At 37.9% G+C, this 72,089-nt stretch overlaps 2 protein-coding genes across 3 annotated transcripts; one reads left to right on the forward strand and one right to left on the reverse strand.

Moving 5' to 3' along the window:
• Positions 1–700: 700 nt before the first annotated feature.
• LOC131972988 (myoD family inhibitor domain-containing protein-like) lies at positions 701–5,068 on the forward strand. The gene is made up of 3 exons (XM_059334824.1): positions 701–761; positions 1,958–2,118; positions 4,604–5,068. The coding sequence occupies exons 1-3, from the start codon at positions 701–703 to the stop codon at positions 4,901–4,903; spliced, it is 522 nt and encodes a 173-aa protein (XP_059190807.1). The 3' UTR covers positions 4,904–5,068.
• Positions 5,069–11,522: 6,454 nt separating this feature from the next.
• Positions 11,523–47,049, reverse strand: si:ch211-272n13.3 (ankyrin repeat domain-containing protein 26). Of its 2 annotated transcripts, XM_059334758.1 has the most exons (45): positions 46,400–47,049; positions 45,798–46,086; positions 44,744–44,858; positions 44,457–44,630; positions 44,092–44,198; positions 43,845–43,982; positions 43,499–43,659; positions 43,352–43,378; positions 43,024–43,060; positions 42,866–42,935; positions 42,734–42,785; positions 42,452–42,639; positions 39,868–40,063; positions 39,246–39,307; positions 39,066–39,165; positions 37,980–38,084; positions 37,442–37,509; positions 37,288–37,357; positions 37,152–37,196; positions 35,833–36,099; positions 34,923–35,018; positions 34,766–34,836; positions 33,248–34,144; positions 31,307–31,482; positions 30,842–31,057; positions 29,877–29,907; positions 29,625–29,766; positions 28,985–29,198; positions 28,103–28,286; positions 27,455–27,601; positions 26,349–26,811; positions 25,005–25,510; positions 24,716–24,868; positions 23,758–23,933; positions 22,947–23,040; positions 22,733–22,759; positions 22,231–22,308; positions 21,143–21,277; positions 20,916–21,028; positions 20,327–20,474; positions 18,708–18,998; positions 17,931–18,166; positions 16,313–16,556; positions 13,596–13,641; positions 11,527–12,677 (listed from the first exon to the last, which is right to left on the reverse strand). In XM_059334758.1, exons 2-45 carry the CDS (start codon positions 45,995–45,997, stop codon positions 12,547–12,549), a joined length of 7,197 nt encoding a protein of 2,398 aa, XP_059190741.1. In that variant the 5' UTR covers positions 45,998–46,086; positions 46,400–47,049; the 3' UTR covers positions 11,527–12,546. The 2 variants fall into 2 exon arrangements, with proteins under 2 accessions (XP_059190740.1, XP_059190741.1); XM_059334757.1 differs by lacking the exons at positions 22,733–22,759; positions 42,452–42,639; positions 42,734–42,785; ... (8 more) ...; positions 45,798–46,086; positions 46,400–47,049 and adding an exon at positions 40,223–41,815 and having other exon boundaries at positions 11,523–12,677.
• Positions 47,050–72,089: the final 25,040 nt, after the last annotated feature.

Here is a 72,089-nt window from a genome sequence, read left to right on the forward strand (position 1 = left end):
AGACAGAAAAATAAAAACAATATAAAACAGCAAAATAAAATATCATAACTGATGTATTTTTTAATGTTGTTGATTTGTATAGCACATGATTTACCTGAAAAAGTTTGATATGAAGCTGTGTCTTCTTATCCCATGTGGGATGGGTTATATTTGGCGTGATACAGAAATAAAAACTGACTAAAATCTGAAAGAAAACCTGACTCATGAGCCGTGAATTTAAAAGCATGAATTACATGATTACTTAGCAAATTAGTGATAGCATTTTTTTGCAATGCAAGATTGACAGATTTGTATGAGTGTGTGTGAGTGTGCATTAGTGCAAGGGAGCTTGCATACATATCAGCTAACACACTTGTGGGGCATGTGTCTCTGCTGTGTTAGGTGACTAAAAGCAGAACAGAGAAGGCAACCCTAAAGTCACACAGCCAGGCCTCGGACGTCTCAGCTGTTCTGCGATCAGCATGATTCGAGCGGCTGCTCCAGGATCTGCAGGGAAGGGGAGTGTTATTAAGTCACTGAACAACAACAAAACACACACTCACAGTCCAGCTCACAGTCTCCTGCGCGGTGACTCAGGCCGGCATGTTGGGTGTTGTTGGAGGTTTCCTGACCTCTGGGTGCTGACAGAAGTAGGAGGATGGACAAGCAGACCGGTTGAACAAAGTGTGACAGAGATACCGATCAGTCATGAGGATCAGACATGTTACCAGGAGATCATTTACCTGTGGACGGGACAGAGGAAGAGAGCAGCCCGACTGAAGGCAAGTACTCATGATAGATAGATAGATAGATGGATGGATAGATGGATAGATGGATAGATGGATAGATAGATAATTCGGTAAAAAATAGGCTAAATAAATTTGGTTGTCACAGCAGTCTGGTATTCAAGTACAATAAAATACAATAGAATAAAAATACTGAGGTAGCATAAATAAAAACAACAATAGAAAAAAACACAGAATAGAACAAGGACACTTAGAAGTAAAAAAAAAAGAAAAAAGAACATCAGTTGGTAGGATGGTTGGCAAGATGATGGTAATAATTAAACTGGTGATATGATGGCAACAATGCTATAGTGACTAGACGGTATATAATAATAATAGTACAGTATATAATATAATATATATAATATGTAATAATAGATAATAAACAATATAAAAATAAAATGAAAAATATAAATAAAGTAATTTTAAGTAAAATAATGATATAATCTGACCTGAAATAAGATGAAAGTGTCTTATTTTCATAAACACACACACCGCTGTTCTGACCACTTGTTTCTGAGCTTCAGCTTTAAGTGTTTCCAGTAGGAACTTTGAACTTGAAAGTGTGTAAAAATCACAATGAAAGCATCATAAATAATTATGTGAGGCTGAGAAGCTTTAAGTCAGTAACGCAGTGCACATATTCAGTGATTATATACCACTGTCCTTTAGTGAAAAAAAAAATAATTTGAACAATCAAACAAAAAAAATGTGATCAAATTGCTTTAAAAAATTCCTGGATTTTTATGTCAGCACGGTAAATAAAGAATATTTCACACCCTTTATATAGCATTTCAGCTAACTTTCTTTTGATGTGTCTCAAGGCAGTGCACCTTTAAAATCAGCACCGGAAATCCTTCCAGCATGTGATCCTGTTAGCAGAGGAAATACCATCCCCGCTGACCTCATCAGCAGTAAGTGGAAAGCGTGGGACCTGTACAGAAAACAATACAGTGACCACAATGAAACAGGTTGATGACGGATTTATCCACCGTGAAAAACATCTGGAGAAAGTGATTTATTTCTGTCAGCAAAACATGGATTTTGTTATCCAAAACTGTTTTACACTTACCAATTTAAAGTCCAAATTGATTACAGATTGAATTTGCTTTGTGCTCAGTCGGAGATTTTATCATTAAGGAATTCTATTCTTTTCTTTTCTTCTTTGATCATCAAATGTTTTTGCTGCACAGCCCAGCCTCTGCCTGTTGCGGCCCCGCCAGCAGGAGCCTCACAGAAGACTCAGTGTGGCCTCCAGAAGCCCACCTGCCCACGATGTGGCCTCACAGTTTTGGACCAGAGGGTCCCCCCTCTCTCCCCGGGGCTGAGCCGGCTGCAGAACTCCAGCCTGTCGGTGCACAGCAGCAGCAGCAGGAGCAGCAGGAGCAGCAGGAGGAGCAGGAGGAGCAGGGACAGTGCAGCTGGCTCGCACCAACCTACTGCTACACCTGCTGGTAGGCACAATAACGCAGAGCCGGCCCAAGGCATAAGCGAACTAAGCGACTGCTTATGGCACCATGGCCACTAGGGGGCCCCCAAGAGCAATTAACAAAAATATGTATATATTTTGTTTAATAATTTGCATGTATGAGTGATGATTTTTATATGATCAAAGATATAATATATATTATTGTACAAAAACAGTTTTATGTCAGAGTGCTGCTGCTGATGTAGGCCTAGTGATTCGGTAACGTTCTGCTCATCCAAAGCGCAGTTGGTTGGAGGCAAAACAATGTCACAAAAAAAGACATATTGTTTAGTAGCAGAGAAAAGAAAGAGGACGAGGAGAAAAAACAGCAAGATAGCTATGTTTGCATGTCTTGGTAATCGAATATTTATCAAAGAGATTTGGGTAGCTGTTAATAGCAAATTAGCTAGCTAGTTAAAAACGAGAGAAATGCATCTTTTAACTGGCCGGTTAAATAGCTTCATATTTTATGCTAACGTGTTTGTATTTGAGTAATACTGAGCTTAACTTTGCGTTGATTCTGGGAGTTGGCCCTATATATTTCTGCTTTTTCTTTGGGCTTCAAAATAAAGTTTTTGCTAACGTTTGATAGCAAACATTAATTAAAATGTCACCTTGTTTGCTAGTACGCGCAGTGCTAGCAATATGTTTTTGCATCCGGCTACTAGTTATAGTTTGAGATTTGTTGTTTGCACAAATTGTTTGCTGCAGAGCATGGTAATTTATTCTGAATAAAATAAAGGGCCCCAAAATTGAATTTTGCTTAGGGCCCCATGGAGGCTTGGGCTGGCTCTGCAATAACGGCTCCTAAATAGAACTTAACAATATGGATAATGATATTGATAGTAAATAAATATTTTTTGACACATCAGTGCATGCCATTTATGTGGTTAAACTTATCTTTTTATGTAATTTTATTATGGATTGTACATCCCTTAAAAAATGCCTTTTTTATCTAAAAGGACAAAAATGTTTGCATCAAAAACATAAAATTATATATTACATAAACATTATTATAGGTTATTCATGGAAAAATTTTAGTTAAGGACCTAGTAACTGTAGAATGTGGGCAGGGCGAATAAAGCATTAATAAGTGCTTTATAATGACTAATAAGGAGTTAAAATATTACTAATATAAATACTAATAAGCAACTAGTTAATGGTGAATATGTATTTAATTTGGTTCAATCTTTTAAACAACTTAAACCTGATCAAAACAACACAATCAAATGATTTTCTGTAAACTAAATGTTAGGGAGTTTTTTGTTATAATATTTTAGCACAGTCAGGGATACATTAACATTAGTTAGGATTCATATTTTTTTTAATGCATTTTATATTTTGTGCAGTGTCAGATTTAAAGAAAAAGACTCCCAACTTTAGAACAAAAAAAGTCACCTTCCTAAACTTGTATAAAAATACTAAGAATTCATTTTATTTTCCACTGTTACTGAGTCAATTTTCTCCAACATAAACCCTGACCATAACTACATTTTCTGAATTTTAAGCCTTTAAATGCCAGTTTGTTTACATAAATACCACTGGGAAATTTCGGTACAATAAAAGAGAATAACAACTGTATGAAACATTTAAATAATTTGTCTTCTTACACAAATGGAGCTCTAAAAAGTTTCCCTTGAAGACTTTCAAACTGCACTTTCTTCCAGTTTTATCAAAGCATGCTGTGGGCCACTCCTTGTTTATCCTTGTGTTCATGTTGTTATCTCTATGAAGTTATGCATTAAATCAATACAGTAGCCACACATAATGCTCCTTTTTCATCTACACACATATAGATATTAGCATAAGTTATGTGCGGGGGTGTATAATTTGAGCGGCTAAGCAGGAAAACGCTGAACCCCACTCCCCAGGGAATTCTGCCATCTGCTTTTCATTTACTTCCTTGAGTAAACAGGATAAAACAGCTCGATTTGCATGAGCTCACTCACTATCTGGTCCTTGTGAGGATGAAAACGGTAGCTGAGTAACAATACAGCGGCTAGGATCGCCAGAGATGCACTGTAACACACCGGCGGGGTTAATGTATGCAATATCATCTGCACCTAATTTGGGTTGGAGAGCAATTATGTTGTGACAGCTTCTTCCTAGTTGTTGTTCATCACTTGCAGCCTCGGTGGCCTTTTTATTTTCCCCCGAGGACTGAACGAAGCTCTGTGATTAAGTAAACACAATCACACTTGATCACTGCGGCAGAGTTGTTTCTCTTTTAAGTCCTAGTTGGCACGACAAATAAACACGCGAGAGATTAATTTAGGGTTAATAGAATTGTTAATCCTTGTTTGTGATGGTGTCTGACAGGCTTTTAGAACACACAGCAGCTTTTCTGTGACCTCAGATGGGATATTTGTAGCTAAATCTGTCTAATTCCTCACCGACAGACTCCAGTTTACACCTGCTGCTGGCGTGTTTGGACTGTGAGGTCTCTGTGCTGCTCCTGGGTCTGTTGGAGGCCTGCTCCTCCTGCCTCCACACCCTCTGCTCCTCCTGCTGCCACGCCTGCGCCCGCTGCTGCTCGGCCATCCAGGAGGCGCCGCTGGAGGAGCTCAACTGCCACGCTCACTGCCACTCGGTGCTGTTTGAGTCTTGCTGCGAGCCGACCGAGTGTCTAGAGTTTTGTCTGGAGTGTTGCGAGATCTGCCATCGTAGCTGAGGACTAAAATACAAGACGTGACGAGACTGAAACAACAGACATTAAAGTCGTGGCGGGATTCATTAGTGACATTTCTTGCAACTGAACATCATCTTATTGACCTTGTTGTGACATTCCAACATCTGCCAAACTCAGCAATTCTTTGTGATCATCAATTTATCTTCTTACACCACATCCCGTCAAAAGTTAAGCTTAAGATAAACCCTGGAATTAGCGGTGTCCGCTCATTAAAAATTTAAAATAAATAAAGCCTGGTAGATGGGGGTGGAAAGGTAGCCTGGCTCAATCCAAAGTAACATTAAATTAGATTAAAATCAAACTCCCAGCATGTCCTAAACATACATATTAAAGAGGACAAACACTCACTGACCACTATATTAGGTACACCAGTTCAACTGCTCATTACCACATATCAACAGAAACTCAAATAACCACTGGTTACAACCAAGGTATGCAGAAGAGCATCTCTGAAACACGTCCAACGTGACGAGACTGAAACAACAGACATTAAAGTCGTGGCGGGATTCATTAGTGACATTTCTTGCGACTGAACATCATCTTATTGACCTTGTTGTGACATTCCAACATCTGCCAAACTCAGCAATTCTTTGTGATCATCAATTTATGTTCTTACACCCAGTGGTGGAAAGTAACTAAGTACATTTACTCAGGTACTGTACTTAAGTACAATTTTGAAGTACTTGTACTTTACTTGAGTGTTTCTATTTTCTGTAAATGTATACTTCTACTCCACTACATTTTGAGGCAAATATTGTACTTTTTACTCCACTACATTTAGCTGACAGCTTTAGTTACTTTTCAGGTCAAGATTCAACATAAAACATATGATCAATTTAAGGTGATTAGACTTTTTTTATTTTATTAAATCTTATAACAGTATATTAAGTACTTAAATGAGCCATATCGTTACAAAATTAAAACCCTGCTTACATAAAATCATCAATACAAATAATGTAATAAGATATTTAGAATATATAAAACAATCTGAGTGGGTCCATTCGGCACAACAAGTACTTTTACTTTTGGTACTTAAAGTACATTTTGATGCTGATACTTTTGTACTTTTACTCAAGTAAGTTTTGAATGCAGGACTTTTACTTGTAGTGGAGTAATTTCATAGTGTTGTATTAGTACTTTTACTTAAGTACGGGATCTGAATACTTCTTCCACCACTGCTTGCACCACATCCCGTCAAAAGTTAAGCTTAAAATAAAGCCTGGAATTAGCGGTGTCCCAGTTGCTCATTACACCTTATCACAGCGACCCGGGATTGAGTCGGGCCCTGCGGTCCTTTGCTGCATGTCTTCCGCCCTCTCTCCCCTTTCCACTCTGTCTCTTATGGCCATCAGAATAAAGCATGAAAAATGCAAAAAATAAATCTTAACCCATAAGAACCCACGGTGACACCTGTGTAACAAACACTTTAAATCTTCGAGAATCTCCCATATTCAGCTTTATGCTTCACCTTAACTCATTAAATCCCTAAGCAACACATACTCAACACCCTGGTGTGGTGGTCATGTGACTTTGACAAGAAGTGACCAAAATGTGTGTGTGACTGGAAACAGAAATGTGAAAAAGTAGCTAATTTTAAAAAGCTTATATTTGTTACTAGGCTAAGTTTAAACCAATTTAACAATTCGAATACGTTAATAGGGTGTCCTGTATTGCATTTAACTTGTTCTGACCATATTTCTTGAACAAATTAAAGTCACACATTTGATAGGCCTATATGTTTTGGAGATGCAAAAGAAAAAGGCAAATTTGTGTCTCTGTCAGCAGAAAATGTGTCTATTTTTTTGCTATTTTAAAAAAAGAAATATCATAAACATAAATACCATAAACTCTCAATGTAACATATATGTGACATCACAGATCTTTAGGGGTAGTATTTTTTTCAAAAAAGCATCAGTTCATGTGGTCCACTTATAGAACACATCCTTTAAGGATAACTGGGTCTGGGTTCTTATGGGTTAATTATAAATAAATAAAGCCTGGTAGATGGGAGTGGACAGGTAGCTTGGCTCAATCCAAAGTAACATTAAATTAGATTAAAATTAAATTCCCAGCATGTCCTAAACATACATATTAAAGGGGACAAACACTCACTGACCACTATATTAGGTACACCAGTTCAACTGCTCATTACCACATATCTGATCAACAGAAACTCAAATAACCACTGGTTACAACCAAGATATGCAGAAGAGCATCTCTGAAACACGTCCAACCTTGAAGCAGATGGGCTACAGCATTCCTTTAACATCTCATTGTAACTAGGCTGACAAGAGGAAACAATAGATGCATTATTTATCTCTTGGTTGATTTTGTGAAAAACAGATTCAGTGACCTTTTGAAATATTAAATTTGTCAAGGTAATTTGCTGTTGTTGCTTGTTAAATTTCTTTGGACAGCCACGGTCAATAAAACTGAATTCCGAGTGGCACTCATCGATACTCCACTGTTCTTGATCACATTGCTGCACAACTATATGGTTTCTCTCCTTTTTTCTTTCTTTTATATACAGATTGTTAAAGCTACAGTGCATTCAGGATTCAGGCTTTACTCTACAGAAATAAAGCCTTTTATTTGTACATCAAGTTGCATTTAATGACTTTGACCCAGCTAGACCCCGACCGAGAGGGGTCTACCTCTTTGCTCAGTTTTGTACAGGTTCTCATGTTGTGAGATTGCAGGTTTGACTTCTTCCCGTGCAGCTCTTTGCAGCTGAGGAACAAGGCGACAAAAAACTTGTCAGCTCTCTCTTGAATCCCTTTTCATATTTGTCATATGAAGCACTTAGAACATAAAAGGATGCTTATTCTCTCCAGATCCTGGAAGATCGAAGCGGGCTCCTTTAAAGGCGCTGTGCGAGATGACAGCAGAGAGGCAGAGTAAACAGCCAAAAATAAAACAAAGAGGCGATAAAGACAACGCTGTCAATCTGTCCGCGTGAGCCAAGAGGCTCATTTAAATCATGTTAGAGCGAGTAAATCGAATTTAAGTATCTCTTTTGCCCACAACACATTTGGATTCTGCTGGTGACAAGAAACAGCGGTGACGTCCAATTTAGAGCATGGCGAGCATACACCAACAAATAAACACTCAGGTTTGTTCCACTTGTCCCCCTCAATTTGTTATACCCTTAACCCACAGCTGACGTCTACCTCCACAAATCACAAACAGCTGATAGTGTCACAGTGATTCAAACCCTACATATGTCGCAGCCATATATGGATTCTAGGTTGATGTATATATTTGCTTTTGAGTTATGATTTGAAATCACAACAAAAATAAAACATTTTTGATAAAAAAAATGCCACTTATGTGACAGTGACACTTTTATTATAAGGTGGCAAAAACAAAATCAAAATCCAGAAAGTGTAACTATTCTATTTAGCAACTTTCTTGTTAACAGATTATACATTTAACTAAATTTTCAAGCAAAATTGTCAAAAACCTCTTCGTTGCAGCTTCTCAAATTTTAAGGATATTCTTTTTTTCCCTGTATTTTCTGTGTTGAATTGAATATCTTTAATCTTTTAAAACATTAAATTGTGCTTCACAAAATAGAAATGTCCAATTAATCAAGAACGTACAATAATGGTTAGTAGCTGCAACTCAGTTGTTTTATATTAAACAGCATTATGATACAATATGAATCATGAAGTGAATATTCAAAGAAGGGTGCTATTTGGGGTTACTTTATGCAGCATTATTTTATTATTTAGCACTTTATTCAAAAACATTTCTCCGTGCACTCATGAGGACACTTTTCATTTTGTTTTTTTGTGCAAGCAGTTTTCAGGTTGTCTGATGCCTGATATTGCATTTTTAGTAATCCTTAATGTGCTGGCTGTCTTACAAAGATTTAAAATCACAACATATATAATAATTAAATATTTTTTAATTTTTAAAAAATAATTATTTTTATATTTCTTTTCATTTGGTATTTTTTACTTATTTATTTAAGGTCTTAGAATTAAAGAGTGGGAAAAATCTAACTGTCAAAAAAAATGTTCTGAAATCGTCTCATGGGCGTCTCATATAATAATTAAATATTTTTTTAAATTAATTATTTTTATATTTCTTTTTATTTGATTTTTTTACTTATTTATTTAAGGTCTTAGAATTAAAGAGTGGGAAAAATCTAAATGTAAAAAAAAATGTTCTGAAATCGTCTCATGGGCGTCTCATATAATAATTAAATATTTTTTAAAATTAATTATTTTTATATTTCTTTTATTTGATATTTTTTACTTATTTATTTAAGGTCTTAGAATTAAAGAGTGGGAAAATCTAAATATGAAAAAAAAAAAAAAAAGTTCTGAAATTGTCTCATGGGCCCGTAGATAGAGGTCTCCTGATTGAGACCTTTATGCTTGGAAATAAAATTAAGTATAAATTACCAGTAAATTAATACATAAAAATAAATGTTGGGGTTCTATTTTTTAAGAGCAGCATAGTTGATATGGCTTTAAAATGTTTGACTTTTCTCACACTGCTATTCTGTTATGCTTTTATTTGGGATGAGTACGAGAGACGCGTTTGCACGTTCGTATCATGACAGTAAGATTTATAAATAAAACGGCCTGTTCAGTTGACAACCTCATCATGCGTTGGAGGATTGAGGTTGAAATCCGACATGTTGTTTTTTTAAAACAGTTGTTGGACTGGCAGTCTGAGATAACAAGACTGGGCATCACAGATGGAGGATGACCCAGTGAGGAGCGGTTTGTTTTAAACCTGAGCTGCTTTTCAAAAACAACCCTTTCAACACTTTATTCAGAATCTGTCTATTTGTATTCTCGCCTGCCTCCAAAGCTTTATGACAATGGTTGTAACCTCCTCAATCAAAACAAGGTTTACGTGTAGTGTATGAAGTGGCGTCTATTGAAAAAAGGGGAAATAATAACACTTAATAGTCAGTCTGTCAGATGTGCCCATCTGCTGTAAAGGAAACAAAAATAAATGTAACAAGATTTGAATATCTAACATTTGAGGCTGACGCAGAGAGGACGGATCAAAGGGAAGAAAGACACACCAGAGGGGGGCAATCATAAACACATTGTCTCATTTTAATAAGTGAGGGGAATGGTTTCTAAACCAGCGCATATCATCAAGTTTCATGTGTTTGGGAGTGTGAGAGGAAGGGAGGGGGGGTAAAGTGATGTACATCAAAACATAGCTAATGAGGGCTGGGTTAAAAATGGCTTTGCATGAAATATTGATGGCAAACTGCATTTTTATCTTGAATTTCATATACCTGGAATCTAAAGCGAGTTCTGCACACAGAATAAGGAGCGATTCAAGAAAAGGAGAGGTCAGTACTAAACATATACTCTTCTTCTGCTGCTCAAACAAATTTGAAACGATAATATTGTGCAGAACTGTATTTTCATCAGATTTACTTCATCACCTGTTCATAACTATTCAGTCAGATATTTGGGATCTATTAAAAAGGTTTTAACCAGTGGCGGTTCTAGACCAGTTTTACTGTGGGGGCCAAGCAGGGGCCAGTGTTTAATCAGAGGGGCACTTTAAAAAATGGCAAAGATGATATTTAAGCATTCAAACCCTTTATTTTAGCTTATTTAAAAATCTAATTTAAATATATTTGGAAGATACAAATACACTGATTGAAACAATGAGACTTACACAACAATAACAATAACAACTATTTTTGTACAACAATGACATTTATAATTTTTGTGCACAATTACTTTCTTTTGTTTTGAAAGCTTCTATTGCACAATTAAACTATTGTACAATGTACACATTCTGGGTTCATTTTGTGTACAATGAGATATTGTTTGAACAGAAAAATAGGGAAGAAGTGTTCCGTTATTTTATTATTAATTTGACACAGGGGCCACAACAGGGGCCAAGGGCTTCTTCACAGGGGCAGTGGCCCCTGGAGGCCCCTGTGTAGAACCGCCACTGGTTTTAACAATGTATTACAGTGAATGAAAATAAAATACCTGAAGTGCTATTTGTCAATCTAGATTGCTTTAGTGTGAGTTGCAAAGTGTTGGTGATATCGGCCGTTTCTCTAGTATAATGGGACTAGATGGCTCTTGTGGTGCTCAAACGCCAAAAAAGATGCATTTAAGAAACTCTACGTCAAAGTCTCTTTTCAGGAATCCAGACAGTTATTCAAGACAATCCACAGACTTTGTTGCGAGCAGTTTCATGTCAGAATGACGGTAGAAAGAAAAAAGTTTCTAAATAGCTGTAGAAGTTAACATGAACAGCACAACAAAAGTGAGTTAAAATAAGATCAACGAAAACAGTAAAAGAACAATAAATGGCAACAAACTCACACCAAAACAATCAAAAAGAAATAAATGTTTTCCTGATTTTGAGGTAAATTGAATTAAACTGTGCACAAATTTAATATTAGTAAAATCTACTAATTGTATAAGTAACACATACTGTATAATAACTAAATATGCATGTTATAATGTTTAAGCCCAGCCATCAGTCTTTGTTTGGAGCAGGTAAGGATTACTATGGATAGTTATATTAGCTTTAAATATTTCTATCCAAAGCCATGCTTTAATTAATGCACATTTATTTCACATATTGATAGTGTATTTTATTTAAACTTTAGTTTTCTTCTCCTTTTTTTGTTGTTTTGCTATTATTAAGACATGTATAATATGTAGATCGTTTAGGGAAAATTAAAAACAAATCACATTAGTTACATTTTTTAGATTCATTTTCAGCATCTTAGTGATAGATCTACAAGAAACTGACACAAAGCCCTTTCGTTTCTCATTTCCACTCTAGACAAAGTCTTTTTACTTTCATTTTTTATTTTATTTACAACTTTAAAGTCTTCTGTTATGTACAGGCGTCATAAATGTTTCCCTATATGTAATCTGTTACAGTATCTATGAATAATGAAAAACTATCAAACAAAAAACACGTGTTTCACTTTTGGTGGCCCTAAAAACAAGCCAACCACAAGCTGAAATGACAGTCATACAAATGTTGTCACCCTGTTTCAATAGCCAGAGAGAATTCCAGCTCGTCTTATTCAAGTATATCATGTTCATAAAAAAAATTGAATAAATAAAATAATCATAAAACACAATACTCCAATGAGTCTAATAAAGTAAGACCAAGACAGATATTGCACCATTTGATGGCACGTACCAAATGTAATATCTTGGCAAAATGATCAATGATGCATACATCAAATACTTATAAATTCAAATTTAGCAACACCAATATTCACAAATAAAAATCCAAGCCAAAATTCTGCGTGTATATATATATATATATATATATATATATATACTGTGCTAATAGAAACAAAACTGTAACAGATTGAACAGAATTAATCAGAAGGAACAAATACTTTCGAGGTTCTCTCTAATTGTACCCATCAATGATGCAATATATATATATATATATGACTCATTCCCTTTGCTCCTGAGTGGTTAAGTGCAATGTGCATTATGTTTATTTTTTTATAAAAGAAGGGAGAGTAAATACATAAAGCTGGATCCTTGCTGTTAAACGACTGGGCGGTGGTTTTGGCCTCGGTTCAGTCAATAATTAAGTTTTCAATGGCTGGAATAAAATGTTTGACTGGGAGAAGCAGCGATGTGTGTTCAGATCATATTGTTCTTCTTTAGTACCTCCAAGTACTGCTGCGTTGCCCTGCTGACGGGGTCCAGCTCCACCCTGGAGGCAGAGCCCACCGGGGACATACGGGCTGAAGCAGCGTCCAGCTCTGCTGTGGCTGAGAGAGAGACAGAGAGAGACTTTTACTTTTTACTTATACTTTTTTAAAATGGTCAGATGAGGAAAAACTGCCGCTCCTCCTCGGGGAAGAGTCACAGAGCTGTAGATTAGATTAGCAGCAGTCTATGTTTCTGCCTGTCATACACTGAGAGACAGCGAGTGACACACAGCTGTTGGTTGTTTTGTTTTTATTTTTTATTTTGTTTTTTCTTCTATTTTTGCTGGGACAGTTAGATTGTATAAACTATATGTTGATTGTAATTCAATGATTGTGAATATTGCTTTCTTTTATTGTTATTAGTTTTTCTTTTCTTTTAAAATGAATAACAGAATTATAATAATTTATTGTAAATATTGCTTTCCTTATCTTGTTATCTTTTTTTCTGATGCCAATAAAGCCAATTGAATTGAATTGAATTGAATTGAATTGAATTGAGAGAGAGAGTGGTGGATTAGCAGCAGTCTATGTTTCTGCCTGTCACACACTGAGAGACAGCGAGTGACACACAGCTGTTGTTTGTTTTGTTTTTATTTGCTGGGACGGTTAGATTGTATGAATGATTAAAATTGATTGTAATTCAATGATTGTAAATATTGTTTTCTTTTATTGTTTTTAGTTTTTATTTTCTTAATTCCCTTAAAATGAATGATAGAATTATAATACTTCATTGTAAATATTGCTTTCCTTACTGTTATCTTTTTTTTCTGACGCTTGCTTTGGCAATATGTACAGTGTTAAGTCATGCCAATAAAGCCAATTGAATTGAATTGAGAGAGAGAGAGAGAGAGAGAGAGAGAGAGAGAGAGAGAGAGCGAGCGAGAGAGCGAGAGAGAGCTACAAGTCCAACACTGCTACCATCTTATTAACTACAGACTTAATAAGACTTGTGCCTGTTTCCAGCTACAGTGCACTCACCGTTGTTTAATTCCTTTGATATGTTTCTATCCAACTCATTCTGCATCTGAAAAAAATGGCAATGTTGTTATTAGATGTAAAATATTGATCTTGCATTTTTTTTGGTAGAAGATATAAGCTATTAAAAACTGAAACAAATAGAGAAGGATGACATTTCACCACCAAACACAATACTATGGTAAATGGCAACACACATGAATGGCAAGAAACACTGCAAGAAAATCAGGGATATCATGTGAAACACAGCAGGACATGCCAAGCATGCAAGCTCTGCTTTAATGTAGAGTTTCTGCAGGCGGTTTGATGTTGCCTTTTAAAACTTACTGCAAGTGGCAAAAGCTGAGTCATTATGGTCAACTGATGTCCAATTCCTCCCGATGTTTGTACAAGATTTAAATAAACGGTAAAGCACTTTTTGGTGGACATCTGAATAAATCTTACATGTGAAAAATGTTCTTCTGCAAGCTGTTGTTGTTTCAGAATTGAATGTATTTTGCTGTACATGCACAATGAGACATGTCTGCAGGCACACAACACTTAAATACAAATGTACAGTATGTTGTGCATATTTACTCAGTTTTATTATTGCATTATTTGAAAGTCGTTGTTTTTTGTCGTGTTTGCAGTCCTGGAATGTTTCAACCTTGTGTTTTATTGTTAAATGGAGCCTTTTTTTCCCAAAAAACATTTCTCTTCACATTGTCTTTGTCATAATTATAGGGGTAAGACATTAGGTTGGTGGAATCCAAATACTGTGGGTTTTATGTCTTGCCATGGCATGATATAATAGTAATATGTATGTGCCTCTCCATATACGAATATAGTATTCTTTATCTCGATTTGCACTGCTCAACTGTATTGTCTTGTGTCAGACAACAATTTACCGCATTTTATTCTGACGGATTATTAATCAGATCTAGGTAGGATCTTTTTATGTTAAGACCTGTAACACTTGATGCATGTAATGTATGATCGAGTTAAGTTGTTTAAATTTTCAAATCAAATCACGTACTTGAGCGAGGTCTTTAGAATAGACAAAATATAAATTACTCTCTAAAAAGCCACATTTGCTCTACCAGTCAATTTGAGAGCATGGAGAAAGTCAACTCAAAGCAGAGAATGAAGGAGGAGGTTTAGAGGTTTCAGCTGGCATCATCAGTTATGTGACGAACAACACAATGCAAAACCCAGGGTTCCTGCACATTTCACCAGAAATCTATATCTCTATATTCATAACTAACAATTTGTTATTTCTATTAAAATAACAACTGAATCCTTTCAGTAGGTAATTACTGAAACACGAGGCAGGAAAAAGCTGTGCAATAAAGAGGACCACTGTAATAGAAATTAAAAATACAACTCTATGTATGTTTTCCATTACAAGATAACTGATTTGATTACAGGGCTACATTTCGGTGTCATACTTCATACATTCCTCTGGATGCAGTATCAGGAAAGCTCAGTAAATATACACTACCGGTCAAAAGTTTTAGAACACCCCAATTTTTCAATTTTTTATTGAAATTCAAGCAGTTCAAGTCAAATGAACAGCTTGAAAGGGTACAAAGGTAAGTGGTGAACTGCCAGAGGTAAATAAAAAAAGGTAAGCTTAACCAAAACTGAAAAATAATGTACATTTCAGAATTATACAAGAAGGCCTTTTTTCAGGGAACAAGAAATGGGTTAACAACTTAACTCTATGGAGTCTTGGGCTATTTTGTCCATTTTTTAATTATTTTCATGTCTTTGTAAGTCATTTTGTGTCTTTTATTTAGTCATTTTGTGTCTTTTGGTGTCTTTTTGGTCATTTTGTGTCTTTTTTTGGTCATTTTGTGTCTTTTTTTAGTCCTTTAGTCCAACATAAAATGTGATTTTGAATCTTTTTTTACTTTCAAAACACTATCATGCTCAATAAAGAATTTTAAATGTTGTAAATGTGCATTCATTTCAGAGTACACCGAGACATTAATCTGCATCATTTTCATTTAAATTCTGGAAAAGTTGGTGTGTTCTAAAACTTTTGACCAGTAGTGTACTTTTCTGTAATTTTGCTGGTTCCCCCCCAAAAAATCTTTTTTTACATTATACAACAACTATGTTTTCACGGTATGAACCCTGAACAGCATGGTTTGCATGTGAACAGAGCCATAAATGTAGGCCCGCCAGCAGGGTGAAGGGAACAGCAGCCAATCAGATACTGAGCTAAACACTTCTACACACCTGGTTATGGATCTGGCTGAAGAGAGGAGAGATGAGAGACAGACTTTTGAGCTAGAAGCTAGAAGAGTGAGAAATAGAAGACAGGTTAGAAGTAAAGCCCCACTAATGTAAAGGCCGGAGTTAGAGCGAAAAGAAACAATATGCAGGAGGAAGAAAAGAAAAGAACAGGGGGAAGAAACAACTCTTTTTGAAGGTGTTCTTGTAGAGGGAAGAAAGGTTAATTTAGAAAGCTATTAGACCAATAGTTAAGTCTGTCTCTTTTAATTATGTTTTTCCACAATCTGAAATATCTGATGTGTAATGCATCAAAACTGACAGATGTCAATGTCTCTGCAGTTAAACAACAAACTAACTTTCGTATAAAAAGCAACATCTTTGAACAGTTACACAATAACAACGCTGACAACTATGACGCCATGGAAATGAAAATGGTTCAAAGTAAATTAACTTGTCTCCATAAAGAATATACACTGTAGTCAAATAATGACCGTACAGACCTTGGCTAGGTAGTCCTCCACCCTGCTGTTCTGGCCCTCAGTCACAGGGCTGAGGAAGGAGAGTCCAAGGCCTAGGCTCCTGTTGAGGGGCCCCAGTGTGGCCCCGTAGTGTGCCGGTGAACCCAAAGAGCCCACGTCCAGCGAGGGCCCTCCGAGGCTTCCGTTCGCAATGCTGCTGGTGATCAGGGACCTGCTGCGCTCGTTGAGTAACTTGGAATTGGCTTCTGCGAGCCGACTGTTGGCCCTATGGGGAAAATCATTCTTTCAATACAGGTTTGTCATCATCAGCACTGTTTACATCTGATTACACCAAAGAAATCAGGTGGTACAAAACTGGTCAGAAGGAAGCAAAAACATCTGAGCTAAGGCCCCGTTCACACGAGGACGCTCGCGGGTAAAAACAACAAAATATTTTATCAGAAGTGCCTTTCGTTTAGACGGTGACGGCGTTTTGGGGGCTTAAAAACGCAAAAATCTGAAACCACCTTCCAAAGTGGAAAAGTTAAATCCGCTCCGCCGTAGCGTGTCGTCTACACTGACAAGACACAAAACTCTGCTCAGATCTGCTCACGTCACGTATGTGTTTACGTCACATACATGCTCCAGTACAGGAAAATAAACAAACGTGGGATTATTTCCATGCGTCGGACCTTCAAGCTTCTCTGGCAGCTCTAATAAACTTACAGGAGTCTTTCCACCAAATGTACAGGATATGTACAGATAGTATTAGTGAACAGAGAAGGATCTGTAATTACCTCCATCACATTTTGGATGCAGCAATTCGTTGGAGGCGAGCCAGACGGCTGTGAACGAGACCTGGGAGATCTAGTGATGGTGGAGAACTTTGTGGAAGGAGTAGCTGATGAAAATGTGTGGTGTGAAAACTTCTGCATGCCCAAAGATGCTCTTATGGCTTTAAGTGATGCCGCCTGGCTGCATACAATCGAATTTCACACACTTTTGCGTCACCGTATGCAGCAGATTTCCTCCCGAAAATGCTCGTCTAAACGAGGAATAAAAAGTGAAGACGCGACGCCACTTTTGCGTCTTCTGTTCAGACCGTCCTCGTGTAAACGTAGCCTAAAAGAGGATTTTGTTACTTTAGTGACACGTATCTTGTCGATTCTCTGACTGTTCTTGGAGAAGCCTAGTGATTCTACTCAAGCTCACTGGGTACGCGGATCTGTTGCAGCTCTCTAAACTAGAAAAATTAGACACACTAAAAATGGAATAACATCCAAATTCTATACAATTCTATACAATGTGGCAGCCTTTCTAGGAGATATGCTGTATCACCAATTTCAGAGGATAAGCGATGCGCAACCTTTTTGTAGAGTCAATACAACACACCCAAGCCTTACTGCAAAAACATCAGTAGCTCCTCATCATCAATCACTGACTATTGTTTGTTTGTTTTTTTGGTGTGCTTTGGTTCACGATTACATTTTTTTGGATGCAAGCTAAACATATCCAGCACTAAGTTGTTGATGGTATTTACAGAGAATACAACATTCTTTGTCACTATTCTTGTGCCATGTTATATGCCTACAAATGCATAAATAAAAACACTTGACTGATCAGTTCTGGCACTGAACTGTGGAGATCAAGCTGCTCTCACCTCTCTAGTTTGGCAGCCAGGGACTTGCGTATGCGCAGCTCCTCTGTGTAGAGTTGTCGATAGCGATCTAGCTCCGTGCGCGTGGAGTCTCTCTGGTTAAGGCTGTCATGACTGTTGGCGCGGGCTCGGCCCAGTTCCCCCTCCAGCTCCCGGATCTTCTGCTCCATCTGGGATCGCAGGTTGGCCTCATTGGCCGCTTTAATCTGATCCAATGCTTCTTGGGATGCTGCCTGGGACTGTTAAATGAACAGATACAATCATTTTAAAATCAGACTTAGAGATGTGTGTACAGTACAGGCCAAAAGTTTGGACACACCTTCTCATTCAAAGCGTTTTTCTTTATTTTCATGACTATTTACATTGTAGATTCTCACTGAAGGCATCAAAACTATGAATGAACACATATGGAATTATGTACTTAACAAAAAAAGTGTGAAATAACTGAAAACATGTCTTGTATTTTAGATTCCTCAAAGTAGCCACCCTTTGCTTACTAGAATATAAGACATGTTTTCAGTTATTTCACACTTTTTTGTTAAGTACATAATTCCACATGTGTTCATTAATAGTTTTGATGAATCTACAATGTCAATAGTCATGAAAATAAAGGAAACGCATTGAATGAGAAGGTGTGTCCAAACTTTTGTCCTGTACTGTATATATTGACAATTTTGGTAGCTTTTCTGGTGTCTATTTAAACAACTGCTGGTATCAAAAAAGATTTTCTCACAAGTGTTCAAGGCACTTCATTCATACGAACCAATACAATTAATTTACCTGCAGGAAAATGTTGACCTGCTCCAGTTTCTGTTGTATCTCCTGACGGGCCCTGTCCTCTGCGTCACGGCGGTACTGCTCCACCTGGCTTTGCTCCATCTGAGCGGCTTCCATTCGCCGTCTCAGGTCCAGCACCTCCTCCTCCAGCTGCCTCTTACTCCTCTCCAGTTGGTCACTACTGCGGCTCAAGCCCTTAAGGGAGGCCAGCTGGTCTTTAAGGTCCCCGTTCACCTTCTCTAGCTGGCTGCGGCGGGATCCTTCCTTCTCCAGCCTCATCTGCAGATCGTCCACCTGGTAACATAAAAGTGAAAGGCTCACAACACTACATCTAAGGCAGTGGTTCCAAAGTGGTGTGCTGCAGCACGCCGGTGGGTCGTGAGACAAGTCCAGGTGTGCCGTGGGATTTTGTGACAACCAAACACTATCAATGCAGTACACAACAATACAAAACATTATTTTTTATTTTCTGTATTATTACTATGTCTGCACTCATTTCCCCACACTGAAGCACATTCAATACTACCCTCAAAATAACTATTTTTAAAACTCATCCTCAAAGGGAACCTCAGTAGTTAGCGGGGCGCATATTATTTAAAACTTTCCATACGTTCCGGCTATCGGCCAAGCAACCAACTGCTATATGAGGCTATATTATTTTAAATTCTAACAAAATAGTTTTGATTAACAAGTTGCGATTCACTACAGTATGTACATTTTACACCCCTCTTCACTTCAAATTATAGCAGCATGGTGATAGAGAAATGTGGCTCTGTCTGTATCAGAAAGAAAGAAAGAAACAGCTGGTGCCATTGAAATAGCCCATCAGACAGGCTGGGAGCGAGTTGACTGACAACATACAATAAAAATTTCATCTTTATGGATTAAATAATGTTGAATATAACGTGTTGTGAATTCACGCAACAGATATCAATAGCAGGAGTTCATAGGCTTTATTTCTGACGAGTGCCATAGACAAGCTTACGAACATCACTGTAAACAAGAAGCATACTGCTTGTGAATGTTGCTAAACACATGTAGTTTTTAAAAATAAGAGCCCATTGAAGTGCGAACAGAATCCACCACAGAACTTAAGACTGTAAAAATAGGATTCCTTAAATAAAAACATACAAGAAGCCTTATTCTCCTTAACAATAATTCTCTTCAGGATTACAATCATGTAGGGAAACTCATTAAAATATGCAATGATTGGGATCAGTGAATATGATGGAATAGTGGCATTAGAATGTGTGATAGGCCACCAAATTTGGGCATTTACGGCAAAAAAATTCTATGAATTCTCCCCACTGGCTGGCTACTCCATGTCCGAGTGGATGCCCTGATTATTGGACTGCAACACATCAAAGGACAGAAATATAAACATTCACAGTGATAAATGTAATAACATGCGTTATAGAGGCTATTTTGCACTGATATGAATACAGGTGTGCCTTGCGATTTTGGCTTGCACTTTGGTGTGTCTTGGGCATTTTACTAGAAAACTTTGAAAACTGATTTAAGGGTCTCAAGGAGTCTTGATTGGCTTTAAACTCTACTGCTAGCATAACATTATTATTAGATTATTTATACAGAAATCATAGTGCTGTATGATACAGACAAACCTTTTCTTTCATCTGTCCAAAGGAAGCATCGACCTGACTGCGTCTGCCAACGTCCATCCGCAGACTGCTCATAGGAGAGCCAAATTCTGCTCCAGCCGTGTCCTGGTCCCGCAATTTCTTCTTTGCAGTCTTCAATAAAGTACGCAGCCTAAAACACATATACACAAATACTACAAGTGAGCAACAAAATAAATACAAAATGAAAATTAAATACCTCATACGAACAACTGAAAATTAATGACTTTATGTATATCAGCTTGACTTATGGATATGTAAAGTTTACCCAAAATTCTAAACACTGTTAACTAAAAATATCCCAAATATGACAAATTTAGATTAAAAACGGATTATACCAACCTCTTACTTGCTGTAATTCACAATTAAGTGAAGACACGAAACCAAAACACAAGACAAACACAAGAACTGCAGGGACTTAATGTACATTACCACCAGATACACACATTGGTGTACAACAGCCACACAAGCCAGGAAAGACTGCGCTCTACTGGACCTCGGTTGTATTTTAAACAGTAGGGTGAAGTACTGCTCTGGGTGAGGAGGGCGCGAGGAGGAGAAGGCTAGGAGTCACCTGTACATTTCTTTTTGGAGCTCTGTGTTCCTCTTCATCTCTTGGTCCAGCCGGGTGTCGATAGCCTTCTTCTGCTCTGCTATTTTCTTTGCTTTCTTCTTTTCTATTTCCATCTAGAAAACAAACAGGCAACAGGCTGATAACTATCAGGACCCATGGTATATTATAATCAGGAAGGATGGGTACTTCATCATATAGCCTGCACATGAATGCATCAGTGTGATCACCTGGGTGCCCAGGTCTCCTTTTTCCTTTTCAAGCTCAGCCAGGCGCAGTCCTAACTTTGAACGGCTCTTCAGCTCCTCCTCCCACAAGGCCTGAGAGTCCTGGGCTGTGTGAGACAGCATGCTCTGCTTCTGGACCTAAGAAAGAGAAACATTCAAAAAATAAAATGTATAAATGAGTGTTTCTGCAACCACGGGCATTTTTAAGTCCCAGCAGTGAAATTTTGGATTTATGTTAAAATTTGTCCTATGGTGCTTGATAAATATATACACAGTGTTATTGCACATCTTGACATTGAAAAATAAAAAATGTGATTTAATACAATTTATGAAGCATTTTATGGGTCCAAACACTACTTTTGTTCATGTCCCACAACTGTGGTCTCAATGTTGAGATACATAAAATGAGCCAATTCAATTAAAATATGACATTTTTTCAAATTAAATAGTTTCATAAAAACATTACTCTACACCATATATATATATATTTTTTTTTTGCTTACTGATAATTTATGATTTTTTTCATCTAAATGTGCCTGTCCCACACTTCTGAGTCCTTACCGCAACACTGAACAAATGAAATAGGAGGAACAAACAGGAACAGGCAAAGAAGTTCCTGTTTGCTGATGATCACATTTCAGATGTGGTTGGTTAAAAAGCCACCCGTTCCTCTCACCTGTGAGGAACACGGTCTCAAATATGCTGTCAAAATACGTGTCATTTCTCATCTATTTTATGCCAAGTATGTTTTAGTAGGAGAAAGTCTGAACAGACAAAAATGTTCAGCTTGGTTCTTATTTTCCAGAAGAGGAACTATTTGCTTTGGGCCAACTTGTTGGCATTGCCGTACACTGCACTCCTTTAAGAAACATTCACAGTCGAAATAGCTATTTCAAAGATTCCCTTTTTTCAGATAGCGTTACATTTCTGTTTTATGTGTGAAAAATGCACATGATATTCTAATTACCTTGTTGTAATAAAATAAAAGACCGGTCTTCGGTGAATTACATACACAAAGACCAAAAATAAAATAAATGGAAATCCAAGCTGAAGGTTTTTTTTTGAGTGAGAAAACAAAATATGGGACCAACCTCTCGACTGAGTTGGTCTTCCAAAGTCATCTTACTGCTTTGGAGGTTTGTAACCAGGTTCTCCAAATGACCTCTGACCTACAGAAGTAAGAAAAAACATTCCACATTAAGGAAGGTATTAATGTTTGTGTCGCCATTGTCTTTTGTTTACCATTTTAGAAAATCGAGGAAACTTTAGACTAAAGGAATTAACATGCATCATGCAGCTTGAGACAAAAGGAGTGAAAGACCCCACATACCAAGATCAGACTTAAGGGAGAAAACACACGTTGATGCCAACAAGAAAAACCCAAACCGACACAAAGCTATTACTTCCTCCCTACAGTTGGATTCCAGGTCTAGCAGCTTGTGCAAAAAGCCCACAAAGCCAAAGTGCATTTCACTTTAAAAAAGAGATATAATAGAAATTCATGATTTCTGTCAAATTGTGTTTATAATTAAAAAAAGACAAAACAAAACTAAACCCACACAGAGAAACTAAGCCTACATCCACAATACCAACCCCTTCTCCTGGAGAGCAGTCAGGTAGCTGGAAAAAGATTGGATACCTTAAAACATAATAATGTCTTCATAACCTCAGCTATTTCATTTCACAAGACTTTTTTTTTCTTTAAAAATAAATAAATAAAATCAGAAAAAAAGTAGACATGACGCCACCAAGTTCTTGTGTAAAATGTGTGTGTGCAGGAAAATTGGATTTAGTTTGCAGCACTTACCATAGCAGATTCCTGAGCCCCTTTCTGAAGCGCTTCAATTTTGTTGGACTGTTGCTTTGCGGCAGCTTCCAGCCTGGCGTTCTCGATCTCAAGCCTAATGTGACATTACATTGACATTCAAAAAACCCAAACATATCTAGACTCATGGCTGACAATGCTTTTAACGCCTTAATGTAAATAGAACTATTTTTGTGTTATGGAGTTGGCTTATTTTTTAGCTTTATTTTCACAGGATTTTTAATATACACGACTGGTCAAAAGTTTTAGAACACACCAACTTTTCCAGAATTTAATTGAAAATTATGCAGTTTAATGTCTGTGTACTCTGAAATGAACGCACATTTGCAACATTTAAAATTCTTTATTGAGTATGATAGTGTTTTGAAAGTAAAAAAAAGATTCAAAATCACATTTAATGTTGGACTAAAGGACTAAAAAAAAGACACCAAAAGACACAAAATGACATACAAAGACATGAAAAGAATTCAAAAATGGACAAAATAGCCCAAGACTCCATAGAGTTAAGTTGTTAACCCATTTCTAGTTCCCTGAAAAAGGCCTACTTGTATAATTCTGAAATGTTCATTATTTTTCAGTTGTGGTTAACCTTACCTTTTTTTATTTACCTCTGGCAGTTCACCACTTACCTTTGTACCCTTTCAAGCTGTTCATTTGACTTGAACTGCTTGAATTTCAATAAAAAACTGGAAAAATTGGGGTGTTCTAAAACTTTTGACCAGTAGTGTATGTTTTGTCAAAAAAAAAAAAGAAGAAACTGATCTTTTAATACATGTCTGGACAGTATGTGTACCTTTGCACAGCTTCCTCCAGCTGTTTGATGGTGAGATCCGTTGCTCCTGAGGCAGACAGCGCCTCCTGGTGTTTCAGAGCAGCAGAGGCGAGTTCCTTCTCCCTTTCATCCAGACTGCTCTTCAAACTGTTAATACGTCTTTCAGCCTGCACATACTGGTCTTCGCTCTCCTCCAGCTACATGACAGGGACAAAACATCCACCTCATCAGCAATGTTAGCAACTTTCAAGAGCATATGGGCTAAAAAGTTTTGCTGCTTATGGTCAACTGTTCTATTATATTAACCCATAAGAACCCATGGTGACACCAGTGTAACAAACACGTTAAATCTTCTATTTATTGTTACTAGGCTAAGTTTAAACCCATTTAACAATTCTAATCCGTTAATATGGTGTCCAGTATTGCATTTAACTTGTTTTGACCATATTTCCTGAACAAGTTAAAGTCACAATTTTGATAAACAAAAAGACACATGGTTATTTGTATTTATTTATTATCGATTTATTATTATTATACTACTTAAAAACAAATCGAAAAAATAATTTGTTGTTAAACAGAACTAATAATGTCACAATTTTGATAGATGTTGTGGAGATGCAGAGAAAACGGCAAATTTGTGTCTAGCTTTTTTAAATTTTAAAATACTAAATATTATAAACATAAATATTATAAACACAAGTACTATAAGCGCCCAATGTAATGTTTATGTCACATCACAGATCTTTGACATTTAGGGATAGTGTTTTTGAAAACACATCAGAAATGGTGGTATATCCCCCATAACTTTCCTTTAAGGATAACTGGGTCTGGGTTCTTATGGGTTAAAACTGTGATAATGAGCCATCTAATTTCAGCACAGCTTAAATTAAAGTATCTGCTTCACAACCATGAACACATCTGGTATCAAAGTTGTGTTGATAGCATGCTGCCACAAGGTGGCACTGTTCCCTGCTGTTACCTTTCCTTTGAGCCGGTCCAAGTCTTTGTGGAGCCGAGCCTTCTCCTCCTCCAGGTCATTGCGGTAGCGTGTGTTGACCTCCAGGGAAGCTTCACTCATTGACAGCTTCTTGAGCGAGTCAGCTAGCTCCTGCTGCAGCTGCCTTAGACTAGTCTGTGCTCAGACAGAATCCAGAGAAAGCAGGGTTTGATTAGATGTAAAGACAGTCCCTGAACTTGGGATAAGGCTAAAAGTGGGTTTGGAGGACACGGTTGGGTAATCCTCTTACACAGCAGAATCTTAATCTTACCTCTCTTTCGCTCTTCTCTTCCTCCAACTTGTAGATCTGATCTCGGAGGTCAGCAGCCTTACTGGCGAGCTCCTTATTCCTGTCCTCCACTAGTTGTACTCTCTCTTCGGAGTCAGATCGCAGCTTGGACAGAATGTCACTGAAGCGCTCTTGGGCATCCGTCACAGCACGCTCCTTTGCTACACCTTTGTTTTGGGCCTCCTCTAGCTGTTGCCGTAGTAACATGCCCTCACTCTGGGTTTGGGCTAGCCGCTCCTGTGTGGCCTCTTGGCGTGCTCCGGCACGGCTGGCCTGTTCCCTCTCTGCCTGCAGAGCTGCTTCTAGCTCCTTGACGCGTACAGCCACCTGGTCCTTCTCCCGCTGCTGGACCTCCAGCAGTAAGCCTTTCTCTGTCAGCTGCAGTGTGGCCCGATGGACTTCGTTCTCCATGCTGTTTGCTCGAGTCTCCGCCTTGGCCAGCTTCTGGGACAGGCTGCTGATTGCCTCACGCTGACTGGCTGCATCACCTGTAACAGAAAACACTCTAGGATTTAAAAAACATGCTTCCAGTTAAGCATAAAGATAATTAAGTTTAAGATTGCAGGACACAATGATGCACATAACAAAAGACTGCTTATCCAGGTAAATTCAAGCCACGACAGCCAGCAAAGAGCAGAAAAGTTCCCACTCAGACCAAGGTTATTATAGTTACCGAAAACTAATGAAATAACGAAAACTAGAATTGAAAAAACATTTTCGTTAACTGAAATAAAATTAAAAACTAGAGTTTTTAAAAAAACAATAACTAACTGAAACTGTATTGTGTGGTTACAAAACTAACTAAAACTAAAGTGAAAATGTCCTTAGTTTTCGTTTTTGTCAACTTTTTTCATTCATAATTCAGTGTTTCTATTTGAACATGCAACACATGGTAAATATGTTTACTGAGACTGGGAACTAGAACCAAAATTCAAAACACCTGGAACTGTAAAAGTTAATAACCTTATTGGGGCTGAGATGAATAAACCAAAGGAAATAAAGGCAAAATGTATTATGATCTATTTGAATCTCGCACCCAACATATAGCCCATTACAAAAAAACTAAAACTAAAACTAAAACTAATAAAAACTAAAACTAAGCATTTTCAAAAAATAAAAACTAAACCAAAACTAGAAAACTCACTCTAAAAACTAATTAGAACTAACTGAATTTGAAAACAAAAATTCACAACAAAATTAAAACTAAAACTAATGAAAAATCCAAAACTATTATAACCTTGACTCAGACTGAGTAACTTGTGAACACTTAGCCTGTCTGGAAAATGCCGAGCTTGGACCTTTCCATCCATTCCTACAATTACTAACCTGTGAGTCTGTCTTTAAGACGCTGGTGTTCCTCTTTCTCTCGGAGCAGAGCTCTCTCTGTGTCTGTGTGAGCTGCCTGGCAAAGCTCTGCCTCCTTTACGGCTCCAGCCAAGCGGGTACGAGTGGACTCGACCTCTCCTTCCAGGGCTTCGCGAGTCTGCCGCTCATTTTCCAGACGGGTTGTTGTTATAGCCAGCTCAGACTTCAGGGCAGTCACCTGGTTATTGCAGTTGAAGACAGTTTGGGTCAGGGCTTCGCTGTTGAGTTTGAGATCTCGACGAGCATCTTCTAGCTGTTCCTTGAGGGTGTCGTTCTCCTCCAAGAGGTGGCTCTCTTTGAGACTGCTATTGGCCTGCAAACGCTCAAGATCTGTTCTCACGATAGACAACTGCTCCTGGAGCGTAGAAGTCTGCTGGAGCAGCTCCCTCTCCCGGTCACTGGCTTCAGTGAGCTGAGACAAAGCCTATAGAGAACAGAAAAAAACATTTGTTAAGATAATCATGCCCCGAGTTTGAAGTCTGAAGTGTCTATACAAAAAGTGAAATTCTATTAGAAACACCAGACTGTAACACTCTTACTTTACAATTTAATTTTTTTTCAAACCTTAAGGCTACCAAATGTTTTTCTGTTCATGCCCAGCCACATTAAGAAACACAACATCAATGGGTGCAAATTATCAGAATAGCATCTAAACCAGGGGTGTCAAACTCAAATACACAATGGGCCAAAATTTAAAACTTGAATAAAATCGCGGGCCAACATTGAACAAATAAACCTTTTAATATATACCAAACATGTTTTGCTTTAACATTAAATATGGAACCAGCAACGCTTATAAACATACAATAAATAACTAAATAGTGCAGACATGCAAAATCAAATTTCAAATAAAAAACACATCAATGTCATTAATTTATTAAATAAAAATTAAATAAAAATCGTATGCCTCTTTTCTATTTGCATCGTTCTGATTTTAATATCAAAAATAAAGTTTTTCAACAGGCTAATACATTTGCCTTTTGAGGCAAGTTTGACACCCCTGATCTAAACCATAAAGCAAACTAATGTGTTACCATTACATTATCATACCACTTCGTATGGATTACCTCATTGCTTTTGCTTATGTTTCTCTTGTTCTCGTCCTCGATCTCTTGCTGCTTACGGAGATGGCTGTTGAGAAGATTTTCCTGCAGCGTCCGAGCACTGCGCTCTTGAGCCAGCAGTCTCTGTGTCTCACTGTGGTCCTCTTCAAGCTAGGTGATATACAAGAATCACATAAGAATCAAGCAACAACTGGACAAGATAGATTCTGAATACGTCACTGTAAATTACACTCAAAAAGCCATATGAGTATTATTTATCATACAAAATATATATTGTGTATGAAATAATCGAAACCATATATTAACTTAATATGAAAACAGTCATAATACATTATTAACCCATTGAGGCCTGAAAAACCGCTGGGTGATTTTAAAATAAGCCTCTAATTTTCTGGAAATTCTGGAAAAATTCTGGAAAAAAAAGTGTGAACTCTTCTACTAAATAATAGATTTTTCAGCCTCTGTAGCAGATAGAAATGAAATTCAAAAAGTATTTGAGAGCTTATACAAAATACTATAAAACGACGTAAACGCTTTCCAGGCTTCAATGGGTTAATACAACATTTGCTGACATCAATACAGCGAAAAACTGCACAACAAAATAAATGCACACTTTGGACACAAAATCAAATGATATTTAAGAATGTCTACCTGTTTAATGTTGTTGACTAATGTCCTCATCTCAAGCTCCAGATTCCTGAGGGTGAGCTCCACTTTCTGTCTCTCCTGAACCTCTAACTGATGCTGCTCCTCCGTCCTCCTCAGCTTATCTCTGGTTGTGTTGTACATCATGGTGGCGTTGCGACGATTTTCCTGCTCCTGTTTCAGCTGAAATCTATACCAAGTTTCCACCAGAAATTTCAAGTCAAATAAAAATGCTAAATAAAAAAGATCCATTAAATAAGCGACAACACAAGACATGATTCAGAAAAATATCAGAAGAGCGACCAAGTTTGTGTAAATGAATGGCTACAGAGCAAGGTTATAATAGTTTTGGATTTTTCATTAGTTTTAGTTTTAATTTCGTTGTCAATTTTTGTTTTCAAATTTAGTTAGTTTTAGTTAGTTTTTAGAGTGAGTTTGCTAGTTTTGATTAGTTTTATTTTTTGGAAAATGCTTAGTTTTAATTAGTTTTAGTTTTTTTGTAATGGGGTATTTGTTGGGTGCCAGATTCAATAAGGTCACAATAAATGTTTCCTTTATTTCCTTTGTCTTATCCATCTCAGACCCAATAAGTTTATTAAGTCATAAAACCAAATAGATGAAATTGATTTCATATCAACCAAAAAGGTTTACGTCTGAAAAAAATTGACAAAGACGAAAACGAAGGACATTTTCACTATAATTTTAGTTAGTTTTGTAACCACAAAATACAGTTTCAGTTAGTTATCGTTTTTTAAAAAGTTTCGTTTTTATTTTTATTTCAGTTAACGAAAATGTGTTTTCAATTCTAGTTTTCGTTATTTCGTTAGTTTTCGTTTACTATAATAACCTTGCTACAGAGTACTCTAGTGTACAAGGAGAAGTTCTTACTTGAGGTTTGTGACCTCGGTCTGCAGTTCCAGTTGGTTGCGCTCCAAGGCAGATTTAAAATCTTTAACTTCTTCCAAAGAGCTTTTAAGCTCTGCCCTTTCCATTTCCAGCTGGGTCACCTTGTCTGACAGGTACCCGTGGCGACTCCTCGCCTTTTGGATGGAACGCTCGTATTCGTGGAAAATGTTCTGCAGCTTCACCATGCTTCTCGAGTCTGTGAGAAATAATATTTAGGATTTAAGGAGCATGTATCAGACCTTGCTTTCAAAGGTGGATTATGGATATGTATCTTCCAAATTAGATTTAAAAAAAACCAAACAGAAATAATTGCTTATGCCAAGTATGTTTTAGTAAGAGAAAGTCTGAACAGACAAAAATGTTCAGCTTGGTTCTTATTTTCCAGAAGAGGAACTATTTGCTTTGGGCCGACTTGTTGGCATTGCCTTACACTGCACTCCTTTAAGAAACATTCACAGTCGAAATAGCTATTTCAAAGATTCCCTTATTTCAGATAGCGTTACATTTCTGTTTTATGTGTGAAAAATGCACATGATATTCTAATTACCTTGTTGTAATAAGACAAGATGAAGTTGATCACAATAATTGCAAACATTTGCATTGAAATCAGTTGAATCAATACCTAAAGTGGCTGAGTCCAGCTTTTGAATGAGGAGCGACGCATGACGATAGCCTGAAGTGGGAGAGTCGATGTCATCTGTGGCTGTGTCAGATGACTGAGTGAGTTCATCAAAGTCTTCTGCATTCTCCATTTCCTCTGGATTCTGAATATGGAAACAAACTGGGTGATTCATATTATTCAGTGTCTCATTCTGTATTGTGTCCTCAACCTTTTATCCAGCCCATCTAGTTTCTAACAGAATTTGTGTTCTACCTCGTTTTTCTGTTGTCCACTGGTTGGAAACCTGAGCCCAACAAACGGAGGAAAGAAAAACGGGTTATTTAGAAAAAGTAAAGTGCAAGTTCCCAAGATAGTAGAGCTTCATTAAGTTATTGGAAGTGTAACGGTATAATGCAGTATACGATTTAAAATTTTTGGAAAGTCAATGGTTAGTCATTCAGCTGTGTAGGGAGGAAAATAATTAAAATCAAGAACTACATCCTACTGATCCCCACACACGAGAATATTGAAAAGGCTTGTTTGGACTGAATGCAAAACAAATGTCTACCTCGGTTTATACATAAGTCTGTGTTGATTTGCCACAAACAACCAATGCATAAACATGACGTAAACTTACCAACATCTCCAGTAGTTTCTCTTATGTTGCTCCTGTTTCTTACTTTGCTATGTTCATTAGCTGACGTGCTAAAGGGTTAGGGTTTGATTTGATCCAGTTTTTATTTGCTGTCACTAATGTGAATCTGTGACTGTTCACATCCACTCACTTGTTTTTATGACTTTCTACACCAGGGGTGTCAAACTCAAATACACAATGGGCCAAAATTTAAAACTTGAATAAAATCCCGGGCCAACATTGAACAAATAAACCTTTTAATATATACCAAACATGTTTTGCTTTAACATTAAATATGGAACCAACAACGCTTATAAACATACAATATATAACTAAACAGTGCAGACATGCAAAATCAAATTTCAAATAAAAAACACATCAATTTCATTAATTTACAATAATAATATAATAATTTGGTATTGCCTCGCGGGCCAAATAAAAATACACTGTGGGCCAAATTTGGCCCGTGGGCCAGAGTTTGACACCCCTGTTCTATAAGGTCATGCTGACTGGAAAATTCACTTTGCATTCAGTCTGAACACACCTTACGTGTTAGTGACAGAGAGGTGAAACTGATACAAAAAGTTGCATACTGCATATATACCTTCCTTCATCGTCCGACACGTCACTTAAAGTGCTATCATCAAACACAGACAGAGGATCTCCATTGACATGAGTGTTGGTCTGAGGGGCTCTGCTGCGCCGGGCCCCCCTGACCAGCTCCAGTCGTGAGGTCTCATCTACAGCTTGTCCTTCCTGTTTGATGCTATTGTAGGTCTGCTGAAGTGGGAGGTGCAATTGTACTGGTGCCCCGTTGGTGCTATGGAGAGCAATACACCTGACAGTCAATGAGTTGTGACATCTACACTTTGGGGGCCTTGGAGGTATTGTTGATGAAAAATCTCATTAAATAAAATCAACGAAATACAACTTTTGACTTGGCTCTTTCTGTTGAATGTGTCATAAAAAATGTAGCCACAAAGAAATGATCAAAAGGGGCTTGATAAAAAGATTTAAAAAGAACAATGGTCAGGGCCTTAAAATTCTTAAAAAACAAAATAATGCATACCTCTTGGTGGCTGTAAGCTGCTGTTCCTGATGAACTGCTCCAGCTTGACTTGACAGGGATGGTAACCTGGTCTCAGGTTTCTCAGTACCCACTTCTTCCAAAGCCGATCCACCAGTATCCCAGGAAGTACTGGACCTTTGCACCTCCATTGCAGTCTTTGTCGTCTCTTTATCAGGCTGAAAAGACAAGGGCAAATATTTGGTAGCTGAACTTGAGAGATGATTCCTAAGGGAAACAGGTTGGGGCCAGCCTTTTAAGATGCATTTTGGAGCAGGGACTAGTACACTTTGTCATACATAATTTAGTGTCACCCCTCCCATCGGAGACCTAACACCTCAGCGCGGTTACTCTATTTGACATGGTATTTTCAGTTAATTACTATACGTTACAATGCTTGCAGTGGCATACCTGAACTGAGAAAAAATCTAATCAGTTGCGGACAGTCGGATTTGAATGGTAAATACTGAAGAACTAGAAGAGACAGTGGTCTTGTAGAGATCTTTTAAAAACTAAACCTGCAATCTAAAAAAAATAATTTAAAGGTTCTTTACTACATGAGCTCAAGACTACAGTATAACAAACTCTGTTCAAACTCTGTTAATTAATACATTTTCTCTTGTCGTTTATACTTTATGTAATTTACATTGCCATCTCAATGACTGTTGCAGACTGACTATTTTCTCTGTTAATTGTATGACCTTTCAGATGTACAGTACAGGCCAAAGAATTAGGGAAGCACAACATACAGTACAGGCCAAAAGTTTGGACACACCTTCTCATTCAATGCGTTTCCTTTATTTTCATGACTATTGACATTGTAAATTCATCAAAACTATTAATGAACACATGTGGAATTATGTACTTAACAAAAAAGTGTGAAATAACTGAAAACATGTCTTATATTCTAGTAAGCAAAGGGTGGTTACTTTGAGGAATCTAAAATACAAGACATGTTTTCAGTTATTTCACACTTTTTTTGTTAAGTACATAATTCCATATGTGTTTATTCATAGTTTTGATGCCTTCAGTGAGAATCTACAATGTAAATAGTCATGAAAATAAAGAAAAACGCATTGAATGAGAAGGTGTGTCCAAACTTTTGGCCTGTACTGTACGTTGCTTTGGATAAAAGCGTGGGCTAGATTAAATTGTAACACTGCAACAATGTAATTAAAATGCCAAACTGTCTAGCAACAACATAGTACAAAATGTAGATTTTCTTCTCTTTCCAAAAATATATCAAAACACTCAATAGGCTGGCCAAAAACTGAATATATTCCTCCCCTGGAGATAAGAAATACCTGTATGTATACAGACTTGCAGCATTCGTTAAAAGAACATATTCCTTATCATCACCACAGCACTTCTTTTTCAGGGAAAAGAAGGCTATTACTTTTACAGTCTTCAAACCACATCACCTAGAAAGAGAGTTCATACAACAGAACCTATTCAACATGAAGATACATGCAAGATCCATGCATGATGAAGGACAAGTCACTCTGAAGAACACAAATTGTAAAAGTGAACTTTGAACAATGGAGTACAATCAAGAATGCCAAACAACTAACATTTTTAGGTGCAGTGCAATTGACCTTCAACAAATAGTAGTTCAATTCTACATGTTAGTTAAAAGAACACAAAAATGTGAAGAGAAACATGCAAGATGAACTCTTTTACTTGAAATCAAACCTGAAGAAGACAAAAATCAAGATATGGAAAATGAACATCTAACAGAAATAAATAAGATGTGGTCATGATGAGTGGCTAGTTTGGGACCTCTGAAACAGCAGGATTAAAAGAAATGAAATTAAGAACATGGATGAAATAAAGAGAGGCGGTGAAGAAGAAGGAACTAAAGACAGGGCGGCCATCCTCTACCTCTTTCTGCAGTTGGGCCTTTTCTTTCTCCAAATCCTGGAAGACAACCTTCAGCACCCCTACCTCGAGTTTATATCTTTCCATGTCCTCTTCCAGCTCTTCATCAGAAACACCTGGGATAGATGCTGAACGTCTGCTTAGTGAGGGGGGGCGAGACTTGGTGAATTCCTCGGGATCCTCTTCTGAACTCACACTGTTTTTCTCAGCTTTATCCAAATTTGAAGTGTTGTCTTTCCAGACAAAGTCCAGATGTGGTTTCTGGAAGGGCCCATGTTTGGCCTCATCTTTTAGGAATGTGCTATGGTCAACTCTAGACATGGGTATGGTATCAGTAAAATCTGCACTAACAGGATGTATGCAGTCGTCTCTCTGTGCTATGGTGAGTTGTGGTGAAGGAGAGCTGCACTCGTCCAGAACATCATCAGTGAGTAGATCTGGCCCTTGACACATGTTGATCTCTCTAGCTGGCTCACGGACCTGCATCCGGTCCTCGCATAAGGAGTTGTCAGTTGACTCTGTCGCTGAGTCTTCCAGTCCAGACTCCCTCTGCTCGGGTATGGTGAGAAGGACGGTACTCCTTGCTCTGGCCATGGGGCGCACAATGACTTCCCCCTCTTCTTCATCACTTGATTCTTCTCCTGCAGAAACAGATTCAGCCATGGCCTGTTCTTCTGTGCTGTCTTCTGCAGAACATCTTGATTTAAGCAGCTCTCCAAACCTCTCTTTTAACTCACCAGCAACATTCTTGAAGGTGGATTTTACCTCACGTTTCTCCACCTCGACCCAAAGCTTCTCGTAACGATTCTCCCACGGTACGTTTTCCCCGGCTGCACCCTTCTCTTCAGGGCTGTGTTGATCTCTAAAGTCATTATCCTTTTCTCCACAGTCGGAGGCCACATGACCAGATGGACATGGGTTATTTAGATCAAACTCACACTTATCTATTGGGTCATCTATCTCCTTTGATTGCATGGATGGACAAGGAAAAACACAGAACAGACAGGACAAAATGCAAAAAACAAGTTTGGACTTTAAATAAAAAAAACACAATGTTCAAATAAATATGGAGGCATTTCAACAATGCATTACCTCATACCTCTTTGTATAATGTTAGAATAGATTTGAATATTGTGTTTACAAGAATGTTATTTGGGGCAAGTTTCAGATTCATTCTCAGTAAAGATTTGTTTTGTCCAAAAAAGTTGTTAAATAACAGAATAGCAGATGTGGCTGTCATACATGCATATTTTAATCTTTTTTTCCTCCCATTGTTTGGGATAACAGATGGAGCAACCTGGTTACTTCCAACTAGCCAAAACTACAAAAATGAATCTTTGATCACACCAAGAGGTCCCAAAACACTGCATTTCACATTTGTCTCATTTGACACAGGTCAAAGGGAAAAAACAGGCTTTGAGGATCCTCAATGTGCAGATATTTACCAAAAACCATCAGTTGATGATTTATTCTCATTTCCCTGTGACTCAGACACCATGAATGGTAATGTGAGGTCTTGGAAAAAATGCCAAGAACAAAGACTGAGGATTGTGGTAGAGATAGTATACTCTGTGTATTTCTCACCTTTTGTTGCTGCTCTTCAGACTCTTCACTACTTTCACTGTCTCTTGCCGTCGGTGAGAGCTCAGGAGAACCTATGAGGAAAGAGAGAGAGTCTTCATCCAGAGTACAGGGCACATAATAGTATGGAGACATACTGAAAAAGACCAGAGAGCTTTACCTGGTTTACCCACAGCCTCAGCTGTGTTTTGCAGCTGATTGTCAATTGCACTTGCATTGCAAGAGGGTGCAACATTGTCTGGTTCCCAATCTGACTCTGAATGAGAGCAAGGACAAGAAAAGAAGAAAATGCTACAATCATATCCTTTGTTTCAATGATATATAGGGGTGGTAGCATTACTTATCTTAAAACAACTGTAATTTACTGAAAAATTAATCTAAATACATTAAAATACTTGAATGCATGTCATACGAGTGTTTACTTAATGAATCTAGAGGATATAAGTGTTAAGGTCCCTATGTAGAGTTATTATGACACATTACATTTTGTCCGCAAAACTGGTGTCCTCCTGGAGCAACGCCATGATGTAGATATAAAACAGGCATTAATGTGACCAGCCCATTACTGAGAGGGGTCCTTCCAGAATCAGGAAGGACAGAAGACATCTCTGGAGCAGGTGGACTGCACACAAGATCACTTCTGTCTCAAATATTTTCATAATATTACTATTTCCATGCAGTGTTGGAACTGGTCGTCTTAAGGTAGTCCTTTGGTACAACGCAGTTTAAGCATTGATCTGAATATTTTTATCAATTTACATTGATTGATCATTGAAAATAATGTAAATTGATAAAAATATTCATAACTAATATGCCTTGGGCTTATCTATCTTATCTGTCCAACATTCTCTGTATTAAATAATGACATTCTTTACTTTGTTGCACCGGTGGACACATTTTAGGACTACCACACCAAAAAGGTAATAATATGCTGAATATATGAAGAATTTTCAATTATTCACATATAAGGGAATATAATTATATGTCATTTGACATATATTTTTTGAATTATTCTGTTTTTCACTTTTCACGTCAACCACCCATAGGCAGATGGGCTCAAAATGCCTTACCTTCTTCACTCTCTGGTGTCTGAAGCACCATCTTCCTTGCTCGAGGTGTGGGTTGGGGTGCTGGTTGAGGGGGTGTGCTGGGCGGTGTCTTGTTGGAGTTAATGCTCCTCTGAGGTGTCGGGGGTGCTACGGGAACTATGTCCTCATCCTGCTCTTTAACAGATGGATAGGAGCATTCTGGGAACTCCTCGAGTCCAGGGGAGAGCATTCTGCGGCCAGGTAAGGTTCTCTTACTGGTCGTACTGGCCGAGTCCCAATCTGATGCATCTGTGTCATCGATGCAAGAAGTTGTAGGTCAATGAACAAAATATGACACTGATGTGGTTTAGGTAGTAGGTCAGTTTACACCGGGATAACTACAACACCCGACAATAACACTCAATGGAAATTATGTGGTAAAGGCTGCAACGCTATTCTACTCAATCAAACTGAGGTTGAAACGAGGAACTACAGCTACCAGTGGTAACACTTCATCTTGTCTAATAATCTAGTTCATGTTTACTGACCTGCTTTTTTAGCTTCATTAGGCGTGATGACAAAAACATACAAATAGTAGTAAAGCGAGTGTTGCATGTAGACAATAGCTCTTGAGTGTTTGAAAGTGAAGTTTACATAACATGTACACTACTGGTCAAAGGTTTTAGAACACACCAACTTTTCCAGAATTTAATTGAAAATTATGCAGTTTAATGTCTCAGTGCACTCTGAAATTAATGCACATTTGCAACATTTAAAATTCTTGATTGAGCATGATAGTGTTTTGAAAGCAAAAAAAGATTCAAAATCACATTTTATGTTGGACTAAAAGGACTAAAAAAAGACACAAAATTACCAAAAAAAGACACAAAATTACCAAAAAAAAAAAAGACACCAAAAGACACAAAATGACTAAAAAAAGACACAAAATTACCAAAAAAAGACACAAAATGACTTACAAAGACATGAAAAGAATTCAAAAATGGACAAAATAGCCCAAGACTCCATAGAGTTAAGTTGTTAACCCATTTCTTGTTCCCTGAAAAATGCCTTCTTGTATAATTCTGAAATGTACATTATTTTTCAGTTTTGGTTAAGCTTTCCTTTTTTTATTTACCTCTGGCAGTTCACCACTTACCTTTGTACCCTTTCAAGCTGTTCATTTGACTTGAACTGCTTGAATTTCAATAAAAAACTGGAAAAATTGGGGTGTTCTAAAACTTTTGACCGGTAGTGTATATTGGGTGCTACTCTGTAGATTAGACAATTTTTACAGCAGTGTTTCTGCCTTGTGATCACATAAACAAAACAAGAAAATTAAAACAAAGTGGATTTTATTTTACCTTCAAGATCGTCAACATCCCCAAGACCAAGCTCTTCCATTAAGTCTATCAAAGAAAGACATGCATCGTGTTAGATACAACATTATTCAAATAAAATCTTACATTTTAGATCAAAACTCCAGGTTATTCTGTTTACCTGTCTTTCCTTCATTATCTCCTTCAAGGTTACTCAAAACACGAAGTGGTTCCCATTTTGCCTTGTCAGTCTGACAGAAAGGGAAAACATTGCCATTTTATTCCAATTGATCCTTTTTTCCCCTTCTTTTATGGCATTTAGTTGCTGAACCCACCTCTTTCTGTATAGTATCATCTTCATCAACATGTTCGCCTCCCTTATCACCATTATTGTCATCTCCAACTGCAAGAGACAAGACATGTCTGTCATGTTAGAGACACATTCACTTTTTCCTGTCAAAAACAAAAAACATCTTATGAAGCTGGATGAGTTTGCCACAACATTGTTAAAAGAATTCCCATGCAAATGAGCCCACAGAAACATGATTAATTCGCATGAAGATACACAGTTAGGCAGCAGATGAGCGTTTAGATTTGTCATTCTGGTTTTACTGGGACACGGGTTCAGCATCAGCCAAGAATGCCAATAAGTGCTGCAGTCACTCATCAATATCATTTGAGTCAAAACCTGCTCAAATCAAGCAAGCTAAGAAAAATATGTGGTTCCAAGTTCGGGTAAATGGGGATTTAGGGTAGCAGGCAAGGTGGAGTAATGTATGCTGCATGCATTCTCTGATGGTGATCATGAGGTGGTCAGGCCTCTGGCAGGGTTCACATGCTGTTCTTTAGACCTTTGAGTCAAGACATTCATACCCTCTCCCTGGCTGCTTCTTGGCCTGCCTACATTCCTCCGAGGCTCTATGACTGCCATCCTATTGCTTCCTTCCCCTCTTAAAAAAGAGGGAATATAAAACAAGTCTACAAAAGAAATGTGACATATTGTTGTAAGGGCTGGTTTGATGATGAAAAGAACAATGCATTGCACATTCTACAATTAAGGCTACGTTTACACGAGGACGGTCTGAACAGAAGACGCAAAAGTGGGGCCGCGTCTTCACTTTTTATTCCTCGTTTAGACGAGCATTTTCGGGAGGAAATCTGCGTGCATACGGTGACGCAAAAGTGTGTGAAATTCGATTGTATGCAGCCAGGCGGCATCACTTAAAGCGATAAGAGCATCTTTGGGCATGCAGAAGTTTTCACGCCACGCATTTTCATCAGCTACTCCTTCCACAAAGTTCTCCACCATCCACTAGATCTCCCAGGTCTCGTTCACAGCCGTCTGGCTCGCCTCCGACCAATTGCTGCATCCAAAATGTGATAGAGGTAATTCCAGATCCTTCTCTGTTCACTAATACTATCTGTACATATCCTGTACATTCGGTGGAAAGACTCCTGTAAGTTTATTAGAGCTGCCAGAGCAGCTTGAAGGTCCGACGCATGGAAATAATCCCACATGTTTATTTCCTGTACTGGAGCATGTATGTGACATAAACACGTACGTGACGTGAGCAGATCAGATCAGAGTTTTGCGTCTTGTCAGTGTAGACGGACACGATACGGCGGAGCGTATTTAACTTTTCCACTTTGGAAGGTGGTTTCAGATTTTTGCGTTTTTAAGCCCCAAAAACGCCGTCACCGTCTAAACGAAAGGCACTTCCGATAAAATATTTTGTTGTTTTTACCCGCAAGCGTCCTCGTGTAAACGGGGCCTAAGACTGAAGACAGAAAGCTTGAACCATTACTTACAGACAAAATAATCCATGCATTAATACATTTAAGCATAGTTTTCTATGATACAGTTTACATTAGGTCAGACTGTTTCTGTAGCATGAAATGGTGCCTGGAATGATTTGATTGAAAAAGAAAAATCCAAAGTAATAAATGAAATAGACCTACTTTCTTTAAGCTCTTCTTCAACAGTGGACATCTCTGTTTGACCCTGAGTACACAAGCTTTGTTTCTCTTCATGGGGCGTATTCCGACTTTCAGACTGGGACTGAAAGAGAACAATCAATCTGTAAAATCAAAAAACACATCTGATCCGACAAGGTATTCCAAAATGTGTTTTTACTGTACCTCAGAGTCCCAGGAGTCCTGTTCTTCCTCTCCCTTCTCCAGACCCAACTCGGACATTAAATCTATTTCAGCACATAGAGATTAATTACAATCACATAACTGAAAAGCAATGTTATGTACAAGAGTGATAAAGGATGTCTTGGATAAAAGCAGCAGATGCAAAAAAGAAAAAAAGAAAAAAAAAAAAACTCTTTTAGTCGCCCCTAATTTGATTTGATTTCATTCCATGTCATGGTAATTTAATTTAATTCAAAACATTCTTAATTCATCCCTATTTTTTAACAAACTGTATCACCACATTTAAATTAAATGTATTTAAATTCCTGATAGACAGACAGAACATAAAAATACCAGTGCTTTTGACCATAATTAAATCAAGGAGCAAAAGTGCTTATCATGTGTTTGTTGTCATTAAGTTGTTTAAGGTAGCCTCATTAAACAAGTTGGTGGACGGGACTGTGCTGTTGTCAACTTAGGAAAAGACTTTCTGGACATATTGAGATCACTTATTGGAAATTTTGGTGGATCAACTTACTAGAAAGTACTCGTAGTTTTTGAAGCATGTTGAGGACATTATGAAATGATTCAGGTTTTTTTTTGTTGTTGTGTTTTTTTTTTTTACCTCTTTTCTTATCTTTAGAGACTTCTGTCTCAGGAAATGGTGAAGTGGCATTAAGGGATTCTGCAGTCCGTTCAGGCTGATCATGTTCATCTGAGGCATCTTCTTCCTCTTCTTCCTCCTCCTCATCATCGTCGTCGTCATCATCTTTCTCCTCTTCTTGGTCATTATCATCTTCATCCCCAGTGGAATCTTCTTCCTGTTTAAAAAAAATGTTGTATCATCACGGAACCTGTATATACACAACTTGCAGCTAGAAAATGAGTGTGATGAAAGTGTTGGTGGAGTTCTTCAAAAAGGCCGTACTACATTTCAGCTACACTACAACTAAAAACTACCTGTTGTGTTTCTGTTTTACCTTAACAGGCTCTTCAGTGTTTCTTAGCTCTTGACCTGTCATGCTTATGCTCTCTGCCTCATCAGGGGAGTCTAAATGAACATCATCAATGTCAGTCTGAGGTAACGCTTCATCAGACATGTTCCCGTCTGAATCATGGTGTTGGCCAGCAGCGGAAGGGCTTGTTGGGTCTTCATTGAGGTCTTCTGATGACACTCTTGTCTGAGGAGCGATGGCACTTTTGTTTTCTAGTGGAACATATGCAGTTAATCTAGCCTCCTCCTCGTTGTCATCATCACATACTTTGACCGTGGCGTTGGTAAAATCATACTGCAGCTTTACGTCCTGGCTGTCAGAGTCCTCACTTGTCTCACCCTCTTTGTCATTCTCAACACCCGCCAGATTTTCCACCTCCAGGTTATCCTCTGGGGACTCATCCTTTCCTTCAATAACAGATTGAGGAAAACTTTCACTGACCTCATCTCCCTCTAACTTCTTGTCTATTGGACTAGTGGGCCCTGACTTTGTTGGGGTAGAAAGACACGTCTTCAAAACATCACCACAGGCTGCAACTTCATCGTCCATTGTCAACATTGTCTTCTGATTTTCTGAATGACTTTCCTCTTCATCATCCCAACTACTATCGCTTCCTTTTTCATTCTCAGGGTCTAATTTTTCTTCCATTTGGGATGTCTGTTCAACATCGTTATTATCTAGTATTTGGCTTCCACTTGCTTTTTCATCCTCAGGTGCTGATGACACTACAGGAGAGGGGTTATTTGACTCTTCTCCAACACTTTCTTCATCTTCTTCTTTCAAAGAGTCATCAGAACACCGCTGCTCTCCAGCCTCTGCTTCTTCATTTTCATTATGGTCATTATTTTCAGAAGAAGAATCCCACTCTGATTCATCTACTGTTGCTTTTGATGGTCTGTTTTTGGACTGATGAGTGCTTGCTGAACATAAACCAATAGGAGACACTGGCTCATCCATCACTGGCTGAGGTGTGACACATTTTGGAGATGGCACCACTGGAGTTGAAGAATCCCATGAGGTATCTGGTTGATCTTCCTTTGGCTGAGGTGATGAGCATTTTGAATGCAGTGTTTCTGCTTCTGGTTGTAAATCTGATGCTTGAACATCACTTGTCTGATCGAGCGTCTCATGGCTTACCTCCTCCTCTTTGGGCAGATCAGTGTCACTGTCCTCTAATGAAGAGCCCCATGAAGATCTGCGCTTCTCCCCTTTGAAACCTTCTTGGTTTGCTCCAGCATCAGAGGAACCATCTGTATTTTGAACTTCATCCACATTTCTTCGATTAGCTAGTACTGTGTTGCGTCCAAATCCTCCCGTTTCATTATCCTCTTCATCATCACTGGGATTGCTCAGTGTATCACCACAATCGTGTTTATTACTCCAGGAGTCATCATCCTCCTTTTCCATCTCTCTTTCAAGCTCTTCCTCCTTCACCGCAGAAGGTGAACAAGTTCCTGGGTGATGTCTGGATGGTGAGGGGCCTACGGTTGACAACATGCATTCCTTTCCAAGGCTGTCATCTTCATCGGAAAACTTTGACTCTACCCTAATGGCTGAGACGACACAATCCTCCTCTACATCTAAAGTTGCTGGCATTGCATAATATGTCGTTTCAGCCGGGAAGTCACTTTTTGGAGTCTCTGTTTTGGCATCTTTCTCAGAGGCACCTTCAATACCAGGACTACTTTCATTGGTGAATGAGATTTCAGCGCCAGGTATGTTCTGAGCATCAGCACCTTCGATAATCTTAAGGGCAACAGTATCAGGTTTTTTTTGCACATCTTCAAATTCAGTCGTGTTGGCCTCAGTAGAAGCCACGCATTTGTCATCGTCCTCCTCCTCACGCTCATTCTCTTCTTCAGCCTCTTCCCCATCATCCTCTTCACTTTCCTCATCATCATCTTCATCCTCATCGTCTTCATCCTCCTCTTCTTCTTCTTCGTCATCCTCCTCATCTTCATCCTCATCCTCATCTTCTTCTTCGTCTTCCTCCTCCTCTTCTTCTTCTTCTTCCTCATCTTCTTCCTCCTCAGACTCCTCAGCTTCTGGGCTTCCCTCGTGATGGTCTGATCTTGCTTTACTGCTTGAAGGCTGCTCTGAGTGTTTGCTTATATCCTGCTCATCTGGTTTTTTTTAAGCATTAGGGAAAAAATAGAAGGAGAGAAAGCTGTCATAGAAATGCAATAAGGCAAAGCTTCAACACAAATATTTTACCTTTCTGAAGCTTGGAAGAGGGGTAGAAGTCATCTGGGGTGCTTTGGAAAGGAAGGAAACAGGAAAGGGAACTACTGGGCGCTGTGGTGCTTTTCTGGATGGTGGGAGGGATGGAATTGTCTGGACTCTATTCTCACTCTCTGGCTCAGATTCTGTACCGCTCAAGGATCTGTCAGGCGGTGCAGAAGCTACATGGCAGGGAGGGATAAAAGATTACCACCAAAAAAACACAAACTATGAAGGGACATTAACAAGTGAATAAGGCTTAAAGATTCTCAGTACCTTCTCCCCTTTTAGTTGCAATCATTTTCCTGAGGTTTACCTTCAGTGGTTTCTGAAAGACAGCATATCAAATGAAGGCCAGAACAAAATTGTGAAAAAGCGCCTTTACATTCACAAAAAAACAGCACAAACCTTTTCAATCAAAACCGATTCATCATCGTCTTCTGACGAAGGCCATTCATCTGCAGCACTTTTTGAAACTCTGACGAGGGAAGAAGAATGGTTTAAGCAGGGAATTTAATTTAATTGTTATGTTAACTTGTAGATCAGAAGAAGAAAATTGTGCTCACCGACTTAGAGACTCCGACTGAGAATTGTCCTCAAAATCTGCAACAAAGCATAGGAGTTTATTTTGAGCCTTAATCAACCAATCCATTCTAGAGAAGCACGTTTCATATTTTATGATCAAAACTGTCAAATAAAATCTTGAAAGCATCTAAATCTTAAAAAGCAGAAAATGTATGGTGAACAAAGCACTACAATCTAAGAAACATAAAAAACTGAATTTCCTGAAAACAGGTTGAGTATCCATCCTAACTGTTGATGATCTTTACTGGAACAAAACTGACAACTTTTGACAGATTTTTGCTAACAAAGCTCATCTAATTAAAGCAATACCTCCCCCTGCTTCATTTGCTCCATGCTCTAGATCCAGTCAAGAGGTAATGCATGAGGAATAAATCAAATAATGAAAGTCAATAAAGTATAGACAATATCCTCACACCATTTTCTTCATGATTATGGAATGAAAACTTCTTTCTCTACCATCTTTGTCAGTGGCTGGTCCTCCAAAAGAGAAGCCTGCTTCAACGTCTTGGGAAGGACTGCCCAACAGTGTTTTCTTCTTCTTCTTGCTTGGACCTTGTTGTGATACGGAGGGCCCATCATTCCTCTGGGTACTGTGCTCAATGATCAGGAGGGAACAACTACAAGAGAATCAAGACACTTAAAATGTCATAATCTGTCATAAGCCATAGAAAATGGTTTCCTAATGAACGAACATATGAAATGGGCTTTGGTTGTTTGTAACAGTTTTGTGTTCCACTCACTCACATAAATAACATTAGAAAAACCACTGTACACAAGTGCAAAGAAAAGAAGCACAGCTTACGGATGATGCCCATTCATCACTGCGTAGTCATCAGCTGACCATCCTTTGGTATCCTTTAGTGTGATATCTGCGTTAAACCGCAAAAGCAGCCTCAACATAGAAATTTGTCCATTGCCAGCAGCTATCATTAATGGGGACCTGCAGGTTAAAAATCAATGATAGAAACATGACCAATTGTACACAATTAATTCAGCAACATTACAATTATTGGATGTGTATCACAAATGTGTCATTGTTTAATAATGACCTTTGGCCTTGGTCCTTAAAATTAACATCAGCACCCTCCTTGATAAGTAACTCCGCCATATCAATGTGGTCCTCACGGACTGCCACCGTCAATGGTGTGAATCCCTCCTAAAGATCAGATCACAGTAAACAACCTCATTCACTGGACAGGTGTCATCAGAACAGAAATACCTCATTGTATGCCAAATCTCGAATGTTATAGGCAGCAGAAATATTTTGATATTTAATTTTTTATTAAATATTTTATATGCAACATTTTACTGCAGTCTAAAGCACATATCACTTAATGCATAAGATGTATGTAGGTACATTATAAGCACAAAACTTTCTTCCTGGCCAAAGACTAAGAAATTGTGGAAGACTTACCTTATTTTGTGCATTGATGTTAGCCTCATGCTCCAGCAGCAGGACAGTGGTGGAAATGGATGGGATGTTCGCTGCTAGATGTAAGGCCGTATTGCCATTGATGTCGACCAGGTTAGGATCGGCATGATTCTCCAGCAGTATGTTTACACAGCGTTCATGCTGGCCCTGCACGGCCTAACAGAGTGGAAAATTAACATGAATACAGAGGCTTATTATATGATCATCACAACTGTATTTAGCAATAAATGAAGAATCACTCTGTGGTGGTGCTCATCATCCAGGATTACCTTCATTAAGGCGGATCTATTTTGATTGTCACATAGGTTAAGCTTGGCTTTGCTCTCAACGAGGAATTGTACCACCTCGCCATGTCCACTGGCGCAGGCAATATGAAGTGCAGTCCTGTAATAGTGAAGGAGAGTTTCTCATATGCAAGCATTCTTGTTCTTACTAAAACACTTCAACTGACTTTTACAGGTATTTGTAATATTACTGTGCTAGTTCTTCTACCCAATTAATTGTTTTAAAAGTTTCATTACTTTTTTGAACAGCCAAATATAGAACACCAAAACCAAATAACTTAGGACACTTTGAAAAATATAATAAAAACAGAATGCAATTTGCTTTATCTATGTTTTACACTGTGTCCCAGCTTTATTGGAATCAGGATTGCACTATAAATCAATGATATATCCCAAGCCATTCTGTAAACTGCCTCTAAGTACTATACAAACGCCACTCAGTTACTTCTGACACACAAATTGTGAATGGTAACTAGATCCCAACTTGAAACTTAAGTAGAAAAGAAGCAATGGCGTGTCATGTGCATTATAATTAGTGCTTAAACAGCTGTCAGTTTGCAGTAAAAAATACAAGACCATGTTTTTCCACAACCCAGTTCTACTATGCAAAAAGTATCACATAATATATTAGTCAATATTATACCCTGGAGCTGCTACATTATTTTTATATTCCTAGTATTGCCATTCTATTTTTGAAAAGTGCTTTGTTATTTCCAAAAGCACAACAATCTGCATGGCTGATTTAAATTTGTGAGGGTATGGTCGGGCAGATTTTTTTTCAAATCAACTAATGTGTTAAGAAAGAAATCCTATAACTATTAGTCAAGGGTTTATTGAGGAAAATACTCTAATAAATAAACACTGATGAGAGAGTAAGATGAAATGGCTGGAAAGTAATGTGTTTAAGTATATATAAACACAGATAAAGTAATCATGACATTTTATTAAGCTATTCAGATTGACTGTAGTATAAAGCTATACTGTAGACAGCAATGACAAATACTTTCAAAGACGTGACAAGTGCTTTTATCCCACTTACCTGTTCTCCTTGTCAAGCTGATTGATATCATTCTTTTTAGCAAGCTGCTTCAACTTTGCCAAATCACCAACTGAGGCAGCCTTGTGAACCTTCCCGAGGTCCTTTTCTTTCAGTTCATAGCCAGCAGAAAGCACACTCCCGTTGTCAGGAGTACCGGATGGGGTTTTCCTCTTCTTAGTAAAATTGAATATCTTCTTCATTGTACAGGACTGCACAACATTTCTTTTGCACCCTCACTACCTGCCACTCATCAGGTGTTGGAGGATCACCACAGGCGGCTCTTCCATCCCTGAAAATAAGACGTACAAAGCGGATTAGAAGCCTATAAAAGCGTGCTTACAACACTGCGGTGTTTCTTAATGCAAGACATAACTGAGAATTAAAAATGATTTTTCCCAGACACTGATATAAAGTGGCATAACCTAGCTTCAGTGCATGTGAACGTGATCGATCGCATATGCAGAGTGGTAATAAGCATAACGTTAAGCTAGCGTAGTATCTTATTACTTAATACGTTAAGTAGCAGTCAAAACACAGCTGTCATGCTAACAGCAACGATTCGGCAAAAGCAGCTGCATGCACCCTCATTTTCTTGGCCATACCTTACAACCAGGACGTCTTCTACGTGGTTTAGCACCAAAGCATGTCAGCGTCCCATTAGTAGGATTTTAATGCGATTAGAACCGAACATGTCCGAGTGGGCTAAGGTTGCTCAGTGCTGTTTATATGGCCGTTAGTGAGCGTTATATCTTGTGGCTTGTCACCATGGTAACTGACCGTTACCAAATTGTAAGCTAACGTGACGTTATTTTCAGTTTATCCAATCTGATGTTGATAATTAAAAGAAGTCAGTTTTTTGGTCCTATTATAGAATAAACGCTGCTACATCTGCTACAAAAGAAAATGCTTACATTTTGGCTAGTTTAAAAAAACTATGCGTATATTTTGGATTATTTGTTGCCTAGCAACCTAACGTTAGCTTCAGTTGGCTCCGTGCTGCGCCTCCCACGTCGTCACTTCACAAATGATGCAAACCGCCACATTTAAAAGCGGATTTGAGGCAGACAGGAGCACAGCGGGGGACTGTCCTTGTCGCCACAGGTAAATACAGCCAACTTTAGCAAGACTCGGCTCGGTTTCAAGGATACTTGTGCTGTTCTTCCAACGAGCGAGCAGGAGTCATTAGCCAATGCTAACCTAAGTGAAACAAACTTAACGCGATGCTAATTAGCAAATGCTAAAAAATCAAAGCTGAGGTAGTCGTTGTCGGCTTACCAAGAACGACAACTTTAAGATGAACACACAGGATGTATGCAAGGATATACTAATCTAATTCACGCTTACTAACTTATAGAATTAATAACTCAAAGACCAACCTGTTGCTTATCGGGAGTCAGTCCACTTTCAGAGAGCTAAAGCTAAACTATCGAGGCCCAAAACAACCTTGCTGGCTGTTAGGTTTTCACCGAGCCAATCAGAAATGAGATCGAAGCAAGGGGTGCCCTTTCTGACCAATAGACGGCTTCAGTGTGTGTAAGGTTGGTTTACACGGAGGGATGGTTTGGAGAAGTCTTGTGTAATAGTAAAAAATGACCACTTGATGGTGATATTTGTCTTATTAAATGCAGCATTACCTGCTAAAAAAAAAAACCCTAGGTCCAGTCTATGGTCCAGCGTTTTCTCCTCGTCAAAGTAACACTTCAATTTAGAATATTAATCAACATTGTGACTCAGAAAAGAAAACACAGTAACATTACATATGTAGAATATTTTAATTTAGGTGGTATACTAAATTTGATGTTAAAAATAGGAATCCAGGCAATGCAAGTTTTATTTTTTTCATTCCTTGCTTTTATTTATTTAGTCCCTTGTGTCTCATGTGTCATTGGGATTCTTGAAAGGTGCTATATACATTTGAGTTATTCTTATTCTTATTCTTATTCTTATTCTTATTCAATAATCAGACAGTAAACAGGCTGGGGCTCAAACACTTGTCGTGCAACCCTGGATTGTGGCAGAGGTTTGATTTGTTTGTTTTTTGTTTTTTTTCATGTATTTATTTTTCTCTGTAAGCCTTCCAGTTAGTTGGTTTTCCTAATTGATTTGAGTGTTGCTGGGTGGAGTATGACGGCATGGCAATTACTATTTAGAAATCCTTTTTCTATGTTTTCATGGCATCACATGCAGATGCAACACCAATTTTAGTTGTATTGCCGTTTATATTGTGCATACTGAAAGTACCACATTTAAGCAACAGTAAGTAAATTATATCTCTAAATATGCAGAGGAAGAAATACTTATAAACTGCAATCCAACATGATGTTGGTATATTTTAAACTAGATTGTGCTTAACCACTATGTGGAAAAGAGTGGTTTGTAGTCTTACATTTGCAAGCACTGAGGCATCTAACATTTTTCACGTGCCATGAAATTCAGGCTTTACTGCCAATAAAAGTTTGCCTGCAAAAGCCAAGTCATACTTATTGTGCCTTCCAACAGGGGAACTGAAAACTACGAACATGGTTTTTGTACAAAGATACAAATATTATTTATATATATTTTTTAATGCAAACAGGTGACATAAGCTTCAAGTTAAAGGTTTGCAGAGACATCTTTAGTTGGATTGACAAAAACTCCTCCCCTCTGTTTAAAGTGATGTGCAACATTGCTTATTATTATTTAGTTATGATTTATTTAAGTCATCAAAGTGAATTGCATTATTGCTTTTCACAACTGCTTAAACAAAGCTTCAGTAGATACTTGAACATAATGTTCGTATTTGACATCCAGGAAAGAGATCCAGTCTTATGTCTCTGTCAGCGAATTATCTACTTTTTAAACTGTGATTTTCACATTTTTTCTTCAAACATGAGGCCACAGGGGTATCACTGTTTCCACAAAACCAAATCAATCATTTTAACTTAGGCTACTGTCTTGCCAAAAAGCCCCTTATGATAAATCAAAACAATCCTCTAAGAGCTGTTTTTATTTCCAAGTGAAAATAAGATTTTTATTTTTGTAATTATTTGCTGTTATGGTATCAACAAAATTAAATGTGTGGCATTATACAGACAAATACTCGTTATTAAAATAAGCATGTGGGTGGTTGACGTGACGCTCAATTTTTGTGTTCCCAGTGACAAATATTACTCAAATTTGATAATATTTCATTAAAATTAATGTTTTAATATGCAGTTCATTCTTCTACATCTAATCCATCTGCAAACAATGAGTATCGTTCTTCAACTATGCAAATATTCTGTTTTGAACATGACATTTGTCCACCGGTGCAACTGTACTAGGTAGCATTACTTATCTTAAAACAACTGTAATTTAATGAAAAATTAATCTAAATACATTAAAATACTTGAATGCATGTCATACGAGTGTTTACTTAATGAATCTAGAGGATATAAGTGTTAAGGTTCCTATGTAGAGTTATTATGACACATTAAATTTTGTCCGCAAAACTGGTGTCCTCCTGGAGCAACGGCATTATGTAGATATAAAACAGGCATTAATGTGACCACCCCATTACTGAGAGGGGTCCTTCCAGAATCAGGAAGGACAGAAGACATCTCTGGAGCAGGTGGACTGCACACAAGATCAGTTCTGTCTCAAATATTTTCATAATATTACTATTTCCGTGCAGTGTTGGAACTGGTCGTCTTAAGGTAGTCCTTTGGTACAACGCAGTTTAAGTATTGACCTGAATATTTTTATCAATTTACATTGATTGATAATTGAAAATAATGTAAACCTTAACACTGTTACTCAGGATGAAGAATGTCTCTCATATAGCTAGTCCGCAAACTAGCATTGATTTCGAAAATGTCCACTGGTGAAACGCACTGTCCTATAGTACAACATGAAGTCAGTTTCACTTATTTTTTTCCTTTACTCCTATCATAATGAAAATTAACATAGTGAAAGCAAACATGTAAACAAACATTTTTTGCATTACAAGTTTTATTGAAAAATTAGTTTAAATATGCAAAAGAGATATAATCCGAGTCTAAAAAATGAATGGAGGTTAATGGACGGCCGCATTTGGATGGCCCGTCCTACCTGGCTGACGGGAGCTTCTCTGTCCTGCTTGGGGATTTCTTCTCCTCTGTTGCCCCCCTCACCTGTGGGGTCCCTCAGGGCTCTATACTAGGTCCCATCCTCTTCCTATTATATATTTTACCCCTAGGGGACATCCTAGTCAAACATAACATCTCCTTCCACTGCTTTGCAGAAGATGTCCAGCTATATCTGCCTCTTAATGTTGATGGGCAGGCTGCACTCCAGCCATTGCTTGATTGTCTGGCTGACATCAGATCATGGATGGGTGCAAACTTCCTCAACCTTAACGAGAGCAACTTTTAATGACTAATTTAAGTAGCGTTTTTGCATTTTCTCTTAACCTCAGAATTTGAGGACAACACAACTCAAACCTTCCTTCCCTGTTTTGTTAAAGCTAGTTTGATTTCCATGTTGAAAGTGAGAGGCTGAAATGACCACCAAAGAAAGGTCTAGGAAGTTTAGGGAGAGGCTGAATGAAGATCCTGAGAGGAAAGAGAACTTCCTGAGAGAGAGACGCAGAAAGTAAATTTGACAATGTTTGATAATTAATTTGACTTTGTACACGACATGGGCATACTAGTACTCTGTTGTCCAATGGTGCAACGGAATGTCCTGTGGTGCAACAAATTGAATTGTGAGTGGAAAAGGTATTTTAATGAAAAATGTATGTAAAAAGTGTGGGATAGTACAATAATGTTATCATCACTATGCAGCTATAAGGATGAAATGAAGATTCCTTGGGTTTTATACCAATTATAATGAACGTAACCCAGGCATTTGGGTGAAGTCTCTATGTGTACATCTTACAGTATATAAATAACATAATTCTGAATTTTTTGGGGGTATGTTTGATGTGGAAATATAATTGGGACAAACTAATATGCCTTTGGCTTATCAATCTTATCTGTCCAACGTTCTCTGAATTAAATAATGACATTCTTTATTGTGTTGCACCGGTGGACACATTTTAGGACTACCACACCAAAAAGTGAATAATATGTAAAGAATTAGAAATGGACACATTCAGTTTTGAATTATTCACATATAAGGGAATATAATTATATATCATTTGACATATATTTTTGAATTATTATTTTTTTCACTTTGAATTTGAGTTCACGTCAACCACCCATGTACTGTGGGTGCCAAATTATGTATTTAATGATGTATTTAAACAGTGAGTTAAATAGTGAATGAACACAATTACAGCCCTAACAGGATGAATATAGCAAGATAGCGTTACTGTTGGACATGTCCACCTTTAAAGGTTGTTTAAATAAAGGTTGTGAATTGCAGTCAAGAGCGTAAGCAGAATGTTACATAAAATCCACTCCTGACTGGCCTTGTTCAGGTGTCATACTCTAATTAGAATTATAATGGAACAAAATGGTACAGACCAATGTGATACAGATAATTAAATTGGCACACAGTTCTTTCACTTTGACTGGAGCGCAGCTGCTCAAAACTGCTTTGTGCTACAGCTGAATATGTTATAAAAGCATTATTAGAAATTACAAGTATTCATTGGTGTTGTAAAGTGATATAACATTGTCTCAAAGGCGGAGATTATTTTGTGGGTTACACTTCCAGGAGGTTCTGAGATTTAGAGAGTTTTGAGACAATTTTTCCACACACAATTTGTGATGATAAGAAATATCCCATTAGCAAAAATGCTGAAAAAATAAATCACTCATTTGTCACTCAGAGAAAAATAATAATAAAATAAAATGAATACTAAAACTCTAAATATGTGTGAAAAAAGCTAGTAAGTGGACCTTATAAGGTTTTCTTTTACCCGTCAAAATACTGTTTAACACTCAAATACTGTGTCATAAAGACACATGGTAATAATTACAGTATTGATACAATGTCAAAATAAATGTAGTAGAAATACAATGTATTTCCTTTCCTCCTAACATTTCTACTACAAAGTGTAGGACCATATTATGTGTTGAAGGATTCTTGAATTGTGCACTGTGGGTCCATTGTGATAAACCACCCAGAGGAAATGTCTGGAGTCAACAACCTACGCTGGTGATGTCGTCAGTTGCTGGAAGCTGGGATATTTTTGAGCCAGGAATCAATGAATCTGAGTCATATGGCAATTCAAATCCCAGGTGCCTGTTATCTGTGAACCATAAACCAACCTCTGTAAAAGCACATTGTCAAGATGCCAGGCATATTATACAGAGTAATCATATACAATTTAATGACAAGAATAGCACAATACATACATGTACTTCTCTTCCTTTCCCTCCTCCACCTCCTCCTCTTCAACATGTGTACATCCCCCTTGTCTGTCACAGAGATGGGGGTGAGGTTGGAACTGGGAAGACTTTGATCTGGGAAGGCTGCTGGTCCAGATGCTGTGTGTCCAAGGCTGCTCAAGGACTGTGCTGCCCAACTGTGTCAACATCTCCACAAGATCTTCAACCTCAGTCTACAGTTGGGGCGAATGCCGACACTAGGAAAATTTCCTGTGTTGTGCTGGTACCAAAAATAAAATGTCCAACTGAACTTAATGACTACAGACCAGTAGTCCTCACTTCAGCGGCTGATTCTACGTCTACTGAGAGTTGAGGTCAAAGACAAACTCGACCCCCTGCAGTTTGCATACAAACAACACATGGGAGTGAACGATTCTGTCCTCTACATGTTTCACCGTGCCCTTGCTCATCTGGGGGAAACTGGTGCTTATGTGAGAATCATGTTCTTTGATTTTTCAAGCGCATTCAACACCATCCAACCCAAGATATTTAAAAACAAGCGGACAGAGATGGGAGTGAATCTTTCCTTCATCTCCTGGATCACAGATTACCTGACAGGAAGACAACAGTATTTCAGGTTGGGGAACTGTGTTTCTGGGACATTAATGAGCAGCACAGGGGCTCCACAAGGCACTGTTCTGGCTCCATTCCTGTTCACACTGTACACAGCGGACTTTAAATACAACTCTGAGTCCTGCCACATCCAGAAGTACTTGGACGACACTGCTATTGTGGCGGAGCCAGGTTGGACACACTGGAGGAGGTGATGGAGAGATGACCTGTCAAGATGATTAAGAAACAGCGGTGGACGGCTCCTCTCTCTCTGTTGCAGGACGGAGAGATTCAAAAGATCCTTCGCTCCTACAGCCATCAGGCTCTCTCATTCTAACAGAGCTAACAGACTCACTGAATTTACCCTCGGGGATAAATTAATAATTTTGATTTGATTTCATTTCATTTCATTTCATTTAGACAGCATGGTCTGATATAATTTCCGAAAGTGTCCTCATTCTGTTGTGACATATGAGACAGTGAGTTGAAACACAATCAAGTGTCCTGAACACACCATCTATTCTTTTATAGATTTAAGTTGTCTTAAACTGTCTAGGTCGATTTGCTGCCATAAATTCATTCTCATACTTCAGAGTCTTCAGTTCTGTTTAACAGATGTTCTGTCATTTTCCTCGAATTTATGCAACCTACAGGCAAATATTTGGATTCATTAAGGCCTTTTACGGTATAAATTTTGACATAATATGTCAGAACAAGTCATTTGTGACGTCATAGAGATAGGTTCCATACTACAGTAAATCCCCTTAAATCCATCTGTAAATCAAAGTGGTTTTGTTGGAGAGCACCATCAAATATTGACTCATAGGCTATGAATGTGACAACCTCATCTGCTCAAACGACTGCTTAGATACACCCTACACCTCACCTACATCAGTCAGCCTTTTGTTTAAGTTTTAGAAAGTATTTAAAGAAGTACTAAATAATTCATCTTCCTTTTTAAAGCATTCTCATGTAGGAGGTACTGAGGGAAAATATACAGACTTTTTGCAGGGTCATGACAATGAAAAATTATCCTTGTTTGATCCCTCTGTGCTATTTCAAATGAGAGGTTTTGATGTAATACTTGTTTGACTTTCTATAAGCCTCAAAACTTTGTCACAAAATAGGGGGACAGAGTCTAGAGAGTAGTTATTTTGTTATTTTCACACTCTTGTCCCTGTTGTTACTTGCTCTGTTTGGACAAATTGTCTCACAGGAGATCTGTGGTGCACTTATTGTTCTGTAGGTTTGAGCTCCCTGTTATTATTGTTGAACACACACACACACACACACACACACACACACACACGCACGCACACCATTGTCACATTTCTGGGTCTCCCCTCCTTAAACTGAATCTTTCACTTCAGGTGCACAATTGCAGCCCCTCATTGTTAATAACTAGCCATGTTCTCAAAATGAAGAAAAATCCAATCCAATCTTTCTGACCCTTACAGAGGGGTTATTTTATTCAAGCTTAAAAACAAGAAAATTGCAGTGATACCATAATCACCAGCCCTCAGACAAGATCGAATTACACCTGAATGATGACGCTCATGCTCAGTTTCACACCATCCATACAAACCTCATGTACTATTCTTTAATACTAGGAGGATAAAGGAGATGAGGAATATCGTCATTGACCATAAGGCTAAGCCTGCACTTTGTTCAATATGTCACTCCATCAATATGAGTTTGTGCAGAGGGTGGCTTTCATCTTCCATAATCCTAGAGTATATCTTGTACAATCCATCATGGGGGACTGAGCCCTGTGTTGCTTGCCTCTTCAGGATGCTGTATTTTTTCTCTCATTTTTATCCTTTATGTCCTAGTACATAAAAAAAAAACATCTTAATTATTTGATAATCATATTAGGTTATTCATTGGTATTTGTGTAACACAAGCCTGGTTTTATCTGTAGTTTGATTTATGCAGCCAATGAAAGTCAGTTTATCATTAAAACAAGCACCAAAGTACACTATATAGTAAGTCTACGACTCTGCTAACAGAGTTATGCAGGTATGTTCACCATGCACACCATCTCAGCATAGCATGTGAGCATGATATTCATTTATTATCCTTAACCACTTATCCTAACTCAGGACACAGAGGACTGGAGCCAATCCCAGCAGGCGAGAGGTAGCCACATAGAGACAGAGAGCCACACACGTTCTCATTCACACCTACGGGCAATTTTAAAGTCACCAATTTAACCTCAGCTGCATGTCTTTGGTCTTGTGGGAGGAACATGCAAACTCCAAAACAACAACAAACCCTATTTGATAATAATAAAAACAAAACAACAAGTACAGCTAAATGTTTTTGGAATATTTACAGGTATTTGGTTGTAAACTAATGTTTAGGACAAAAGAGATTTTTAGAAAATCATTGCATTAGATTAAAAGTCATGATCTCACTGAAGTCATTCTCTGGGAAACATGAATGTCTGTACATTTTGTGATTCATTTTAATAGATAAGTAAAATCTTTGACCTACTGGTGGTGCTAGTCAGGTGATTACAATCAGTAGTACCACCCTCTGAGAATCATGGTTTACCGTACCAAATTTTGTACTTATTTGTCCAATAGTTTTTACAGATATTTTAAGTGTCAAGGGGTCAAAGGTCAGGGGTTGACAAAAATCATTAGGATTCATCCTCATCAAGAGTTCACAAATACACTAAAAAGGGTAAACAGGACAGGGGTTGTACACACCGTTTCACATCTCACTTATATTTCCTCACATACGTAGCTGCCAAATAAATAAAATAACATAAGCAACTTGAGAACTTCCATTTCTCTGATCTGTGTTTATACAGAAAGAGCTTGAACATTAATGTAATACAGTTCCATCCTGTTCACGTCATGTGAACACACACGTTTTCCTGTCAAAACACTGCTGCACTGATGGACCCGAGCACTGCCTCACAAGACTCAGCTTTCTCTCACTAGGAACTTATCAACACCTCATCAAGATGACTGACAGTCAACAAATGGTCCCTCTACAAGGGCTGTGAAAGGTGCTAGTGTTAATAGTGGGTATGGGGCTTGGGGAGAAGAAAAACAACATTCGCATATGAATTCGGGATCAGTAACCTTTTTAGTGATTCACAGTGTTCATCCCGTGAGGCAATACAGGAAATGAAAGCCAGGAGATTCTTGTTACCTGCCTTAGTGGCAGTTTATTAGGACCTCGGGGCAATCACACCGAACACTGGTCCCCTACAGCAATAGCTGTAGGGACCAGTGCTCGGGGCAAAGCACTGGCATTTTCTGTTCGAGGCCAGAAAATCTGTCCACCTCTGGCTGCTGTCACTCTTCCAGGACATTGGCAGGTGCCAGTTAATTCAGTTGATTGCTTTGATCTGATTGCCTTTGATCTTTGATGTGATTACAGTTACAGATACACACACACACATGCACGTGAGCGCACACTCCTCACACATGCATAAACATGCTTCAAACACACGCGCGCGCACACACACACACACACACACACGTAACTTTATGTGATTTTAATTACACACACACACACACACATACACACATTTTGAGGTTAAAGGGCATAGTTTGAAATCTCTGAAGAATCTCATCATAGTATACACACACCGGCAGTAGCCCCCGTTGCCCTTTCAGAATTTCCCCAGAGGAAATTTTCTGGTCTATAAATGCTTCTCAGAAATAACGTCTTGAAGCGCCAATAATAAGCCATATTCAATACACTCTGATCTAACACTATCTTGCTCTATATGCAGATTGATTTCCCTCTATTCGTTTCTCAAGTTCCCCTTTAAACCAGAAAATTTTATTGACATTTCAGCTTATATGCCACTTGTCAGTTATCAATATGTTTTACATATCAATATTTCGCTGCTTCACAGTGAAGCTGAAATGTACCAATTTCGAGACAGAAGGGTCTAATGTGTGTCTGAAGGATATTTCCAGGATATCAAACAGACACAACAGTTAAAGCATGCTAAAAAGATAAAGATAGATGTTAAAGCAGAAGAAAAACAGAAGAAATTACACTTTACAGGAGCAATGTTGCTCCTTAACGGAAACCTTAAGATGATCTTGTTTGCTTATGTCATATCGTGGCTCAATATTGCTTTGAGAGTGTTTAAGAGTTTAAAGTTCCTTGTAGTTGCTTTAAGGAGCAACATTGTTCTTGTTAAATTGAGCAGGTATTTTTTCAATAGTGAAAAGCAGCACCTGTACACAAGTACATCAGTGTTTAACTATCTAGTGCTAGTTAAAGATGTCATGCACTCTGATAATATTAGCAAGAAGCTTGAATGCACAAAACCGTCCCAGAAATGAAGAAAATCTGAAAGGATTGCATGAGAGTCTATGGAGCAGAGTCATGTTGTTGTCTGACCCTGATGGGACGCTCTGATTGTTTGAAGAGGTGAACAGGGTTTATGGCAGGAAGTTAGTGATGTCCCTTATCTGGACCATTGGCTGTTTATCATCTGAGAGCTTGTGCCATTCATGTTAGAAGGCATTTTGTGGTACAGTTAATTAAAACAACTCTTTGGAGTCAAGGCTGCTTCATTTTTAGCTCAGGATGGGGTAAGCTTTAGGGAAGTGCATATAGAAATATCCCCTTCCACAAATTGTCTCTTATTGCTCCCCTCTGACCCCAAGAATGCATGGAAGGATATACTATGAATACAAATGTATACGACACGGTGAAGTACAGGTCAAAGACTCATCTGCAGGGCATGCTGTTTGTGAAATTAAAGCAGTGCAACAACAGAAAAAGCTACATCAATCATTTCCAAGGGAAACGCTGAAAATGCTCCGTTTGTCTTTGGCACGAGAGGAAGCTTGTTAGATAAAAGCAATCAGCTGTCAAGCATATAGTCCGAGTATTAAGCATGCTGAGTCACAAAAGGTCTCATTTCATAACAAACTGTATTCACTTTAACTGATTTTAATACTTGTAATCAAACACACTTTTGAACAGCATTCAAACTGACACTCCCAATTATATATTTTTTGATTCACTTCAACTTCAATTCTATTTTAATTCTATTCAATGCTTGAGTCCCAATTTCAACTTTTTCTTTTACGATAACTCCCACTTTAATTTATTTCAGCTCTTCAATCACAGCTAAACCTTTAATTGCGCAGTATCAATACCTCTAATAAACTCACAGAGAACAGGATGTTATGCAATCACTTGCTTTACTTCTTTGTCTGCCTTCGGCCATGACATTTTGAGAATTATTGATCATATTGGTATGACATTTGTTGGGCATTTGTTTGATCCCAACAGTAAAAAGACATTTATCTTTATTCTCTGTTCAGATGAACAAACCCCCTGACTTGTTTCTAACAAAACACATGAAAACTGTTGACTGTTGGAATGACCTTTTCCTAGTGTCATCACTCATTCCCTGTGGCTCTGGCATCAGGGCAAGGATTGTTGGCCCTCTCTGCACTCTGCTGGGTCCATTTTGTTCCATTTTAGAGCATAAATTAAGTCAGTGTTCCCAAGACCACAACCCAAACATTGCAGATGCTCACATGTTCAGTCATGATCCAAAATATGCTCATCATAACCAGTATTTCTGGTGAAAATCCAGCCATAGCAGACTAAAGCAAAAGATTCTCAGCATTCTTGCGTCTAACTGCTAATAAATTGTTAGTTTTTTTTCAAATTTCATGTTTCCCTTTTAGTGTGGGTCATTAATATGGTTGAAAATGATAAATATAAGCTGGTATGATTTCAGAAAAACTTGCTTCAATGAATGAAGCAGGTGCCAGCAGAGAAATATCTTCATGCAGATGTTTATTTCTTTCATTCAACCCGACTAACTGCTTTCCCAAGATGTCTCAACACTGCACGGCAAATAAAGCTAATTCTTGCAAAAACATGTGGTTAACAAAAACAAACTAATATGAAATGGTGCATGCAAATCTGAAATCATTCTGAATATTTCAAATTCTAAAAATGAATGTGAAATGTGGCAGAACTTTCCAGGATATTATTTATAATCTGCAAGATTAGAATATGGAGATAAGTAATGGTTTTAGGAACTAATATTTTAATTCTACATGATACATTTTATTTCCTATTTTATAACAACAAAGGCTGTCTTCCAAAGCTAATTAAAAGCAGGAAACAGAAGATGGAGCTTTGATGTTTGAGATGTTAATGCTGTTTGAGCTTTAACATCCCAAAGAGCCTAATTTTATTGCAGCAATAACTAGTACAAATCTGGAAAAATCATCAGATTCACCAGGGGATCCTCCCTGTTTATTGACCCACACATCATCAAGACGACACCTTCAGTGTTATGGTCACTGTTGCTCGAAAACAGAACTAAAGAATTAAAATTCAAGCTGCTCCAACAGCAAGCAGAGTTAACTTGAGGTAAAAGGCACGGAAACATTTGTCAATGTGTATTTAGTTTGGAGGATCTTTGCTATGTTCTGGTCCATGACATGTAAACTTGTAAGTAAATATTCACTTGTTGATAATCCGTGCAAAGATGATTTACACGCTTTGTTTTGAAGGCAGACTTGTCCAAAGAACCAGTTGCAGCCAATTCTGCCACAAACACCTTCCCTTAGTCATGGATATTTATATTAATATCATTCACAGATGTCTTTTCAGTTTGTTTCTGTCTGACAGCCAGCACAGAAAGTACAATAAACATGAGTGGCTCTCTGCAATGAGATGAAACTTTGACTAATAGTTAACTAATGAATGAAAAAGATAAAGGTGAAACACTTATGAACTGAAAGATTGGAGGTCAAATTTAAAAGTTGTGCTGGCTCAGCTGAAATGGTGTCAAGCAGAAGTTACGAGATGTGCTTCTGGCTGGCTCACAGGGCTTCAGGAGGCTTTCCAAGGACTGATGATGAGAACCAGTAGCAGCTACGTGTGTTATGAGGTGTCGCCTGCAGAACAATGAGATTAGTTCAGACATTTTGAATCTCTTCCATGCAATTGCTTTCTGGAACATCCTGATCCCAACAGGAGTCTGTTCTCTTGCACGTAAAAAGGTAAATCAATAACATTTGTGTTATCAGTCATGACATCATTTGTCATTTTGTTTGAATGACATTTTAAACCCAGCCAGGTTAACCAGCAAGGAGGCAAACATTTGCTATTGTGCATGTATTTGTAATGCACATGCAACCTCTTCTATTATTCACTGTGCATTGTCCATGTGCCCTTTCCCTTCCCAGTACAGTAAAGTGCACATAGTGGACTTTAAATACCAGCTTCATTATTTTCAAACCAAAGATCCAAAGGTCAACCAATGAGCCTCCTGGAATAATACTGTGCCCGGTCAAAGGATTTCTGAATATCACATAGTTTGTGTTTTTTTTATTTTTAATTAAAGATATATTTTTTTAAATTTGAAATATACATCAAGTGAACACTGTACACATCTAAAAGAAAGTTTGTAAAACTAGGGATTTACATTTTCCTTTCACTCAAAAAGGCACTTGCAAAAAGATCAATACAAGACATTAAAACATAGGTACAGCTGGTGCAATGAAGCTACATTATATGAAATTAAGACATCACAATATATAAAATCCCAATCATGACTTTGCTAGAACATAAGATGTAGTCACTGTTGGAGCTATTGAGATCATGTGTCATATTAGAAAGCTCAAAAAGAGCTGTCAAATTGACCTTATGGTTTGAACATGTAACTTTTGTTATCTATCTGTATATTATTTATATATATTTATGCATTACTAAGTAGAATTTTAGAAGATTAAAAATGAATGAATGAATGAATGAATGAATGAATGAATGAATGAATGAATGAATGCTTTATTTCGGTTACAAAAAACAACAAAAAACAAAACAAAACAAAGACAACAAAATAAAATCATGTTTTTAACAAAAGGATGATTTTATTTTGTTTTTTTACTAAGTAGAATTTTAGAAGATTAAAAATGACAGCAATAAACAATAAAAAGATAAAAGTCACTGTCACAAAATAAAAAAATAAAGCAACAAATGACAAGGCAATTTAAGTAAAAGCTAGGATAAAAAATATACATTTTAGGTTTTGTTTAAAATTTTCTACAGAGGTGGAGTGTCTATAAATAAACTAATTCTAAAACTTACAGGCAACTATTCAGTTACTTTATTACTTTAAATATGAGTTTTATGTGCTCTCTGCCTGGTTTTCGTCAGTATTCGGGCTACTGCTTCTTTTAAAAGTCTTAAGACTATCCTGAGACAGAGACAGAGCCACATCATTAGTTAATTATGCAGGGATCGCCTTGGCTGATATTGTAGTTCAGTGAGCAAAACAAATGTGTAATTAATGAATATACCAAAACCCTTTGACATGCAATGCAGCTGGGACTGGACTAACAATTTAGTCACAGTCACTACACACCACACACAAACACAAACACAAACTCCCTGCAGCTACCACCTGAGTAACACCCAGTATGCTGCACATAACAGCTGTTTATGGCAATCAACAGTGAAATAGCCGCCCACAATTCACACTTCTGTTGATTACATCAACAGCGAGAAGTGTGAATCGTGAGCAGCCTTATGGGAGGGTAAGCAAACCTCTGTAGCTTGCACTTAACATTTCAGTCACCTCTGATCAGAGCATACTGTGTTTTGGGTAATGGGTTCTTTTTTTTATTATTGAAAATTACTCATATTTTTGTTTCTTTGATCAACTTTACTCCTCTCCAGTGATTTGGATAAAGAGTTTTAACCACATTAAAGGCAGAGACATGATCTTATGCACACTTGCCTGACAGAAGCATGGTGGCCAGCATAAAGGAGGTAGGAAAAGGTAGCAACATGAGCAAAGACAGCTTTATTGCTGCAGATGTTTGAAACATAAGCACAGGACACAAAATCAAAGTGCCTTTTTTTGAGTTTAAAACAATATTCCTTTCATGCAGTGAAGAGTTCAATCTGATCTGATGGACAGATGTGTCTTTTTTCTTCTCTCCTGTAACATGTAGCTAAACACTGTCTGTTGGTAGCATAAATTAGAGTGCAGTGCATTGACGGGGCAGTGTTATTTCAATTTATGAGCCATCCGCGGGGGATCAGCGCATGAGGCCACAAACAGAGCCATAGATTTTCACCCCCAATTGCAGACATCAGGGACGAGTCCTGCTGCTGTGGAGTGAAAGGAAATCACCCCAGTTTTTTTGTTTTTTTGACTCCTCAGTCGATAAATGAGGGCCATTGGTCGGAACATCTGGAAAGGATTTTGTTTCTCATCGTCTGCTCGGCTGGGAACCTTGGCTTACTGTCAGGAAAGCAGAGCAACAGCCCAAGTCACATCAGCTGAGAAGGTTGGAGGGAGTGTATGGGCACGCAATTACTCAATGGAACACTTAATGCTTAATGAGTCAACACCGACCATGAGAAAACACTTTAGGGACAACAGGGCAGGAGGGTCTCCCAGTTGTTGTTGAGTTGTTGAGTCCAAATCTACGATTCCACAGAATTTCCTGGTCATTTTTGAACGGGGACTACTTTCAGAGGAACTCAAAGGTTTCCATTGCCATTTAAGGACCTGGGAAGAAGATTCTTCCAATTAGTCAATTTAATCTGAAAATCAAAATAGGTATCACTGCGTGTATTTACTGCAGATTAGTACATTTACTGATGCACGTTGGATGTAATGAATGAAATGCAATCCATAGTAAATCTTCTGTTGAGTGTTTGATGGATATATATTTGTTCTTTAGAATGTAACTGTAGTGAAACAATCAGTAACTAATGTATAATGTCTCTGATTCACAAGCTTTCCTTCTTTTTCTCTCTGACTTTTATTAAATAAAATGAGTCGGGAAGCCAATGGAAAAGCTCAACTTTACTTTATATGTTATCATACAAAGAGACTTCTCCTCTAATCTTAAAACAGTCTAAATCAATACTAGAGTTCGTTCTTATTTTATAATTGAACCGTGAGTCCTGCTGTGTTTCTTCTGTGACTAATTAGCAACAGTCAACCCTGCAAACCCTACTGCGAAAGTTCCTGTACTTTCAGAAAGTACTACCCCACGACCAGAGCCACATTGGGGGGTAAAATGGCCCCCTGAACGTAATTTAGAGCCTGGTGCCTGCAGTCAAAACACAAATGGGTTCCTCAAAGGGTTCCTGAACAGCAGGGGAAGTTCCTACGGTTGAAAAAAGGACTTAATTACACAGTACTGGCACACCTTATTGTGTAACTATTTGCATCTTTACAGCACTGCCATAAAACCTAAATTAATGAAGGTTATCATTTTTGTTAAAATTCAATCCAGAAATCCAGAGAGATGTAAATCATGGTTATTGTTTTTTAGAAGCATGTAATTTGTAGCACTGGTAATTTGTAATGCATTGTACTGACAGTTTTTAAATTTTTTCCATCCATTTTATATTACTGAGGGTAGACGGAATATTAGAAACACTTGTTGTTTTGTTTCTTTGTGGGTTTTTCTTTTCTTTCTTTCGCACGTGTCTGGGCAACAAAAAAGAAAACATGTAAAACAATGCAATATTTTAGACATGCACTAATAATTTTAGAAAAACAAAGCCTTAGTTGACTCGCTGACTGATTCACAGAAACAAACCATCGAAACACAGTAAAGCCCTGGCAACCAAACCATACTTAACGTTACATAAACACATTTGATGAAATCCAACTGTTTCCACCTGTCGTGCAGGGAATCGTTTAAAGTGAGAATCCTGGCTCAGTAAAAAGTGCTGTTCATCCTCACATTTTGTCATTGGAGGACAATTTGCCAGTTTTGCATGTGTCATTGATGGGCTAAAATCATACCATATGGAAGAAGACAACAACTCTGTTAACAAATGGGAACCAAATGGAATCCCATGGAATTTTATGATGCACAGTGGAGAGAAAGGATAAACACACAATCACGCTCGGACTCAAGATTACACAGTAGAACATTTGTCACATTTATAATGGTATCAAAACAGCCACGTTAAAAAAAAGTTGCTGCACATTTAAATGTTAATGGAAAAATTTCATCACATTAGGTTGCAGGTTTTAGCTCATTCTCATGGCATCCAAACAGTAAGGGATTATTTTACAAATGTATATTTTAACCCCCAGTTAGGTAAGTGATACAGTTCTAAAAAAGATTTCACCTGAGGTTACTTACACTTGTGGTTTCTACTAGAACACATTTACATGCTTTAATGTTCAAGAAACCTATTAACTTTCTCTTACAGTCTTTCTCAAGATATAGATAGAAAGATATACTTTATTTATCCCAAGCTGGGAAATTACAGTGTAGCAGCAGCATTACACACAGAGACAATAACAACACAATTAAATAAAAAGAACAACCTAGGCATACTTCAAGCAATAAAATATAAAATATAAAAAATACAATAAAATACAATAAAATGTAATGTAAAAATAAAAATAAAGTGTCTAAAGAAGGAGTATGTATTAAGGAGTAGAATTCCAGTGCAGAATAAATATGAATATGCAGTATAAAAATGTTGGTGCTATGAAACAAATAAGGTGCAATGAACAGTGTGCATAAAGAACACATAAAGTGCATAACGACGGTATGTAATGAACCAGGCTATTTGTTATTGTACAGTGTGAATGCATGTGGCAGGAATGCAATGCACCTGTATTTACCCTCTATCTGAAACGCTCTGTTTTAGCGCCTATCTCTTTAAGTACCCCTCCAGAAAAAAACAGTCTGCTCTGATTGGCCAGTGTTTCTGGAAGTTACACCTTCAGAGCTTTTAGCCAGAAAGCCCTTTTGTGGAGAAATCTTTCTGCCGGAAAACCTTTGAAACACATGGTTAATGTTGTGTAAGAGTGTATTTGACACAACCTTATGTTTTTCACTAAACATAACTAACTGATGTATTGCCTAAATCTATGAAAATGTGACCAAAAACTAAACATCCTCGGTCAAAGTTCTCCACCACATTTTTCTTGCATGTACTTTGTCACTTTTTAAATTAAAACAACTACTAAAGCTCTCTGGCAGAAAAGGAGCCAGATCTCCCATGAGCTCAGGAAGTAGGTGAAGATACTCATATGAGGGGCAATATATTCAAAGGACTTGTGATCTAGGCAGCCAACAATAACTGACTGGTTGTCTTATTTCACAGTTTGAGGGTAGGGAAGCTTTTTTCTAATGTCAAACTCACTACTGCATATACACTACCGGTCAAAAGTTTTAGAACACCCCAATTTCTCCAGTTTTTATTGAAATTCAAGCAGTTCAAGTCAAATGAACAGCTTGAAAGGGTACAAAGGTAAGTGGTGAACTGCCAGAGGTAAATAAAAAAAGGTAAGCTTAACCAAAACTGAAAAATAATGTACATTTCAGAATTATACAAGTAGGCCTTTTTCAGGGAACAAGAAGTGGGTTAACAACTTAACTCTATGGAATCTTGGGCTATTTTGTCAATTTTTTTGTCATTTTGTGTCTTTTTTTTTGGTCATTTTGTGTCTTTTTTTTGGTCATTTTGTGTCTTTTTTTGTCATTTTGTGTCTTTTTTTGGTCATTTTGTGTCTTTTTTTGTCATTTTGTGTCTTTTTTTGTCATTTTGTATCTTTTTTTGGTCATTTTGTGTCTTTTTTGTCATTTTGTGTCTTTTTTTGGTCATTTTGTGTCATTTTTAGACCTTAGTCCAACATAAAATGTGATTTTGAATCTTTTTTTTTACTTTCAAAACACTATCATGCTCAATAAAGAATTTTAAATGTTGCAAATGTGCATTAATTTCAGAGTACACTGAGACATTAAATTGCATCATTTTCAATTAAATTCTGGAAAAGTTGGTGTGTTCTAAAACTTTTGACCAGTAGTGTACTGTACGTACAGAAGATAAAAAGTGAGTTTTTCATGCTAAGTCCCCTTTACTCATTAGGTTATAGAGCTAAACCTTACTCTGAAGAACATGGATTTTATTCCCGTATGATCTGACAGATCTCTGACAAACAGGAACGGTGCTGGATGTCTGTAAATGATAATGAATGTGATGCAATCCAGTTGCAACGTGGGGGTTGTAATGGGTCAACAACAAATGGAATGTGAAGCTTTATTCCCGACTTTATTCCCGGGTTTTGGAGAAACCAGTGGGGTAGTAATTAGGGTAATTAGTTTGGGGTAAATTATCCGTAAATCCGTATTCCGAGCAATCCCATTCACTCTAGCACAGTTAATATGCTTCGGAAGTAATACATTTAGTGACAGATAGCATAATTTTTGGAACATACCCAATGTACAGATTACATTTGAAAAGTTGTTATTGTTTTGCTGTGACTTCAAGCTGACATTTAAATTGGTTAATCTGGACAAAAAAAAACGTCTACCTTAAACAACGCAATGTGATACTAACCCAAGTCTTCCCACTTACTTTTCCTTGTGCTGTAAAGTATGAGTGGCATATTACTTCCTGCTGTGAAACTAAATGTTTCCAGTGAAAATAAATCTGCAAATTAACTGCATGTGTGTGTAAGTCCTTTGAGATGGGATTGATACAGTAATTTAGATGGAGCAGCTACATTTCTGTGCTTTTTGCATGATATTAGAAGAGATGATTTAGGACACATAGAGCAGCATTAATCTTCTGTACCCTCTTTGAAAAAAAACTGGGTGCCATATTTGGTTGAGGTCATGCCAAAAATTGTTCGCAATTAGGAAAGTCTGAGCCACATGTCGGATTATTTGTGGTCTGCTTCAACTACTGCATGTCTTACCACAATTCAATTTCACCATTTAAATGACCATACCACCATGTAGAGTACGGAGGCTGCTTTTGTGGTTACCACAGTGCCAGGAGTAAATCATCAGAATTTAATACCGGGTCCACTTTCCTTTTCCTCTTCTTTTTTCTGTAAGAAAGAATGTCACAGCTCCGTATGTGAGGAGAGTGACTCATCTCAAGAAATCAACATGCCAGACAGACACCACCGAGAGGCCGAGTGCTTGCTTCTCACCACCAAATCCCTCCCCTGCTATCACACAAGAAGTCATCAGCTAGGTCAAGTGTGAAGTATGAAAGTGCACAGATAGTTTCAACGGATTATGAGACAATGGGCCCCTTGGTGCAGGCATGCAAAAGGCTCCAACACCTCTCAGAGAAAGAAAGGAGCAAGACACAGACCGTACAGGAATAAAGCATTTTTGTCATAGTTATGCACCTCTCTCTGATTTTATGTTCATTTTGAGGCTTTTTGTAGTCATTTTTGTGTAGTAATTTTGAGTATTTTTTTAAGCCTTTTTTGTCTCTTTGTGATTGTTTTCCCCTTTTCATAGTCATTTCAGGGTCTCTTTGTGATCTCTTTGTGTCCCATTGCAGCTATCTTTGTTACATCTTTGTCTTTGTGCTCCTTTTGTGTCTTTTTGTGTTTCTTTGTGATCATTTTGAGTCTTTTCTTGGTTGGAATGTGTCTCTTTGTGTGACATTTTGTAGGTAAAGGTCATTGACATGTTGAGCCCCTGGGCCTGTGGTCACTAGGCTTGTTCAGTAATGTTTACAACATTCATACAAAACTACAATTGTTGGCACTGAAATCAATTTTGATATTATACATTTGTAAAATGAATGTACAGTTAATAACACTACATTAAAGGTGAGGTCTGCAGAAAACTGGAAAACAAAATGCCAGAATTTTAAGTAGAAAGAGACTTCCTACCTGCAGCTCTTTTTCCTGAGTGTTTTCAAAAATCTTTTTTACACTAACATGTGTTCCTGAAAACATTTGAGGCGAGAAATAAGCACTGCAGTAGTATTTGATCAAGGCTGCCCACTTTGACAGTTCATTCACAAGCAGTAATGACATGATTAACAGCTAATTATGGTAATTTTAATGCAATGATTTGCAAACCCTTGCAACCTAAATTCATTTGAATGCAGCACAAAGATAAGACATATAATGCTCTAACTGGGAACATTTAGGTTTATTTGTAAATATATACAGTATTCTGAAGTTTTCTTTCCAACTTTTCAACACCCAACTTCTTCTTTTTTAATAAGAGTTAGCAACTGTAGCTTTAATTATCAGATTATAATTGACCGCAAGGCTTTGTGTGCTGTCAACAGCAAGGAAATGCAGTGTAGCCAAGCATAAAACACTGAGATGCTTCCATTAATGACGTTTATTAGCATCTGAGGCCATAATGCAAATCAGGTTTTCAGATTTTCAGCCTTCTTGCCAAATATAATTATCATCAGAGGCATATAAATGGTGCTTCCTGACCTGGAAAAGACATTGTATAACTGCAATTGTTCTGTTTTCTTTTCCCTCTTTACTCAAGATGAAAGCTCACATATTAGTTCCTGATTTCAATGCAGTTAAAATCTGCAGGAAGACCACAAAGATATCTCTGGAATATAACGGCACTGGAAAAATAATCACTTGAGAATTATCCTGTATGACACTGTGCTGGGAAATGGGACTGAGAGATGTGGTTTATGTCAATGGACGGTGAAAATCTGAAGTGACAGGGTCGATCGAAGAGATAATTTCAGTCATCTGGTTTCTCCTGGAGTATGTTGCTGTTGGGCTAATTCAGTAAGAGAGGGTAAAATGGGACATCTAATGTGAAAAATATACATATACATTACGCCCACATTTACTGTATATGTTTATAGATATTGAGTGTGGCTACAGGAAATACAGAATGGTTTAACCTTATTAGACTGCACAGAATCCAAGCTTGTTTCTTATATATGCAAGTTTCTGAATCCTCAAAGCGTAGTAGTCATTATTCATTTTAATTTTAATTTCAATTTTAAAGAACAATGACTCCAGATAAGTTTGAAGGCGCTCTAAAGTTTATATTCATTGTCTCACTAAGAATATTGATACAGTTTTTAACTTATAATGGCAGTTAGGCATTTGCTATGTACTTGAAACAACATTCTCAGGCACACTGAGGAAATAATATGTTTACCTTGGAGCAGCTTTCACCCAAATCTTATGCATCATTCACTTAAGTCCTGCAGCATTATAGAAGAGTAATATGTTTGGCATGATGCTGGACATCAATTTCCTTGTAAAAGGTATATTAATCATCAGGATTTAATGGACATAATCGGACAATATTTGGGTCTAAATTGCATAAGACTCCATACTATTTGTCCACTTGTCTGGTCTCTGAGTTGGAGGAAACCAACACACAGGGTTTATATATGTAAGAGCTTGTTTTAGAAGACACATTTCCTGAGGTATGTAAACATTAGGCTTCCATTTTTTTTCCTGTTCAGGGTTTTTTTGGGGAAGGTTTTTCCACATCAAGGGTCTAATAACAGAGCATGTCTAAATTGCAGGGATTATAAAGTCACTTGAGGAAAATTTGTGATTTGTTATATTTAGCTAAATGAAAAAAATTACTTGACTTGTGAAGGCTGTTGTGGCCCTTATTTAACCACTAATACCACCGGCAGCTTAATAAACACTGTTCCAACAGCCACCACATTCAGATGTTATCACATGATTGGATGGGCGTTATCAGCAGATATCATTCCCATAAGCATGGGTCAGTTGGGGCATGGTCCGCCTGCTAGTAGGTGGAGTAGGTTGTTATCAGTCCATTCAATGGGCTGCTATATTAATGTGTGTTGTTGTCTGTGCCATTGAGCAGCCACACTAATTAAGAATGACGCCAAAGCAGAGAGGACAGCCAAGGGGGAAGCAAGGAAACAGAGTACAGAGTGAGGCCGGCTCTACGCAGGGGCAAGAGGGGGCCGAGCCCCTTTGAATAAATGTCTTGCCCCCTCAAATCAAAATTTTAGAAGTTGAGAAAGCACATTTTAATATACCCACAAAATGAATATACATTACAATTTGACAAAATAATCTGCAGTAGTGGAAAAATCACCATTACAGATACACGATTGTTGGTTGAAATCTGTATGAAGGACTTTTGTTTTATTTATTTTTTATTCATTTATTATTTTTTTATTTTTCAGTCCCCCCCCCCCCTGAGGGATTGCCACCTTATTGTGGTCAGGGGGTTTGCGTGCCTCAGTGACCTTAAGAGCTAAACCAGCAGGAGCTTAGTCTTCAGGTGGGACACCTGGACAGGTCTGAAGGTGCAACCCACTTCTCCAGGTTGGGGTTGGACACATAGACCCCTTTCAATGAAGAAAACATCGTTACTATAAGCACAGGAAAATAAAGTGCTGGAGCATGATGTGTACACATGATGCCCCCTTCACATTTCTGACTGCCCCCTCATATATGCTGCCTAGAACCGGCCCTGGTGGAGAGAGAAAACTAAGTTCCGTATTTTTGTAGGCCAACCCGGAAGGAGCATCGCCATGGAATGATCTTCACAAATGAACACCACTTTTATGATGTTTGAAGCATATATGCTAGGGTGACCATATTTTGATTTCCAAAAAAGAAGACAATCGGCATGGCCTCGAGACACAAATTCAGACAGGCTTCTCGGAGGTTGATGAACATGCTTTATTATGCTTCAATGGTGCAAAATTAACTTCTGTAATAAAATAAAATGAAATCTGTAAAAACTTGTAACAAAATAATAGCTCTCGTAGACTCTTTTCAAATACATGAATAAATAATATGAATAATGTTCTAAATATGAACTCTTCTGTTAGAAAATCTAGCTTCAACAATATATCTCTTAATAACTGCAATAAGATAAATAATAGAAGAGTCTCACAAAGATACTAACTTAACAAACAAAAAGGATCTATACTTTTCATCTTTAGTTGTCTTTGAGCTTTGAGATCTCCAGCATCTTTATTAGACACTGAGACATATGTGCCAGCATTGCACATGGTGCACTCCGCCTCCCACCTGTCCCGACCGGGACGGTACGTCGGAAAATGTTTTCTGTGAAGCTGCACTTACGCTTCGGCATTTCCCGTGCAATGCTGCTCCGCTGTTCGATCTGCCCTCTGTCTGCTCTGCTCTCTGTCTCTCTGTGTGTGTGTGCGTGGCGCTGACCCGCCCACTAGGCAGCCTCTTGGTAATTATGTCTCGCAAAACTGTGTGCAAAGCGCCGGTCAATTCACGTGCACGTGTACTGGTCCTATGAAAAACAGTGAACACCGGACATTTTCGTGAATTTAAAAAACCCGGCCGGACGCCCCGGACAGGACGTAAAAAGTGGACATGTCCGGGCAAAAGAGGACGCTTGGCCCCCCTAATATATGCAGTTGACAGAAGTAAAAAGTTAATGTTATGCTATAGCAAACTACTCAACAGTTGCATGACTTGAACGTCACAACAGTTTTGCTTCAGACGATCGACAAGCAAACCAGCTGTTTTGACAAGCTAGCAAAACTGTAGCCTAATAAATTGTTTATTAACCTAGTCTACAAGAATTTTCAAGAGCACTGAAAAACATGACTAGAGGCTGTGAGGAGGACTAATGAGAGAGTACAACTCCATGTCCAACGTGATGACGTTTTTAGCCACATTCTAGCAGTTGCCTTTTTAAGGATATGTAAAAACGTCAAAATTCATAAGTGATGTTATTGACGAACGTATTTCATGTCGTCCATCAAAACCAAACCACAGACCTTATTTCTGGCATCTACCCACAAACCTGTTTAAAATCCTCATAGAGTTCCTAGAGGATAGACCCCAGGGTGCTCAAATGTTAAAAGACGCTCTATTAAGTCCCTTTTATTTATACAGCCCAATATCACAGATCACAAATTTACCTCAATGGCCTTTACAATCTGATCTCCTCTCCTCTGGGAAAACTTTTGAAACCTGGCTGCAGAGATTTGTGTGCATTGTGCACATACCTTTGGCCATATGTGTATATATTATTCTATCTGTGCCAGTTATTTGCTTTTATTCTGGAAACAGGTCAATTTCAGATGTACGGAGTGACCAGAAATTTTGTGTCCACTGTTGTTGAGTTCAAACAGCGTTTTTGCCTGTTTGTAATTACGAAGAGTCATATGGAAGTATTCATGTCAACAGAGTGATCCCTGAGCAGCATGAAATACTTTCACTGGAAGCCAAGACAAAAGCGTACAATGAGCCCTAGTATTGTCACAGACAGATATAAAGATCCACAGAGGGTAGTGAATTGCAATAGTTCCACGTTTGTGTCAGCATCCATTCAGCTTGAGTGGATTAAAGCGCTGGCTCGGCAATGGCAAAAGACAGTTTATAAAGAGACATCACTCTGGTATTCACCGAGGGGCAGCTCTCAGTAGAACACCGCTGTGAGCTGACAGATGAGGGCCAGGCTGCCCGAATTTTTGTTTTGGGAAAGACTAGTTGGCACATTGAGCTGGAAAGAATACAATAAATTGTTCAATGGAACAAGTGAGTAATCTGCAATTTGTAATAGCCAACAATGAAACTATTGAGGAAACAACAAAAATGTGTCATCATTGCAATCAATTATGAACTTGTGACAGCAGCAGAGCGGAGATCACAGACGATGCATTAATTCAC

The sequence above is a fragment of the Centropristis striata genome, chromosome 6, assembly GCF_030273125.1.
Source record: "Centropristis striata isolate RG_2023a ecotype Rhode Island chromosome 6, C.striata_1.0, whole genome shotgun sequence".
NCBI classification, from domain to species: Eukaryota; Metazoa; Chordata; class Actinopteri; order Perciformes; family Serranidae; genus Centropristis; species Centropristis striata.

What these genes read in the sequence shown, in the direction of transcription:
- LOC131972988 (XM_059334824.1), top strand. Translation starts at nt 701, where the DNA reads ATGTTACCAGGAGATCATTTACCTGTGGACGGGACAGAGGAAGAGAGC. An exon ending in AGAGAGCAGCCCGACTGAAG is followed by an intron (nt 762 to 1,957) that starts GCAAGTACTCAT and finishes TTTGCTGCACAG; the next exon opens with CCCAGCCTCTGCCTGTTGCG. An exon ending in TGCAGAACTCCAGCCTGTCG is followed by an intron (nt 2,119 to 4,603) that starts GTGCACAGCAGC and finishes GGATATTTGTAG; the next exon opens with CTAAATCTGTCTAATTCCTC.
- si:ch211-272n13.3 (XM_059334757.1), bottom strand. Translation starts at nt 41,734, where the DNA reads ATGTTGTCAACCGTAGGCCCCTCACCATCCAGACATCACCCAGGAACT. An exon ending in ACACTGAAGAGCCTGTTAAG is followed by an intron (nt 40,064 to 40,222) that starts GTAAAACAGAAA and finishes TTTTTTAAACAG; the next exon opens with GAAGAAGATTCCACTGGGGA. An exon ending in TGAGGCTGTGGGTAAACCAG is followed by an intron (nt 34,837 to 34,922) that starts GTAAAGCTCTCT and finishes CTTTCCTCATAG; the next exon opens with GTTCTCCTGAGCTCTCACCG.